Source organism: Lactuca virosa, chromosome 5 (assembly GCF_052849685.1).
Source record: "Lactuca virosa cultivar CGN04683 chromosome 5, Lactuca_virosa_CGN04683_v6, whole genome shotgun sequence".
Lineage (NCBI taxonomy): Eukaryota > Viridiplantae > Streptophyta > Magnoliopsida > Asterales > Asteraceae > Lactuca > Lactuca virosa.
In genome coordinates, this window is record NC_136430.1 from 340,568,196 (window position 1) to 340,640,284 (window position 72,089).

Sequence of the window (72,089 nt, forward strand, 5' to 3'; positions counted from 1 at the left end):
ATGTTGGACAAGGGGCTACAACACTCATGAGTGCTCATAAGTTATGAGTATTGGATTCAACCCGCGCTCATTGGAATCACTTCATGGATTTTATCACGAGTGATCATGAGACGATAATATCTTATATTCTTCAAACCTAGAGATATGAGTTGTTACTATGAGTTGGTTGTACATTGATTGCACGAAAACGCATTCGGTAACTCGGTGTTATAAAACGTGTCTTTGTGTATGATTCAACAAGTAGTAGAACAAGCCATATGAGTCGAAGTTTATTCATTCCTTTTACCTTCGGGATAAAAGCGATATCTATGGGCCCCTCGATGATTTGATGATGACAAATGGAAGTGCTCGGCCGAGCCAGGACTGATTTGATTTGTTCAATTAGTCAGTCGTCATAAATCGGAAATCGGGAAACAACAAATGGACAGAGAGAATGATTATAATCCATGTCTCAGTCCATATGATATCTAGATTTGAGGAATATATGATCCCTTATCTAATGGACAAGTCATTGACAAAGGTCAGAGTTCATCTACAAGGTCAGAGTTCGACAGCGGCTTTTGAGAGCTACGATTGCCAGTTGGTTCCTGAAGTCATACGCAATAATAGTTTTAGACTTATCCAAGTGGGAGACTGTTGGATTAGTGTCTAAGTCCATAACTATAATTGGTATGTACTTGACCCGACTCGGCATGGTCCATTTGGGTTGCATGGCATCGGAACATTTGGATAGACCGCTTATGAGGAAAAGACATTTTGTGACATATTAATATATTATAAGTTCTAATATATTAATATGAAATCATGTTATTTAATTAGTATTGATCAAGAATTAATTTGGACTTAATTTAGTGATCAAAAGGAGACTAATTAAATATATGGGGATTGATTGTGTAACTCATTCATACTTATATATGTGGGCTTATGATCCAAGATTCCTTTATGTTGGGTTTAACCCATGTGGTGATCCATGGATACTCCATGGAGGTTAAAACCCATGGAGCATAAGGAATGGGTAAAGTCATGAGTTACATGGTGTAACCCTAATAGCCACACTATATAAGAACCCCTTTAGTTCAAGAAATTGGCACTAGTGATACATATTTTGAGGGCTAGCCAATTTGAACATGTATGTCTTCTTCTCATGGTTATTCCAAGAGTTCATGATGTTGTGTGAACCATTTGAGGTGTCACACTTGGGGCACTAGGCTCTCAAGCTTCATGGAGTCAAGCAACAACAACAAGGTATGTATTCTATCTATTTTATTATCCTAGTATCAATGTTTTGGTATGCTAGTTAGGATAATACCTTGGATAATCATATTTGCATGTATAATAGAGAAAACATAGATCCAAGGTATTTAGGGTTGCATGTACACTTAGGAGTGTTAGAATGCTCAAAACCCAACATATCGATCTATACACAAACTCTCGCTCTCCTTCCAGGAGACTTTGATTATAACTACAGACTACGAACGACCCTTAGAGGTGTCGCCCGTTATTACTCACTTAATCCAAACAAAATTGATTACTATTGATTAACGACCTGAATTTGTTTACTTGATTACACATAAGCCTAACAAACGAGGAGAAGAGGAATACAAAGTCCTGCTACTTTCGTGAGTTATTTTAGGCTGTTGGGTATACGAAGGACACGTTGGCCCATTTCACATTTGATTACTTGGACCTTACTAGAAATGCTAATGGGCCACTAAGGCCCAATAGCACTTAAAGCCATTGAGGGTCCCTTAAATATGAAATTGGGTCATAGAAGGCCCAATAACATTTATTATTATTATCCCTTGGGCCCAAAAATCATGTTAATGGATCACAAAGGCCCAACAAGCATGATTGTAACTTTCAAGCCCAAAGTTTCGAATGTTTACTTGTTTTAGGTATTGTATAATTGATGGAAGGTTTGATTGGACGATTGATATTTTTGTATCGACACGAGACCGATCGATTTGTTTATAACGATTTTTGGATTTATACGTATATTCATCTTTCTATTTTCATGAGTTGTAGTTTTTGGTATTTTTGATTCAATTATCTTAACAATAAAATAATTGGTTCAAAATGTTGGTTTTGACCTTTTCAGCCCTTCTTTAATAAAAATAACAATTTTAGTCCTTTATACAAACAAAAGACATTTTAAGCCCTTAAACTATTTTCTTGACACTTTTGACCCATAGACTTGTTCAAGTGATATTTTTAGCTCAAAGCTTATTCTTTGGCAGTTTCAGCCCTTCCAGAAAAGTGTTTTTCGGTTAAAGTCCAAACTTTTTGCAACTTTTACAATTTTGGCCCAAATTCCAAAAACTTTACATTTTTGATCCTTTTTGGAAAAGAAAAGCATTTTAACCCTTGAAATAGTTTTGTTTACACTTTTTACCTCCTGTTTTGTGAAATTTATCATTCAGCTCCTTGAAAATTTGTTTTTTTTCGCAATTTTGGGCTTAACGGGCCGAAAAGCCCAAAATTTGGCCCATTAAGCTACAATTTACATTTCAAGTCCTTTGAAGAGCATAATATTCATAAAAACATTTATTTTAACTGTTTTGACTCCTTTGACCCTTAAGAAAAACCGTGAATGGCAATTTTAACCCAACTTTTGTTTATTTGACAACTTAAGCCCAAAAATTGGTTTTATGTTGCTATATGTTGATTTTAATCTTAGAGGGTACTTTTCTTGACTTATTTAGTGTAGTATACCTTAGATCATGTTTGTTTTCCTTCTTATGCCATAGATCTCGAGATTTCTTTCCTTTTTGTTTACATATTCAACACATAAGCACATAAAATCACACATACATACATGAAATCATACATAGCATACACATAGACATAGATCTACACATTTTACTTGTATTCTCCCCCATAAAACTTGTGAAAACCGAAAAGAGAGGGGTATGAACTCACCTTGAGTTTGTGGGTTCGGTTTTGAAGAAGAATGGAAGAAGTTTGATGCTATTCTCGGCCTAGCAAGCTTCTTGGAGGATCTATGGCTTAGATGTGTTCTAAGAGGTAAGATCACGAGTTTGAATAGATTAAGAGAAGATTTTTGATGAAATGAAGTAGTTAGATCATGGATTTAAGCATCAACTTACCTTAGATGATGACTCTTAGGGAAAATCCTACTTGAAAGCTCCTAATCTCGAAATTTTTGAAGGAGAAGTGAAGGAGTTGTAGTGTGTTCTTGAGAGTGTTTAAGTGAAATAATTATGTGTGTGTGTGTGATACTCTCGGCCGAGAGTAGTAGAAGAAAAGAGAGAGAGGGATGAAAGGATGTACATGGAAACATGTGAAGTTGCTTGGATATCCCATAGGTATTAAGGAGGTGGCTAATCCTCCTTAATCCTCTAATTCTTTTTTTTTTAAACTTGGGCCGAGAGATAGAGAAGAGAGGAGAAAGTTTGGGCCTTGAGTGCTTAAGTCCAAGATATGGGCCCAATTTACATCAAAGTATGAGTCTGAAGGCCTTTTCAAGTTCATTAGATTTGTTATGGCCCATTAGGGTATTTTATTTCATTCTAGGCCCATTATGGCCCAAATTGTTAAAATAAATGAAAGTGGGTCCAATTAGAGTCCATATAGGAGTTCTAAGCCCAAAATAGTCAAATTGGAAGCTTATTGGTCCATTAGGCCCAATAAGAAAATCCTCATCCAAAATGGACTTAAACCGGAATTTCTAGGGTTTCCAATTCTTTGTTGACTATTTGCAGTGCTTGTATAAAGTGTTTGATGGAAGTTTTGTTGTTATTGAATAAGCATCTTACATGCTTTCACATTTTTGGTTCACAATGTTATCATTGTTGTTGTTACAAAGCATAAAAATTCCTAGTTGTGACATTTTCTTCATCATCCATCTACTAAAATCACTCAAGGTGAGTTCATACCCCTACATTTTCATGTTTTCTTCAAGTTTTAGGGGGGGAATACAAGTTAAAACACCAAAAACTTAACTAAACTCAAACAACAGCTTTCATTAGAAAAGTTGAGTCTTATTCACAGACTGTTTTGACTATCTTAAACTTAATATCTTTCAAAACTGTTTAATATGCAAATAGTTCAGGTTCATACCTTTAAAATGACTACTTGCACATCTCCATACAATTTTTCTACGATTTATGGTGATTTTTACAAAACTGTCTATCATTTTAGAAACGAATTCAGACCATTATGTGAATATGAACATTTTGACACAAGTTAAAGACTTCTAAAAATCATAATAAAAATTATGAATAAACTAGACATATTTTACGAACTCTCAGAATTTACGGATTCAGTTTTCGACTTCGTATGATTTTTCTATGATTTTTCTAAAACAGTGTAGAAAGGTCAAAATCTAGATAACAGCTTATAACTTTCATCACACTTTGTAACTTGTTGAGCAAAGTGTTAATCTTTGAGGATTTCATATTTACATGTGTTTCTTGTTGTGGTATAATTATATAACAGAAAATACTCACTGAATTGTAAGAATCCTCCATCATTACCGTTAGTACAAAACAAGGCATGATAAACATAGTTATATTTTTGCTATACATTCGACTTACATAGAAAAGGGTCCTTGTACACCACAAACAAACATGCTAAACTATAATAGGTATAGTTAGGTTGCATATACATTACAAACATTTTGATAAACTATAATAGGTATAGTTTATGTTTCATTTACATTTCAAACTCATTACAAGGGATTTTCATTAATGGGGTACAAATACAAGGTACCGGGTTTACACAAAAAGGGGTACATTACAAAGTACCGGGTTTACACAAAAAGGGGTACATTACAAAGTACCGGGTTTACACAAAAAGGGGTACGTTACAAAGTGCCAAGTTTTCATATAAATGGGGTACGAATACAAAGTACCGGGTTTACACAAAAAGGGGTACATTACAAAGTACCGGGTTTTCATATAAATGGGGTACGAATACAAAGTACCGGGTTTACACAAAATGGTTTTATGGTATTAAAACTACATATCATTAGAATTGTTAGTTTTAAGCTATAATTGCTAAGTGTATATGTTAGAGTTATATAAAACTGAATTGAAATCGACTTAGAATTGGTGGGCCCGTCTTATCTCATGTTCCTTGTTTGGTTGTGGACCTAGGGCAGACCCATTATATTCAACGGTTTATTTAACTTAAATTTTATATAACTTATATACGCTGGGTGATTATAGAAGGAATCTATGGGTCTTTCTAGGTTACATTATCGCATATCATAGGAGCATTCATTTCACACTTAATAAAGAAAATATTGGATTTTCTGGAAACATACTTTGTCGCTTTTACAAGGAAAACGGTTTCTTCCTCAAACAAAACTCTTATGAACTCACCAACTTAATTGTTGACACTTTTTAAAACTACTTGTATTCTCAGGGAATCAGTGAAACAGGAAAACAACAGCCCTTTGAGGATGGGACGTTAATTCGTCAAACAGTTCATTTTGTCATCATAATGTAATTGATTTTGAAACATGTAAACATATACTATGGTGTAACCTTTTCAATTATATTTATGATGGTTGTATTTACTTTGAGCACTATTATACTCGTTGTTGTGATACTTTACATGAAGTCCTCCACCCCCGGACGTTTCCGCCATCCTTGGTTTGGGGGTGTGACAGATTGGTATCAGAGCATTGTTTAGAGTGAACTAAGTATATCGAACCACATAAGATATACAAACTATAAATGCATTGGGACTAAAGTCTCTGATTAAACGTTTTAGAAAGACTATACTTTTAGAAATAAATAGTTTCTTGTTAAAAGCATACATTCATGCATGCATACTAAGGTCAGCATCATACTAGAACAAAACAAAAGTAATGATTGTTGAATGACACAAGTAGGCTTGGGGATGTATAGTCAGGTCTGGGAATGACATAGCCTGATCAACTATGTCTAACCCAGAAGTGATTAGCATATGCCCGGGAATGGTTGTGGTGTTGCAACAAGTCTAAAAACTTACCAACTCTACCTACCAAGAAACATTAAAAACATAAGTCAAACATTTAAAATACTATAGGAGTATTTTGTGCTACTATAACCAACTTATGTGAAAACTAAAGACCCCTATTAGTAGGTCTATAAGGATTGAGTGTATACACTAAGGTTATACATAATTAAAAATATTATAGACTCAGAATCTATGACTATTGCTCTACTTCCTGTTCCTTGTTTGGTTGTGGACATAGAGTAGAGTCATTTATTCGAAGGTCTATTCTATCTCAGATTATGTATAACTGGTATGCACTATCTGATTATAGACATGACTAATAAGGATCACCCCTATAAGTAATTATAGGATTAGACGCCTATTAATTATCTCTTCTACCCCTATTCTCGCACAAGCAACATGGAAAAAGCTCAACTACCAGGAGACCCCTATTCTCCTACCCAGGAAGATGGTGGTTAGAACGAAGAAAGCCACAGAGAGGACCCTGAGGAAATAATAGAGTAAGACCCAAAGACAATTCAGATGAAGATCCGGAGGAAGTGAAACCAAAAAGAAGACAAAGACAAAGAAGAAATAGGAGAAGACTCTGACGAAGAGCCCGAGGTCTACAATACACCCTCCAGTCGCCACACCCCGACGAGGCTTCCATGGCCCGACACCTCGATAAGCCGTAGAACTACAAAGACGGAGTGAGGAACAAGGTTAACACCCTCCCTATGACATGGATGAGGCTTCTACAACCTCAATAGAGGAGGATTAGTATACAGGGCTCTCCTCGTCATAATACGCTGCATCATTCACTTAACCGTACAAACACGAGCATCGGTCAGTCAAAATCGTGGAGGTTGGCACTACCACCAAGATCACCGCAATTCGCCTTCGTCATCTGGATGGAGACCATGAACAGATCAGAAACCACATCAAAGCCTTCAGAGGGAAGTGACCGCAACCAGATCCGAGATTTGGAGTATCGGGAACTTCACATAGCGTTAGAGAAAACGCGTGGTAAAAGCAGAACATCAAATGGCAGAAGCCAGGGCAGAGGATAAGACAATGCAGACTTTCACGCCCCACGAAACATCACCCGCCACTAGTAGTGGGTACACTACTGACATATCATTACAGACTCAAACTCCTGGCGTGCGTTTGAAACACTGCCTCGTCCTATACATAAATTCGACCTTTCAAATGTAGAGACTACACTATTCAAGGGGCGGTGTCACCGTCAAAATTTTTCCTTACGTTAACAAAAACGTAGACCTATTATAAGGTCAAACTTTCCTGAACTCTATGAACTAGAGTATATCAAATAAAAATTGGCATGCATTTTATTTCATTGGGAGTTTACCACATCTTTCATAACATGGTATTACAAACGATTTGCTTATGATGACTCTAAAAGTACTTAATGTATACCTCAAGGTTATGTGTAATTAAGAGGAGATCCACTTAGAAATGGTGAGTCCGCCTTGGGTCCTGTTCCTTGTTTGGTTGTGGGTTTAGGGCAGACTCATTAAGTTCAACGGCCTATCAAACCTTAATTGCACACGACTGGTATATGTCGAGTGATCTTAGGAGTAGATCAGGCATGGAACAAATCACAAGATTTCATTCGAGTCACTACTACTAAATTCATTCATATGGATTTTCGTTATAAATTGCATGCAAGATACTTTTAAGTCGAACATAATACAGAAAAATCTAGTTCAATAACAACCGACTTGTCACTGCTATGGGGAACTTACCGTCTGTTCAACTTTACAAACTTATGATAGAATTATGCCACCGAAGAAAAATTCCAGGCCTTCAGGTAGAGCAGCAGCACCATCACCTCCGCCACCACCTCCACAGTTTGATTCCGCAATGTTCCAAGCTACAGTAACAGCAGCCGTGGCAGCCGAAATGTCACAAATTGGTACGAATGGTATCGGTGGTGCCGGATCTGGAGCCACAAACTCTAACCACGGGGACAGTACAGGACGTACGAGGGAATGTTCGTACAAGGACTTTACTAGTGCCAAACCCGATTCTTTCAATGGAAGTGAGGGCGTCATCACATTGATGCAATGGTTCGAAAAGACCGAAACGGTCTTCGAAATTTGTGCATGCCCCGAAGCAAGCAAGGTCAAATTTGCAGCTTACACTTTCTCTGGTCGGGCCCTCACTTGGTGGAAAGGCCACGTTAAGTCACTAACGCTTGCAGTGGCTAACTCGTTAAGCTGGGATGACTTAAAGACAATGATGCTGAAAGGATATTGCCCAAGGGGCGAAGTGCAAAAGCTAGAGTAAGAACTGTGGAATCTTAAGATGGTAGGCTCTGATCTTGCGACTTATACCGCCCAATTTTGTGATCTAGCACTCCTTTGTCCCGCTATGGTCACCCCGGAAGACAAAAAGCTGGAACGATATGTCTGGGGATTGTCTCCCCAAATTCAAGATAACGTGTTAGCCTCAAGACCAACTACCTTCGACAGCGCCAAGGAGTTGGCACAACAACTCATCGACCATCGTGCCAGCCATGACACTACGACAACCACCCCTAATCAAGCAAGAGGAGGGAACAACAAAAGAAAGTTCTGGGACAACAAGAAGGACCAACCAGCCCAAGACTTCACTAAGAAGCAACAGATCGTTGTTGTTCATGCTGCCACAACCCTCGCCACGCCAGCACCCATAAAACAATACGCTGGAACCCTTCCTAAATGCAACAAGTGTAACTTCCATCACATTGGGGCTTGCCGAAAGATGCATTGCAAAAATTACGACAGAGAGGGGCACACTGTCCGTTTCTGTAAGGCACCAACACAACCCATCAACCAGGTCCCTGGCACTGGAGTAAGCCCAACTTGTTACAAGTGCGGCAAAATGGGACACTTTAAAAGGGACTGCCCAAGAGCAAGAAATATCGGTGATGGTGGAAGGGTGCTTGCGATCACCGCAGGAGAGACCACCCCAGAACCGCCCGTAAATATCAGTACGTGTTTCTAACATCGACGTTTAAATTTTAAATTTCTTTTTATTACTAAAACTAGCATCGATTAAAGTATATCAACCATAAATCTCGAGAACACGGCAAAACCCGAATAAGTCTTATCATCTTTATAAAAACGCAGGGTTTTTACTAGTGAATCTATGATGTCTAGTGTAAACATTATGGTCATATATCATTAAGATTCTATGAACTTAGAATGTGTAATTCCGCCCTATTTCCTGTTCCTTGTTTGGTAGTGGGCTTAAGGCGGAGTCACTCATTCGACTGCCCTTGCAATCTTAATGATATACGTTTAGTTTACACCAAGCGATTATAAAAGATCTGGTAGGACTTATATGGCAAATTTCATCACAAATTGTTGAAGCATTCGTAAGACTATTACTCACAAATTACATTATAAAATATTCATAGTCCTAATACCAAGTATAAAGCGGAGAGCATAAAGGCACACGTAGAATACACTATCATTCCAAAACAATAACTCCTTTTAATCGACTCAGCTCAAGTTACAATAAGAAATTCCAAGGTCGTCATTTAACATCGGGCGGGTTGGTCCCCAACATAATCAATTTCTTGTACTACGAAAAGTTCCCCCATATTTCCTCCAAATTCTTGAAGTCCCAGTCGAAACACTTATTTCGGGACGAAATTCTTTCTAACGGGGGGATGATGTGACAACCGTCAATTTTTGGCCAAGTGAAAGTCAACTAAAGTTAACAAGTCAAACCGGTCAACTCATCTAACCTTAGAATATTAGGGCTTGCAATATGTTAGCTACTGTACAACTCGTTATTTCAATAAGAAGTTATCACTTGGAAAGTTCGTATGATTGAAATTCTTAAACCCTAAACGGGATAAGTGAGGTAGCAAAACGATAAAACACTATTGCATACCCTCTAAGGGGTGTGTAAGACCTCTAAACATGGCTTAACGAGGTTTACAAACCTTACGTTACAAAGCCAAACACTCAAAAAGGTCACAAAAGAAGTCTCTCCCAATCTCTTTCACTCTATCTCTCTCTACCTCAAATCTCTCCCAAATCTCTCCAAGTATATGAAATCTCTCCTAAATCTATCTCTGTATGAGAAATCTCTCCAAGTGTGTAAAATCTCTCCCAAATCTCTCTCTGTATGAGAAATCACTCAAAGTGTGTGAGATTTCTCCCAAATTTCTCTCTGAATGAGAAATCTCTCCAAGTGTGTGAAATCTCTCCCAAATCTCTCCAAGTATGTGAAATCTCTCCCAAATCTGTCTCTAAATGAGAAATCTCTCCAAGTATGTGAAATCTCTCCCAAATCTCTCCAAGTATATGAAATCTCTCCCAAATCTCTCTCTATATGAGAAATCTCTCCAAGTGTGTGAAATCTCTCCCAAATCTCTCTCTGAATGAGAAATCTCTCCAAGTGTGTGAAATCTCTCCCAAATCTCTCCAAGTATGTGAAATCTCTCCCAAATCTCTCCAAGTATGAGAAATCTCTCCAAGTGTGTGAAATCTCTCCCAAATCTCTCTCTGTATGAGAAATCTCTCAAAGTATGTGAAATCTCTCCCAAATCTCTCTCAACTTCTTATAATCACTCGGGGCATCCCGACCCTTAATTTAATCGAAAACAGCTCGAAAACGAAAGTCTACGCGAAAAACAGCCTTAAGGAGCCGAACCCTCTTAAGGAGCCGAAACCTCTTAAGGAGTCGAACCCTCTTAGGAACCGAACCTCCCTTAAGGAACTGAAACCTCCTGAGAACCGAAACCACCTCCTGAACCGAACCTGCTAAGGAACCGAACTTAACCTTCGGTCCGAGAGGCTACCTTCGGTCCGAGAAAACTACCTTCGGTCCGAGATGCGAAGCTGCTCAGCCGAACCCTACTCTCGGTTCTCATCCACTTTCGGTTCCCATGGCTAGGACCGAACCTCCGGCCCTGAATTTCGGATTTTAGATATTTCTACCCGGTTTTCAATATTTTTAGCGTTTTGAGTCCGTTTTTCGTGATTTTAACGCGGGATTTTCACCGAAACTCGTATTTTAACATAATAAACCCTAAATATTCATATTTTAATTATATTTTGGGGAAAATCATTGCCTAAGAATAAAATCTAGTAGGTAAGATTTATGGGTGGAGTGTTAACTTTATCTTTAGATTATGACACAAGCAATCCCACACACCCACTCCAGGGCCATACTCAGTCACTATTCCTCCATGCTTAGTCAATTAGTTGTCCTTTCACACTATTTCACCAGCCCATAATCAGATCAAAGGGCTGGAAATCTTCACTTTACTCCCCTCATTATTCACTCTTTCTCAAAGAAGAACAAACACACTTCTCTCACTTTCTCTCTCTCTCTCTCTCTCAAACCCGATATTCAAGGGCTGTTCTTGAGTTCTTCCTTCACTTTTGGTAAGTACCTTCATCCTACACTTTATTTCCTTACATTTCTTCACTCAAGTCATGAGTTCCTTACACACATATCGTCATATTTGTTGTTAGATCTTCGAATCTTCAAGCATCTTATAAAGTGTTCTTGAGTTGAACACTTCTTTTCTTCATCATCCATCTACTGAAATCACTCAAGGTGAGTTCATACCCCTACATTTTCTTGTTTTCTTCAAGTTTTAGGGGGGGGGGGGGGGAATACAAGTTAAAACACCAAAAACTTAACTAAACTCAAACAACAGCTTTCATCAGAAAAGTTGAGTCTTATTCACGGACTGTTTTGACTACCTTAAACATAATATCTTTCAAAACTGTTTAATATGCAAATAGCTCAGGTTCATACCTTTAAAATGACTACTTGCACATCTCCATACGATTTTTCTACGATTTATGGTGATTTTTACAAAACTGTCTATCATTTCAGAAACGAATTCGGACCAGTCTGTGAATATGAACATTTTGACACAAGTTAAAGACTTTTAAAAATCATAATAAAAATTATGAATAAACTAGACATATTTTACGAACTCTCAGAATTTACGGATTCAGTTTTCGACTTCGTATGATTTTTCTAAAACAGTGTAGAAAGGTCAAAATCTAGATAACAGCTTATAACTTTCATCACACTTTGTAACTTGTTGAGCAAAGTGTTAATCTTTGAGGATTTCATATTTACATGTGTTTCTTGTTGTGGTATAATTATATAACAGAAAATACTCACTGAATTGTAAGAATCCTCCATCATTACCATTAGTACAAAACAAGGCATGATAAACATAGTTATATTTTTGCTATACATTCGACTTACATAGAAAAGGGTCCTTATACACCACAAACAAACATGCTAAACTATAATAGGTATAGTTAGGTTGCATATACATTACAAACATTTTGATAAACTATAATAGGTATAGTTTATGTTTCATTTACATTTCAAACTCATTACAAGGGATTTTCATTAATGTGGTACAAATACAAGGTACCGGGTTTACACAAAAAAGGGTACATTACAAAGTACCGGGTTTACACAAAAAGGGGTACATTACAAAGTACCGGGTTTAAACAAAAAGGGGTACATTACAAAGTACCGGGTTTTCATATAAATGGGGTACGAATACAAAGTACCGGGTTTACACAAAAAGGGGTACATTACAAACTACCGGGTTTTCATATAAATGAGGTATGAATACAAAGTACCGGGTTTACACAAAATGGTTTTATGGTATTAAAACTACATATCATTAGAATTGTTAGTTTTCAGCTATAATTGCTAAGTGTACATGTTAGAGTTATATAAAACTGAATTGAAATCGACTTAGAATTGGTGGGCCCGCCTTATCTCCTGTTCCTTGTTTGGTTGTGGACCTAGGGCAGACCCATTATATTCAACGGTTTATTTAACTTAAATTTTATATAACTTATATACGCTGGGTGATTATAGAAGGAATCTATGGGTCTTTCTAGGTTACATTATCGCATATCATAGGAGCATTCATTTCACACTTAATAAACAAAATATTGGATTTTCTGGAAACATACTCTGTCGCTTTTACAAGGAAAACGGTTTCTTCCTCAAACAAAACTCTTATGAACTCACCAACTTAATTGTTGACACTTTTTAAAACTACTTGTATTCTCAGGGAATCAGTGAAACAGGAAAACAGCAGCCTTTTGAGGATGGGACGTTAATTCGTCAAACAGTTCATTTTGTCATCATAATGTAATTGATTTTGAAACATGTAAACATATACTATGGTGTAACCTTTTCAATTATATTTATGATGGTTGTATTTACTTTGAGCACTATTATACTCATTGTTGTGATACTTTACATGAAGTCCTCCACCCCTGGACGTTTCCCCCATCCTTGGTTTGGGGGTGTGACAATCCAATACTCAAATCTTATTTCAAGAGTACTCATGAATGTTGTAGCAAACCTTTGCAATGTCTAACTCCTTAGACAATCTTACAAAACTCTTTCATGATAGTTTACTTACATAACCTACTTCCAAAGTATGATCGAATGTGGATAGTTTGAATAATCTTATTCTTCTGGAAGTCAAAACATGCAAAATGAAACAATAGTAAATAACCGACATAAGATAGTAACTTTACTTATAAATAAAACTCTTTTTATTCAATCATCAAATGTCAATTACATTTTAGCTATTACAAGTTTCTAAATATCTATCTAATCATTAAAACTAATATCGTCCTTCAGCCCAATACTCCTTGCATGCAGCAAGTGCTTATCCCTACTGAGTCCCTTTGTAAGGGGATCTGTTGGGTTCTTCTCTAACGATATCCTCTTCACTATGAGTAGTCCTTCTTCTACTTGATGTCTTATAAAGTGATATTTTCTGTCGATGTGCCTAGATCTACCATGATCCCTTGGTTCCTTGGCTAAGGCAACTGTACTTTCATTGTCACAGAAAATATCCATAAACTCCTTTACAGCTGGTACAACTCCAAGGTCTCCAATGAAGTTCTTCAGCCATATTGCCTCCTTTGCTGCTTCGCTTGCTGCTATGTACTCTGATTCGCACGTTGAATCAGCCACAGTTTCCTGTTTGGAACTTTTCCATGTTACTGCTCCTCCATTAAGGATAAATACCCAGCCTGACTAAGAGCGGAAATTATCTCTGTCGGTCTGAAAATTGGCGTCACTATACCCTGTCACTCTCAAGTCATCACTCCCACCGAGAGTAAGGACCCAATCCTTAGTCCTCCGCAGGTACTTAAGAATGTTCTTTACCGCAGTCCAGTGAGTTTTACCATGGTTCCCTTGATATCTGCTGACCATGCTCAAAGCAAAGGCCACATTAGGGCGAGTACAAGTCATATCATACATGATCGAGCCAACTGCGGAAGCATATGGTACTCGACTCATCTCTGCTATCTCAGCCTCTGTACTCGGAGTTTGAGTCTTACTCACTTTGGTATTGCTCTGGATAGGTAAGTCTCCTCTCTTGGAATTTTCCATGCTGAAATGTTTCAATACCTTATCCAAGTAGGTGCTTTGACTAAGTCATATTAGTCTTTTACTCCTTTTTCTCAATATCCTTATCCCTAGAATGTAAGTAGGTTCTCCGAGGTCCTTCATAGCGAAACAATTCCCAAGCCAGGATTTAACTTCCTGCAAGGTTGGAATGTCGTTTCCTATGAGCAGTATGCCATCCACATACAACACAAGAAAGCTAACTATACTCCCACTAGCTTTGACATATACACAGGACTCATCCTCGTTTCTCGAAAATCCAAACTCTTTGACCTTCTCATCGAAACAAAGATTCCATCTGCAAGATGCTTGTTTCAATCCATAAATGGATTTCTCAAGCTTACACACTCTATTAGGGTACTTTGCATTGACAAACCCCTCTGGTTGATTCATGTAAACATCTTCAACCAACTTCCCATTAAGGAAAGCAGTTTTGACATCCATTTACCATATTTCATAATCATGAAATGCAGCTATGGCTAGCATAACCATTATAGATTTAATCTTAACCAATGGTGAGAAGGTATCATCATAGTCAACTCCAGGAGTTTGAGTAAAGCCCTTCGCAACCAATCGTGCCTTATATGTGTGTACTTTCCCATCCAAGTCGGTCTTCTTCTTGGAGATCCATTTGCACCTGACTGTCTTACGGCCTGGTATATTGTCAACCAAGTTCCAAACTTGATTGTAATACATGGACTGAATCTCGCTGTCCATAGCCTCCTTCCATTTTGCAGACTCGGGGCCTGCCATGGCTTCCTTGTAGTTGTTAGGTTCATCCAAGTTTACCAGTGTACTATCACTGATAAATGTGTCACCTTCAGAAGTAATATGGAAACCATAAAACTCAGGTGCCTGTCTAACTCTACTGGAACGCCTCAGAGGTAAGGACTCATCAATCGGCTCAATAGGATTTTCCTCCTCGGGTTGAGCTCTAGTTTTTGAGGTTCCTTCATCGCTTAACTCTTGAAGCTCTTCAAAGTCAACTTGCCTCCCAATGTCCTCTTGGCATATGAGTTCTCTCTCGTGAAAGACTCCTCTCCTCACAACGAAGACAACATCGTCACTTGGTCTATAGAAGAGATATCCAAAGGATTTCTGTGGATAACCGATGAAAATACAATGCTCACTTCGAGGTTCGAGCTTGTCGTGAGTTTCTTTTCTCACAAAAGCCTCGCAACCCTAAACCTTGATGTGTGCTAACGAGGGAACCTTCCCTGTCCACATCTCGTGAGGTGTTTTGGAAACCTTTTTAGTTGGGACTAGATTAAGGATATGGGCGGCAGTCTCTAAGGCATCCCCCCAGAATGAGATAGGTAACGAAGCTCGACTCATCATAGAACGAACCATGTCTAGCAAAAGTTCGATTGCACCTCTCAGCCACACCATTAAGCTGTGGTGTCCTAGGTGGCGTCAATTGTGAAACAATTCCACATTCCTTAAGATAGTCGTGGAACTTGATACTAAGATACTCTCCTCCTCGATCGGATCAGAGCATCTTTATCTTCCTGCCCAACTGATTCTCCACTTCTTTTTTAAACTCTTTGAACTTTTCAAAATTTTCTGACTTATGCTTGATTAAGTAAATATACCCATATCTACTATAATCATCAGTAAAAGTCACATAGAAGCGGTTAGCATCCCTTGTGGCGGTTCTGAAGGGTTCACACACATCGGTGTGTGTAACGCCCCGGGTTTTCTCGGTACGTTTGGTTATTTTAATTTAATTATCCTTGTAACCTTGGGTTAATTTATTTAACCAATGTCTAATTTCTTATGTTATTGGACTCTTTTGATCATCTTGTAAACTCCTTTTTGAAGTCCATGGACTATGGGCCTATTTGCAATGTCCATCTAGTTAATAGTACTTAATGTGTAAATTGAATCATTTGGTACACACACAAGGAAAACACTCTAAACCCTCCCTCTCTCTCAAAAATCGTCCCCCTCTCTCTCTTTGGGATCAAGAGCAGCCAAGGGGCTATTTGGAGCTTAATTCTTGTTCATTTCCAGCCTTGATTCGTATTGGTATGAACCTCCTTATCCTTTCTTACAACTTGATTCATAACCTTGTTCTAGTTTTATGATTTCATCTTCACCTCTTCTCCTTCTTATTTTATTTGTAATTGTATGTTATACATCATCTCAAGATCCTATCTTCACCCCATATATGGTGGATGATGGATCTAGGGGATTACATGTGGCAAAAGATCATGGAAACCCTAAAAGGGAGAATGATGATTTTATGTGCTTATGTTTATTTTCATGTTGATTATTATTACATCCTTGAGGCTAAATGAAATCCTAATGATCCCTAACCCTTTTTAGTACCACCATTATCATGGGGACTGAATTGGGATGATGAACACATCTTAAAATGTGTTTCAAAAGGAGAAGGATGGATAAGCCAAAAAGGAATCACGGGTGGCTACGATTCTGTTTTCCATCAGATCTGTAGTCATTTTGTAAAAATCATATCTGGAGCTCTAGAACTCAAACGGACCCCAAACCAGTTCCAAAAGTTCACACATTGAGTTGGCTAACTTTCTTAAGAAGGCCAACCTCACTGATAAGGGCTTTATCTATGTGAAAGAATGGCATCTTTGCTGTTAGGTCTGATCCGGGTCTGTTCTGATATGTCATTTTGTTTTCATCATTTCTAAGGCTTGGAAAAGGATCCAGAGTGATTCCAAGTTTCTATATGTTCCTTATATTATGAATTTAAGATCTGGAGAATATGGGGTGTTATTTCCAATTATAAATTGGTTAGAATTGATCCACACTCCAGGTCAGTGGGCAGTCACCAGCTTTTGCTAGTGCTGTGATTGTCCACAATGTGAATTTTATATCTGGAGTTTGAGAGATACTTTTCATTCAATTCCAACTCTGAGACTTTCACTTGTATGTCCTTTACTTCTCTTAATTTTATTTTGGACGAATTCTACTCACAAGTTGGGTAGAATTGGCCAACATCACTTGACTGTATTGTTGGAGACAGAAGTGATACACCATTTTGTAAAATTCATATTTAATTCATCTTTTGGAGTTAGAATGAGTTCTTTATAGTTATGGAATCCTGAGCAATCATAGTTTCCTATAAAATTTAGTTAAAGCTATGTTTCTATTTTAGATTTTGGAGTAAATCCGTTTTGAACAGCAGGTCTGTTTTAGAGACCTTGCTGTGATTACTCTTTTCTCAACTCATAGCTTCATTACTTCTCGTTTCTAACCTTTAGTCCTTCTTAGGCGAGGTTTTGAAGTTTGCTCAAGCTTGGTAGCATTATTTGATTGTTAGCCATCCTTAATACTCACTCAAGGTGAGTTCTCTCACACCGTTGTATTGATGATTGTGTTTGCTAGTTAGCTCGTGTGTGATTATTTGAATTTATTATAAAAGCATGCTATATAAGTATTGTTTTAATTCGTACATGTGCACTGTATGTAACTAATTATGGATATGGGGACACCACCAAAGGATACGGATTTACCGGTGCGGTGGGTAGGTAAGATCACCAACGTAATACTCTTCGTGAGGTGCGGTGATTAGGGCCAAATGATACGGGATCTTCCCGGTGCGGTTCAAACCTACAAGTCCTTCTCGTAATATAGACATTGATTCGTTCTTTGTCTTTATCGTTATAATTGGAAAATGGATTAGGGCTAGTAAATATGAATGTTGGTACAATGTCTGTGTTTGAATTCACTAAGCTTTGTGCTTACGTTTTTCCCTTATAACTTTTCAGGTGTTAAGATTAAAGAGGCTAAGGCTTGACATGGAGCATCGGGACATCGCTACTAGTTATTTTGTTGGGACCTTATTATTATTATTACTTCCGCACTTATTTTATATGGTTATTAAGCTGATGGATTATGTTATGACTATTTCAGTTGTTTTAATTTAATTTAAGATGGGTTTTAAAAGTTTAAAATTGTTGCAAAAAAAAAAAAAAAAAAAAAAAAAAAAAAAAAATTTGGGTGTCAGGCACTTATTTAATAAATGGTAATTAGAATTGTTTACATGATTGTATGTGGTAAATCAGGCACTTATTTGCTAGATTCCGAGCCTGCTGTTGTTATGTTTGATAGCGGTGCTACCCATTCTTTTGTATCTCGCACGTTTATTAATCGTCTGGGGTGTAGTATCGGAAAATTGGCTCGCCCAATGGTTGTCGAAGTTGCCGACAATCGCACTATTTATGTCACCGATGTCTATCGGGGTTGCACTCTCGAGTTTTCTGGAGTTGAATTCCCTATCGATCTTATCCCTATTGCGATGCGAGAGCTCTGCGTTATCGTAGGCATGGATTGGCTTGATGCGTTTGATGCGGAAATCCACTGTCGTAAGAAGCAAGTTCGTGTTCGAAACCCTAGAGGTGGAGAACTTATTATTCAGGGGGATATTCCCCGCCTGGCTATGGCTTCTTGCTCTTCTGCTATAGCACTAGACGACGTTCCTATCGTTTCCGACTTCAGCGATGTCTTTCCGGAGGAACTCCCTGGCTTGCCACCTGTTCGGCAAGTGGAGTTTCGCATTGATTTGGTGCCAGGTGCGACTCCGGTAGCGAAATCTCCTTACCGCTTGGCACCACCTGAAATGAAAGAGCTCCAAGATCAACTTCAAGATCTAAGTGATAAAGGGTTTATACGGCCAAGCTGCTCGCCTTGGGGTGCTCCTATTCTCTTTGTGAAGAAGAAAGATGGATCCCAGCGAATGTGTATTGATTATAGGGAGCTAAACAAGCGCACGATAAAGAATAGGTACCCTTTGCCACGTATTGACGATCTTTTCGATCAGCTTCAGGGAGCATCTTGGTTTTCCAAGATTGATTTACGTTCCGGTTACCATCAGATGCGTGTTCGTGAAGAAGACATTGAGAAAACAGCATTCCGTACTCGATATGGGCACTTTGAATTCGTGGTGATGCCTTTTGGGCTCACCAATGCACCCGCAGCGTTCATGGATCTCATGAACCGGGTGTGTAGCCTGATGCTTGACCGTTCGGTCATAGTGTTCATAGATGATATCTTAGTCTATTCTAAGAGCAAAGAGGAGCATCAGCAACACCTTCGGGAGATTCTGGAAACTCTGGCAAGAGAAAGGCTTTATGCTAAATTTTCAAAATGTGAATTTTGGTTGGAAGAAGTTCAGTTCTTGGGGCATGTGGTAAACAAACAAGGTATCAAGGTCGATCAAGCCAAGGTTGATGTGGTTAAACAATGGAAGATTCCGAAAACACCTTCTGAAATTCGCAGTTTCTTGGGTTTAGCCGGTTATTACCGGAGGTTCATTGAAAATTTCTCTAAAATCGCCTTACCACTCACCCGATTGACCAAGAAATCAATGAAATTCGTTTGGGGCCCGGAGCAGCAACTGGCGTTTGATGAGTTAAGGAAACGATTGTGTGAAGCTCCGATTTTGGCCTTACCTGATGGGGTTGAGGATATGGTGGTTTACTGTGATGCATCGCTTCAAGGTCTTGGTGCCGTGTTAATGCAACGAGATAGGGTGATAGCCTATGCCTCCCGACAGCTGAAACCCCACGAACGAAACTACCCCACTCATGATTTGGAGCTTGGGGCTGTTGTTTTCGCTCTTAAGATTTGGAGACACTATCTCTATGGAGTGAAGTTTATCATATACACTGACCATAAGAGTCTAAAATATTTGTTCGAGCAGCGGGATTTGAATATGAGGCAGATCCGATGGTTAGATGTGGTAAAAGATTATGATTGTGAAATTCACTACCACCCCGGTAAAGCTAATGTGGTAGCTGATGCTCTTAGTCGTAAACAATCTGCCGAACCAATTCGAGCTAAGTGTCTCCGGATCACGATGGTGTCGTCTTTGTTAGATCTAATCCGGGATGCCCAAAAGACGGCAATACTGGAGGAAAACATCAGGCGTGAGAAGATTGGGAAAGAGTTGCCTAAGATGGAACGAGACGGGCGTGGTTTGCTGACTCGCTACGGTAGGATTTGGGTTCCATATACCGGGGGAAATCGGAAAACCCTAATGGATGAGTCTCATAAGTCAAAATTTTCTATCCATCCTGGTGCTACTAAAATGTATCGGGACCTTCATGAGGCTTACTGGTGGCATGGAATGAAGAATGATGTGGCTCGATTTGTGGAAGAATGTATGACCTGTCGAAAGGTCAAGGCGGAACACCAGAAACCGCATGGGAAGTTGCAACCATTGGAGATTCCTGAATGGAAATGGGAGCATCTAACCATGGACTTCATTACAAAACTTCCTAGAACTGCCCGAGGATCAGATACAATATGGGTGATTGTTGATCGTTTGACTAAGAGTGCTCACTTTCTCGCTATAAAGGAGAGCTCATCGGCGGAGAAATTAGCCGAGATCTTTGTTCGGGAGATTGTCTCATTACATGGGGTGCCCGTTTCTATCATCTCCGATCGAGACACCCGATTTACCTCTCGGTTCTGGAGGAAGTTTCAAGAGGAATTGGGCACACGATTACATTTTAGTACCGCCTTCCATCCGCAGACAGACGGGCAGAGTGAGCGGACGATTCAGACCTTGGAGGACATGCTTAGGGCGTGTGCAATTGATTTTGGGGGTAGTTGGGATGACCATCTACATCTAGCTGAGTTTTCTTATAACAACAGCTATCACTCAAGCATTAAAATGCCTCCGTATGAAGCCTTGTACGGGAGGAAGTGCAGGACGCCCGTTTGTTGGGGCGAGGTTGGGCAGAGGGTACTTGGGAGTACTGATATCGTGCTACAGACTACGGAGAAAATCCAAGTGATTCGGGATCATTTGGTCACAGCGAGCAGTCGTCAGAAAAGTTATGCTGACAAAAGACGCTCCAATCTTGAGTTCCAGGTGGGAGATTATGTGTTGCTTAAAGTCTCCCCCTGGAAAGGTGTGATTCGATTTCGGAAGCGGGGAAAGCTCGGACCCCGATTCATTGGACCCTACAAGGTCATAGCTCGTGTGGGGAAGGTGGCTTACCGTTTAGAGCTTCCTGACGAGCTTAGTCTAATTCATAATACGTTCCATGTGTCTCAGTTACGAAAATGCGTTGTTGATGAGACCGCTGTGATACCACTGGAGGACATACAAATTGACGAGCGTCTCAATTATGTTGAGAAACCAATCGCTATTTTAGAACGAAAGACGAAAGCTCTCCGCAACAAGACCATAAACCTGGTTAAGGTGCAATGGCAACATAGGAAGGGTTCGGAATGGACTTGGGAACCGGAATGCGAGATGCGGACTCATTATCCGGATCTGTTTCTAGGTTTTGACTTCGAGGACGAAGTCCGTTCATAGTGGGGGAGAGTTGTAACGCCCCGGGTTTTCTCGGTACGTTTGGTTATTTTAATTTAATTATCCTTGTAACCTTGGGTTAATTTATTTAACCAATGTCTAATTTCTTATGTTATTGGACTCTTTTGATCATCTTGTAAACTCCTTTTTGAAGTCCATGGACTATGGGCCTATTTGCAATGTCCATCTAGTTAATAGTACTTAATGTGTAAATTGAATCATTTGGTACACACACAAGGAAAACACTCTAAACCCTCCCTCTCTCTCAAAAATCGTCCCCCTCTCTCTCTTTGGGATCAAGAGCAGCCAAGGGGCTATTTGGAGCTTAATTCTTGTTCATTTCCAGCCTTGATTCGTATTGGTATGAACCTCCTTATCCTTTCTTACAACTTGATTCATAACCTTGTTCTAGTTTTATGATTTCATCTTCACCTCTTCTCCTTCTTATTTTATTTGTAATTGTATGTTATACATCATCTCAAGATCCTATCTTCACCCCATATATGGTGGATGATGGATCTAGGGGATTACATGTGGCAAAAGATCATGGAAACCCTAAAAGGGAGAATGATGATTTTATGTGCTTATGTTTATTTTCATGTTGATTATTATTACATCCTTGAGGCTAAATGAAATCCTAATGATCCCTAACCCTTTTTAGTACCACCATTATCATGGGGACTGAATTGGGATGATGAACACATCTTAAAATGTGTTTCAAAAGGAGAAGGATGGATAAGCCAAAAAGGAATCACGGGTGGCTACGATTCTGTTTTCCATCAGATCTGTAGTCATTTTGTAAAAATCATATCTGGAGCTCTAGAACTCAAACGGACCCCAAACCAGTTCCAAAAGTTCACACATTGAGTTGGCTAACTTTCTTAAGAAGGCCAACCTCACTGATAAGGGCTTTATCTATGTGAAAGAATGGCATCTTTGCTGTTAGGTCTGATCCGGGTCTGTTCTGATATGTCATTTTGTTTTCATCATTTCTAAGGCTTGGAAAAGGATCCAGAGTGATTCCAAGTTTCTATATGTTCCTTATATTATGAATTTAAGATCTGGAGAATATGGGGTGTTATTTCCAATTATAAATTGGTTAGAATTGATCCACACTCCAGGTCAGTGGGCAGTCACCAGCTTTTGCTAGTGCTGTGATTGTCCACAATGTGAATTTTATATCTGGAGTTTGAGAGATACTTTTCATTCAATTCCAACTCTGAGACTTTCACTTGTATGTCCTTTACTTCTCTTAATTTTATTTTGGACGAATTCTACTCACAAGTTGGGTAGAATTGGCCAACATCACTTGACTGTATTGTTGGAGACAGAAGTGATACACCATTTTGTAAAATTCATATTTAATTCATCTTTTGGAGTTAGAATGAGTTCTTTATAGTTATGGAATCCTGAGCAATCATAGTTTCCTATAAAATTTAGTTAAAGCTATGTTTCTATTTTAGATTTTGGAGTAAATCCGTTTTGAACAGCAGGTCTGTTTTAGAGACCTTGCTGTGATTACTCTTTTCTCAACTCATAGCTTCATTACTTCTCGTTTCTAACCTTTAGTCCTTCTTAGGCGAGGTTTTGAAGTTTGCTCAAGCTTGGTAGCATTATTTGATTGTTAGCCATCCTTAATACTCACTCAAGGTGAGTTCTCTCACACCGTTGTATTGATGATTGTGTTTGCTAGTTAGCTCGTGTGTGATTATTTGAATTTATTATAAAAGCATGCTATATAAGTATTGTTTTAATTCGTACATGTGCACTGTATGTAACTAATTATGGATATGGGGACACCACCAAAGGATACGGATTTACCGGTGCGGTGGGTAGGTAAGATCACCAACGTAATACTCTTCGTGAGGTGCGGTGATTAGGGCCAAATGATACGGGATCTTCCCGGTGCGGTTCAAACCTACAAGTCCTTCTCGTAATATAGACATTGATTCGTTCTTTGTCTTTATCGTTATAATTGGAAAATGGATTAGGGCTAGTAAATATGAATGTTGGTACAATGTCTGTGTTTGAATTCACTAAGCTTTGTGCTTACGTTTTTCCCTTATAACTTTTCAGGTGTTAAGATTAAAGAGGCTAAGGCTTGACATGGAGCATCGGGACATCGCTACTAGTTATTTTGTTGGGACCTTATTATTATTATTACTTCCGCACTTATTTTATATGGTTATTAAGCTGATGGATTATGTTATGACTATTTCAGTTGTTTTAATTTAATTTAAGATGGGTTTTAAAAGTTTAAAATTGTTGCAAAAAAAAAAAAAAAAAAAAAAAAAAAAAAAAATTTTGGGTGTCACAGTGTGTATGATATCCAACAAACCTTTACCCTTTCACAAGTACCAGTGAAGGGTGACTTGGTTATCTTTCCAAGCAAACAAGGTTCACAAGTGTCATCCAATTTTAAGTCAAATGACTCTAATACTCCATCCTTTTGGAGTTGGGCTATGCGCTTCTTGTTAACATGTCCATGACGACAATGCCATAAGCATGCTTTATCCAAACCATTGGATGAATCGATATGCAATACATTATTTCCTAAGTTATCTACAACCATCACAGTTTCATATATACCATTACAAGGTAATGCTTCAAAATAAAATGTACCATTATAATAAGCATTAATACTACCAATTTCATTATTAAAAGAAAAGGTAAAACCTTGTTTATACAAACTATGAAAGGAAATAATATTTCTCGACATATCAGACGAGTAGCAACAATTATTCAGTTCTAAATTTAACCCACTACTAAGCAATAAAGTATAAACTCCAATATTGGTGACATGTGATTTTTTCCTATTCCCCATGATCAAGTTCATCTTCCCGTGCTCCACATCCCTACTTCTTTTTAGTCCCTGCAAATCAGAACAAATGTGAAAACCACATCTTGTATCCAGGACCCAAGAATTAGCATGTGATGCGTTATTAGATAGAATAGTATAATACCTACGAAGGAGGGTTTGATCTTCCCATCCTTTATGTCCTGCAAGTATTTGGGGCAACTTCGGTTCCAGTGCCCTTTTTCATGACAATGGAAACACTCTGCTTCCTTTGGATTTGAGGAGGGTGTAGCAGGACCACCTTTGGACCCACTAGAAGAGGAACCAACATGGGACTTTCCCTTGTGGCTCTTTGAGGAAGCTTTCCTCTTCTTTCCCTTCCCATGTCCAATTACCAAGACAGGGGCAACAGCAGTGGGAGTAGAAACAACGAATTTTCCTTTAAGACTACTTTCAACAGTCCTTAAAAGACCCTGAAGCTTGCTTAGAGTCACCTCCTCCTTGTTCATATGATAAGTAATATGAAACTGGTCATAACAAGGAGGTAAAGAGTGTAGGATGATGTCAATTGACAATTCTACATCAAAATTGACATTCAACTTTAGCAAGCGGTCCACAAACCTTTGCATCTTTTGCAAGTGGGCCGTGATAGACTCCCCATCCTTCATTTTGGTAGTAATCATGGAGGCTATGATTTCATACCTTTCCTGCCTAGCACTTTGATGGTACCTTTCCATCAAATCCTGGTGCATTTCATAATGCCAAAAGTCCTCATAGGACTTCGGAAGCTCAGCAGTCATGGTAGCAATCATAATATACGACACCTTTTTTGCGTCCCTCTCATGGGTCTTGAACTCAGCAATCTGTTCGGGAGTAGCGGTAGATTCATCAATCTCCTTAAGCTCTTTATCTTGGACATATTCTTTGTCTTCATAGCAAATGTCCATTCAGATGTTTCGAATCCAATCATTGATGTTCGATCCATCAATTATGACCCTCCCACATAAGTTCATGAGGGAGAAAGCGCCAGAAGCAGTTGAGTTTGAAGCAGTGTTGGAAGACATCTGAAAAGAAAGAAAAAGTTTGGATTAGATAAGGATCTTTAATATAACACCCAAAATGAGATATTAAGGCTAGGACCCAACACAATATTTTACAATTAGGAAGAGGGATGCCGTAATCCAATTACAAAATATTTGAAGGTAGGTAAATGACGATTTACCAATTTCCACCATGAAAAACGAAATTGATTATTAAGTTTTAAATGAACTGAAATTCCTAGATTTTTTTTGAGATTCATTCAACTTTTCAATGGCATGTTTAAATCTTGATTATGCCCTTGAAGTTTGTGACTGGGATGTCGAGGATCACAAACAAGGTGTGAATAACCATGCAAATTAGCTTGGTACACTTAATGTTACAAATCACCCAATCAATGTGCCGGTTAACCACACACGCTCCATTGATCCATGATTAACATCAAGCTACCCTTTGCCACACATTGTTAGTCCCAAATTAGTGTGCCGATTAACCACACACGCTCCACTAACGACTTAACAAGGCGCAAAATACAACTTCATGGAATAGCACTATTTTCACATTTTTCCTAAAGTAACTAAGATTGGGAATTTATAAAAGTTTAGTTACTTTAATAATTATCATTATACTTATTAAAGAGAATTAATGTCCTATCCTACCCGTTCGGCTAACGACTCTCCACCAGTCAAGGAAGCGGTGGTGAGAATGGACACCCATTAAACCACCATTTTATAGGCAGTAACCTTATACCCCCCTTATAGACCGGCTTCGTGAATGAGACCTACTAACAGTAAGACTGACTTGTCTTATACATATATATTTAAGTATTAAAATTTAATATTATAATAGTATAAGGGTTGAATTTTAAACTTTTAAAATTCTAGGGTTTGGAATTAAAGTTTCATAAATGAGACTCTTCAAGTTCCAAAAATTGAGGGCAAGTTTTGTAACTTGTCAAAACTTTTGATTTCCACAACTTATGGATTTTAAAGTTCCATGAATGAGACCTTTCAAATTCCAAACTTGAGGACAAGTTATGAAACCTTTCACGATCTCTTGAATTCTATAACTTACAATAGTTAATGGTTTCATAAATAAATACTTTTCATATTCCATAACTTGAGGACAAGTTATGAAACTTTTCAAGAAACACATAGATCAAATTAAACTAATCCAATTATCATTTAATTCATCATTTACCAATTTGACCTAGTTCATATTCAAGATTGTTTCAAATTTTACAAATAATTAGTTTTTCACAAAATCAAGTAATTATCTTAAAATTTGACAAACTTCATGTTTTTGGATGGGGATAAACATTACCACATTAGTAAAGTCAAATTTTATTAACCAAAACAGTTTGTGGTAATGATCCTAATCCAAAACAGGCCAAAAACTCGAAAATTCTGCCATCTGATGAACCAGCTCGTCGAGCCAGGCTTTGGACTCGTCGAGTTCAAGGAAAAACTCATCCAACTCGTCGATTCCATATATGGACTCGTTGAGTTCATCAGACAGTGGCCAGAAAGGTCATTTTTCCAACTTTGAAAATCACACATTTGCATCAATATAATAGAAAACACCCTATGCTCTGATACCACTGATGGGTTTTATGTACTCTAACATTCCTATGGTGCACATACAACCCTAATTCTTTGGATCTAAGTTTTCTCTAATTATACATGCAACATTGTTTTCTAAAGCATAAAGTCTAAACTAGCATGAAGGCAACATTTAAATCATAAAAACAGTTAGAAGATCACCTTGTGTAGTAGCTTGTTTGTCTTTGACCTTTAGGAGCCTAGCACCTCAAGTGTGATGCCTAAAATATCTTATAACAAACCAAGAACAAGAGAATGGACTTGAGAGAGAGGCTTGGGAGCTCAAAATCGGCTAGCTACAACTAGTGTGCATGAGTGAGACAATTTTAGGTGTTAGGGACTTCTTTTATAGCTTAGGATTACAACCATGCAAACCCTAATGACTCTTCAGATTTATTAGTCTTTTGGGCTAAACCTTTCATGGACTTTCATGTAATTTTAGTCCAACCCTAGTCAACATGAGTCATGAGTCCAACTAGAAGTATTATTGATTTACTTAATCAGTCCCTCTAACTTTAATTAGTTTCTTTTGATCACTAAATTAATACCAAATTAATTCTTGATCAATACTAATTAATTAATGTGATTTATCAATTAATATATTATACTTATAATATATTAATAAACCACAATAACCTTTACCTCAAGTATCCATCCTATCAAATTGTTCAAGAGTGTTACAACCCAAATAGACCATGCTATGATCGGGTCAAGTACATACCAATTATAGTTATGGGCTTAGACACCTAATCCAACAGTATGGGGTTTCGGAATTTCAGCAGCGGGATGTTGGTTCGAAATTAAAGAAAGCAGTGTCTTGTTCAGCACTAGAAAGTTCATCTCCCAGTTTGTCTCCCGTTGTTCATCATATTCCGGGGAAATTGTTGTTATCAGGATGAGCTTTCCTCGAAGGAATATTTGTCCCTTTGGTCAATTGAAAGGTTGCCGGCAACAACATATGGTCTGTGAATCTGTTTTCTAGTGGGAACTTCTGTTTATCAGAAGTTGATTAGTCGGTTGGGGGATAAGTAGAATGGAATTAGCAATGTTATAATATGGGCATATTTATTTTGCATGGGATTGTTTGAGGCTGAGAAGGATTCGTCCATCTTCGAGTTAGAGAGCTCTTCTAGGGTTGGTTTCGGTTGCATTGGGAAGACTGTGGTATGCTCAGGCTTGTAGCCGTGTTGCACAGGTTGTCTGGCGTGCCGAGGATGGCAAGGGATGATTTTGAGGACGAAGTCTAATTTAAGTAGGGGAAAGTTGTAACACCCTGTTCCGAATCATTTCCTAATGCGGGGTGGTGAACCGAAAACCGAGTATCATCAGGCTTAGGTCCTTTGAGGAAAAGAGATTTAGACCCATTTGGGTGTGGGTAAGGTAATTTGGATGATCCGGGAAGTTTGGTTTGTGTTTTGGAGCCAATGCGTATTTCGGTAAAGTGTCAGTTAGGGCCTTTATGAAATATGGATTTTTGTTTGAGAAGTTTTTAGCCCAAGATAGTTAGATGATATTGTAGATCTCTTCAATACATATCTGTGGATATAAAGATCGCCAAAAACAGAGTTGAAACGAAGAAGTTATGATTGTTCGAAATTGGCAAGGATTTGGGGGAGATCTGAGCTCACGACGTGAGCAATTGGAGCTTACGATGTGAGGATCGATTAAAGAGAAATGTTGATTTTAACTGTGCTCATGACGTGAGCATTATGGGCTCACGACATGAGAACTGTGCAGCCTAAGCCCACGAAGTTTTATGGTTTTCAACATATATAAAGGTTGGTTCAGTATTTTAGGGAACTTTATGAGCATCCATCATGTCTAGATCATCTTGAGAGAAACCTTAGCCTCCCTTTCACCATTTTGAGCCTCCCCTCTCCTCTTCCACTCATTTATGAATATTTTGGTGCATTTCTATCTTGAAGAAGAAGAAAGAATTACTCTAGTGGTGGATCGGGCAAAGTATCATCATCATCACCATCCTTTCCTGCTTTTGGACCTTTGTAAGTATCCAAGGCTCCAACTTTATTGATTATTATGAATAAATCTAGAGTTTTGTCCATCATATTCATGTTAATTCATGCTTGAGTGAAGTAAATCCTTAAAGTTAACAACTTTATGGATTCTAAAAGTCCCTAGATCATAATATTGTTTAGACCTGAAAGATGGTATGGATTTGAGGCATGCATGAAAGATTGAAGCTCATAGTGCGGTTTGGGTTGAACTCTTATATGTGTAAGCTAACAGGCTGGGGCACCATTCCGATGACTGACTGGAGTGAGGCAATCCAGTCCGATAACTGTGGGTTGGGGGTAATCCAACTCGATGGTTGTGGACCCGAGGGTAATCCAGTCTGATGACTATGTACCCATCATGCATGTTTGTATATGATCTGGTACGTGGGGTATTTTGGGGAGACTCACTAAGTTTTGACTTACAGTTTATGTGGTATGTTTCAGGTACTTTAGAGGATCGGGGAAAAGCAAAGGCGTGATCGTGCACATCCTCCATTTTTTATGAGATTTGATTTTGGGGATACTACGATTTGTGATTTTGACTTTTGGAAATGAAGTTTTATAAACATTTATGGTTTGTGGGTTGATTTTGAAAAATGAAAATTTTACCTTGATTTTTGGGATGTTACAAGTTGGTATTCGAGCCCTAGTTGGAGCTAATTGGATAAGCACTCGTGTGAATCCAGACTCAAACTTAGGATTTGTAAGGTTTTCAAAAAATTAATTTCCAAATTATTTTTGAAATATAACTAGAGAAGTATGAGATGTGATCATCCGGAGCAAGAAAGTGCACCCCAAGATACCCACAATTTTATTGTTATGATGTTTGTGATAGAACTGCATGCTAGTGGTAGGCTAGGGATATTCAGGAATTGCATGGTAGAGTTGCCTGATGTATGATGCCTAATAGCCTAGGAGAACTTGTATGTTAGATGAAATTGACATCATTACTGTAGTTTCTTAGCGTGTGCATCATAGTTGTACATGACTAAGATTCTATAGCCTGAGAATGTTTGGTTTAGCCTTATTTCCTATTCCTTGTTTGGTTGTGGGCTTAGGGTAGAATCAATTATTTCTTATTCCTTGTTTGGTGTTCTTAAAGGAAGGAGAATGAAAGGAAAGCATCTTGGAAGATTAAGTCAGTTTGGATCCAGAAGTATTTCACCCTCAAGCGTCCTTTGGAGGTATAAAGTCTGAAACTTGATAAGTATTTGATTAGATCTTGTTAGCTTTGAGTTTGTTTCCATTTTGGTTCCATAAGCTTGGTGTTCATGAGTATGGGTTACTCTAACCAGAAGAGGTGTCCTTTCAAACATTTTTAGGTGTTAGGAATCATAAAAATGTGATCTTGTTCTTTTTATCCCTTCCATGCAAGAGCTATGATGTCTTAATGGATTAATAAGTTAGGGTTTTAGATTTTGGACATTTTCTAGCCATGGAAAGTCATAAAGGTGGAAACTTTATGACTTATGATGATGTTTTGAGTCTAGATCTGAGTTTGGATGGAAAACCATTAAGGATTAAGAACTTAATGAGAATGAATGGATTCAGATGACGAACGTTGGACGTACCAAGTGGTACACTGCCCTTACGGGGTTAGTGTCCCGTATTTTGGCTGAAGTCTCGACTACGCTCGGTGTAATGGCTGAGTACGCTGGGCGTACTCAGTCAAATTTGACTTTCCTTGACTCGTTGACTTTCTGACTTTGACCTTTGACCTAGGGTTTGACCAACTTTAATATTAAGGGTATTTTGGGTATTTTGAACTATAGTTTGAGATATGGTCACTGTTGGATGGATAGGTGACCTGTAGAGTTCGTATTCAGAGTAGGGTCCTATTTAGCTATCTTTCCGACTGTACAGTGGATTCCTCAATGTACTGGTGGGTCGAAGGCACCAATGTCGGTCTAGTGGATTGTTATTCTGGTTTAGAATGTTGCTATGCTATAGTGATCTATTAAGATCTGCATGATTTTTTGTTTAATGTTATATGTTTTATCTGTTGCATATGTCTACATAGTGCGGTTTGGGTTGGGATCCATTGTAATGTGTGTAAGGCAACAGACCGGGGCATTCCAGTCTGATGAATGATTAGGCCAAGGCAATCCAGTCCGATGACTATGGGCTGGGGGTAATCCAGCCCGATGAATGTGGACTCGAGGGTAATCCAATCTGATGACTGTGGACCCAATATGTATGTTTGTATATGATCTATTACGTGGGGTATTTTGGGGAGACTCACTAAGCTTTGGGTTACAATTTATGGGTTATGTTTTAGGTACTTCGGAGGATGGGGCCAAAGCAAAGTCTTGATCGTGCACATCCTCCAGTTTTTATGAGATTTGATTTTGAGGATACTTTAATTTGTCATTTTGACTTTTGGAAACTAAGTTTTGTAAACATTTATGGTTTGTAGATTGATTTTGAAAAATAAAAATTTTACCTTGATTTTTGGGATGTTACATTCAAGCCCATAATAATTTAATGATAATAAATCGTAGTTTTATTCTTGTAAAACAATCATTGACAGATTATATAGGTATATAAAATCTGACATAAATATCCTTAAGGCATTCTATCCAGCCCAACTAATTCCGCACGAATCCTAAGTCAATGTTTATTTGGAGGAATCACCCTACCTGATAAACCATTTGAATATCTAGTTGAATACACAGCTAGGGGAGTCTATGGCAAGTGTATGTAATATAAAGGCAAATAATGTTCAGAGTTATTGATAAATATTTTATCTACGTATGTGGGTTATAAATCCACACTAGCAACGTAATTCACTTGACTGCCTAGAATAGTCAAGTGTTGTCATCTTCTCTGGTCGATGACCCAAACATACTTTCTAGTTGTCTGATCTGGACCCACCATTTCTGATTATCCAATAAAGAGGAGGACTACTACATTCCGCTATGATCTTACACTTTATCCCAGAATGCGACCTAAATAATGTCCAACTTAATGGTAACTAAACACCTTATGCAAGTCTTATTATAACTAATCCATACTTATACTAAATGCAAACTATATCCACTACAGTTCCTAGTACGCAGTACTACTATAGGTATAAAAGTAGCACAAAGTATAAATAAAACATATAGAATTTAATAGATACTTTTACTAAATTTTGTTCTTGAAAGTGACTATGCACTCACTTGACAAAAGTAGGTGACTCGGGGTTAGGGTAGCGCTTCGCCTTAACACTTCTCAAAGACCTAAACGTATAAAGAACTAAGTCTTAGTCTAGTTTCATAATCCTAGGGACTATTTATTATAGCCTAGATCCCTCAACAATCCCAATGTCTACATCAAGATCTATCAAGTAAGGAATAACCAGGTAGGATCATATCGTAGGTAGGGTCCATTTGGTACAGAGTAAACTGTTTGGAAATCTCACTTTAAACACCTCACTAAATCCAGCCTAGACATCATTCCTGTAAGTAGATCAATCAGTATAATGACTTGGAATCAGTGATAAATCTTAATTATAGGTTCAAAGTAACGAATATGACTATAATTAAAAGTTACACTTAATACAAATAAGCATAGCTTGACTTACAGAGTAATCTAAAGAAAACCGGGAAATATGCGGGCAAAAACTCTGTCCCGGGAGCTTCTACTAGATAGCTACTACTAGTCGGGGTTCTTCAGGGGGTCGCAGGGCTTCGCTGACTACCAAAAAAACTAAGGAAAATTGGACTACAGGTAGGATAACTCAGGGAGAGGCGTTGTAGGGGCAGGATCTGAGCATAATATATGAAATGGAGCTATTTATAGGACTTTTTCAAATGTGCGTCGTGAAAAGATAAGGTGCACGCCGCACATATGGCCGAATGGGGTGACGTGTCGATTTGTTATGCTGCCACATGTCGTGATTTGGGTGGTGTGTCAGTGTGCGCGACTGCACTCGAACTTTTCTGATTTTTTTAAAAATCAATAACTTGCTCATATGAGCTCCATTTTCGACAGGTTTTATATCCACTCGTAACTATCTGTGAAATCTACAACTTTCATTTAGACACCATCGGCTAATTTTGACTTTCTTTTTAAAGTTATATTTGTAACATCCCAATTTCAGGTATTTTTATTATTGCTTTTATCTTTATCAAAAGTTACACAATTGGCCCCTTGATGAAAAAGGCTTGCATTTTGGTCGTATGCAGGGCGTACTTGAGGGTACGCGTAACGTACTCGTGCAACATGGAATCACGGATGATCCGCTAGTACTCTGGGCGTACGTGTGGTACGTCGGGCATACCAGCCCAGACTCCAAACTCTAATTTTAAGGGTTGATCCTTATTTAAACAATTTTATAGCCCCTTTGGATCATCCTTATCAGTCACCATTCCCTCCTCAAACCCTAATTTCGAATCTAAGTTATTTGTGTGAGCTTTGGGAGCTTATTTGAGTGTTTGGGGTGCATTTTGTTGAAGAAGGAGTCTAGAGAAGAAGAAGTGGTTAATTGAAACCTTGTAGATCCAGAAACCTTTCCTCTTGGAGCATCTTTTTCCGGTATAAAGTTTATACCTTGATGAGTTTTCTTTTTGATCTACATGGTTGAAGTTTTATGAGTTCTTATCCCTAAGATTGGGCCTTTATGAGTTTGGAGCACTCCATGGAACTTTAGATATCCTTTCATGCATTTTAGGACTTTTAGATTCATAAAAATGATTGGTTGATCATTTCCTATGGCCCCATGCATGATGGGCGTACTCCTGGCTACGCCCTGCGTAACCGGTTCCACCCCTGATAGGCCACTGATCGCGTTGTAAGCCCCGCGTAAGGAAGTGTACGCCCAGCATACGCGCTGTGCATTTGACTTTCATTCACTTTTGACTTTTGGTTAAGATTTAGGGTTAGGACCGTGAGAAGGGAAAAATGATATTTTTCCCCTTAGAGGACTTAGTTGTGGGATTTGGACTCGAGAGTTGAGTTTTAGACCTTAATTATTAATTAGGTTTAATTATTTTGTTGATTAGGCGGAGTCTAGTTCCGACAGTTCGGGTGTGAGATATTCTTGTCGTCGGTATCAGGTGAGTCTCTTCACTTATTCTTACCTATATGGTAGAATAGCTATATTTACAATGACCGGCTGGGTCTAACTATTAATTGTATTATGTTGCTTATGTGTGACTGAAACTGCGGATAGTCTCCAGGGATGCTGATAACCCATAGGGCGTGATGTTGCCCACTGGGACTGCTGATAGTCCCCAAGGTTGTTGATAACCCATAACTGCTTATTTATGCTTTGATGTATGTGGTATCTTGGGGAACTCACTACGCTTCGTGCTTACAGTTGTTGATTTATATGTTTCAGGTACTTTTGAGGACCGCGGGAAGGCGAAGGTGTGATTGTACACACTCTTTAGGAGATTTGTTACTGGGACAGTTTGAGAACTCTGATATTTTGTGATAATGGTTGTTTTGGATAATTATGTATTTGAATTGGTTTGTGAAACCTTAATTTTGGTAAACTAAAAATGAAAAATTTGGCCTAAAATTTGAGGTGTTACAATATTTGGTAAGTATCAGAGCCCTGGTTTGAGGGATTTCGATAAACCTCAAGGTGATTCCAAACTCAAACTAAGAATCTGAATTTTTTTAAGAACTTAACAGAGAAATGAAGATTTTTATAGGAGAAAAACCCAGTGAAGCAGTGTATACAATCAACCAACGCTCGAGCGGTAGTTTCCCAAAATAACTTAATGTAGAAAATGAGTAGTGCGGAGCTGATATTTTATGAGCTGATAGAATTGCATGCTAGTTAGTGGTAGGCTAAGGAATCTTGTAGGAATGGTGTGATAATGTTGCCTGATTGTGATGCCTTAGCCTAGGAGTTCATTCTTATGAGATTGAATCTGTCATTACTATTTGCTTAGTGCATGCTATATAATTGTACGGTTAGGATTTTATAGCCTTAGAATTCCTAACTTAGCCTTTCTTTCTGTTACTTGTTTGGTTGTGGATTTAAGGTAGGTTCATTTATTCGAATGTCTATTGAGTCTCGTATTATGTAAAATTGGCATGCGCGAAGCAAATGGCGAAGTCAACTGAGGTCTTGTGAGGCAGAGCAGTGCTGGGGAGTAGTCTAAAGTTAGTGTCTAGATGCTTAGTCGTGGTTCTAAGGAACCAGCAGGCCGAGTTTATAGTTGATTTGAGGAAGTAGAGTCCTTGTGACTTAGGGTCTTGAGAGGACGGCTTGAGATAAATACGGGTTGGTGTGGAAGGTAGTATTCGGCCCGTACTACTAGAAGCATTGGATCCGTACATGGCTCGAGGAGGAACCTTAAGGAATTAGTGAGCTTATAGGAGTGTGTGTTTGTCGGTATATGCGTTTTAGCTTGATTCTGATGATTTTATTGTGTGTTTTAGTATGGTGGTTACCCGAGGTTCAGGCTCCAGCGACCCCGAGAGGTCAAGTGCCTGCTGTAACAACCCATTATTTCACGTCAAAAATAAAATGTTAAATAAACCCAATATCAAGGAATAAAGTGACAGTAATCATGTCAAGGATTCCGAAGATATAAAGAATACCGAAATCTGAGTTATAACGAAGAAGTTATGACCTATCGAAGTTTCGCAACAGAACCGGCACAACGCTGTGCGACGTAAAATTACAATCTAATTCTTTTTAACCTTAGCAACCTAAACAAAATTTGTAAAGTACGTTAAGCTGAGAGAGTGCATAAAAAGAACGTTCAAATCTGACTTCGTATGAGGAAGTTTTAATTTTTCTAAGATTCGGCACAATAGTGTACAGCCCGAAATTCGAAAAATAGATCGAGCGATTTTTAGCCGACATAACCTAAACGAGAATCAAAGATCTCGTCAATAGTAGTTTAATAGTAAAAAGACAGACGAAAACGGGTGTCGGATAAGGAAGTAATGAATTTTTAACGGACTTTTCCTGTCCCAGCCTGTTAAAAATATAACATTAAATATAAATTAAAAATTAGCCGACGAAATCTAAATGAAAGTTGTAGAGCATGGTCTCACCTACGCGTGGATATAAAGAACGTCAAAAACGGAGCTCCTATGCCAATGTTACGAATTTTTGAAGTTTGAAAAATAGGAGTACGCCCCGCGTACAAGACTACGCCCAATGTACTCGGAAGCTAGGTCCGAAGTCAGCCACTTCGCCCCTTCCCTCGCATGCAACACGTATCATGCACCCTTGACACGTCCAAAGCCACGTATCACGGTACGCCCAACGTACGAGAGTACGCCCGACGTACTTGAGCATACCACGATACGCTAAGCGTACCAGTAATTACGCCCAGCGTAAATCAAGATTCCAGCCACTATAAATAGGATGCGAGGCCTCCGGGTTTTGGTTATAATTTCACACACCCTTTTCACTCCTAACCCCCCCCCCCCCCGGAAGTTTAGGGAACACCTCTAACACCCGAAGAATGCCCGGAGCAATCGAAGTCCTCGAGAAAATAATCTTTTCAGTTGAAACTCTGCCCGCGTAAAGCCCGGTTTTCATCAAAAACTCACGGTTTCATCAAGGAAATATATTTCTAGAAACGAAGTGTTGCCCAAATCACCACTTATCAAGTGAGTTCATACCCCCATATTTTTTTTTAGCTTTTTCAATGTTTTTAGAGGGGGGGGGGGAATATAAGTAAAACACAAGAAATTGTGTATTTTAAAATATAATTTACTTATTATGTTTTTCTTATCATCAATCTGTATTTAAAACGTGAAACTTGTTAAAACATGAAAATAAACTTATAAACTATAATAGGTATAGTTTATGGATCATATGAACTATTTTACAAAGTCCAGGTTAAAACATGTAAATAAACTTATAAATTATAATAAGTATAGTTTATGGAACAAATGGATCTTTTTACAAATTACTTGTTATTTATAAAAAGGTCATCACATTATTACTTGTAAATTCGTTGAAGCTATTTGTGAGACACGTCTTCGTGTACTTACCTAAGTACCAAAGGAAGTCTAGCCTTATTAACCAGAGTTTACTGTAGGGAGAGCGTGAGTTTGTGTATAGATCTATACAGGATTGACAATCCCGCACCCTGACTGTTAGCTACAGTTTGACTGGCAGGTTTGCGGGTGACAAACGTCATTTTTGGATATTGACAAACGATTCATGTCATATCAGGTTATCCATCATATTAGTATGGTTATAAGAACTCACAAGGAGAAAACAACGATATATATTTACGTAGTAATATACTTTTTCTTAAACAATCTCAATGGATATTAACTATGTGATTACTCAGTATATACAATAGGATTAGATAAAATTGAAGTCCGGTAGACAGTGGAATGTGTGATTACCGCCTTACTTCCTGTTCCTTGTTTGGTTGTGGGCTTAAGGCAGATTCACCCATTCAACTATCCGTTCGATCTCTGTTATATACAACTCGTATGTATTAAGTGATCATATGAGGGTAGTATCGTCGCATCAAGTTTTTATGGCAAACAAATCTTTAACTAGTTACCTTATAAACAAAACTAGATATCATTAAAGTAAGTATAGTAATTATAATTATGCTTTTCGGTCTTAGAACAATTAAGACTACAAAACGGTTTTATAGAAAATATAATATTTTCTATGATAAATATCATTCTTTTGAAGGTATACAGTTTCGATTTAACTTTCTGAAAACAATAACAATTATTACTGAAAACAATGTTTTACAATAGAGTAAGTGGAACTAGGAACATATGTACAAAAGGTTCAACACTTATTTATAAACTAGTATAACATAAAGGACCTTAAATGGTTACTTCTATAATTCCTCAGTTTATACATCAGAGTTATATATAAATAATATCCGATAGGCAGTGGAATGTGTGACTTCCACCTCATTTCATGTTCCTTGTTTGGTTGTGGGCTTAGGGCAGATTCACACATTCAACTTTCCGTTCGATATTAGGTTATATATAGTTAGTATAAGCTAAGTGATTATAGAAGGAACTATTGTGGTTACCATTCTACTAGAGAATCACTAATGTTAATTCTATGATTACTTGGTGAATACATTAGGATTATATATAATAAAGATCCGGTAGACAGTGGAATGTGTGACTTCCACCTCATTTTCTGTTCCTTGTTTGGTTGTGGGCTTAGGGCAGATTCACCCATTCAACTGTCTAATCGATCTGTATTATATATAATTTGTATTCACTAGATGATCACCGAAGGAATAACTACAATCATATTACTTATTAAGAAAATATAGGATTTTCTGGAGGAACAGGCGAACATTTCCAAAGAACAAAGAGTATATTTTTTATAACAAAAATACTTATGAACTCACCAACTTTAATGTTGACATTTTTTTTAAACCACTTGTATTCTCAGGATCGATAGTAGACATGTACTCTCTCAGGCGTTGTGAAGAAGGAGTTTTACGTCTTATCTTTTGCTATACTTTTAATGTAAATCATGAAATATTTTGAACACAATGTAAACTTTATATTATTAATACGATGGTTGTTGTTACTTATATTACTATGATGCATGTGTTGTGATACTTAAACATGACGTCCTCCGCCCCGAACGTTTCCGCCGTTCCGGTTTGGGGGTATGACACCTGCGATGATGAGATCTGCACGATTTTTGCCGCTGAGGTGGCCGTAGCAATTAGTGGGGCCATTCCAGATATGTTTGGGTCTATCAAGACCACGCTGATTGAGACTTTTGATGAGCGCTATGTTGTTGTCACTAAGGTTGCTGCTGTCGCAACCACTACAGTTGTTGCTGCTACGAGACCGCATGAGGGTGATTCGTTGTGGTACCGAGAGTTTAGCAACATGAAGCCACCCAAGTTTGATGGGACCCAGGATCCGATTGTTGCTATGAAATGGATCTATGATGTTGAGGGATGTTTTTATACTTGCTCTTGTATGGAGAATTTGAGGGGTCATTTCGTGTTGAACCTATTTCGCTTGAGAGCGAAGGACTGGTGGAAGTTTGTGACAGTTGATTATACTATTGCAGAGCATACTGTGGTGATTTGGGAGAGTTTTACTGAGATGTTTAGGGATGAGTTTGTACCCGTGGTTGAGCAGGAAAGATTAGCCCAGGAGTTCCTGTCTCTCAAGCAGAAGACACAGACGGTGACTGAGATCACAAGGATGTTTCATGAGAGGGCCTTGTTTAGCCCTGAGCAGGTGTCCATGGAGAAGACATATGTGAGTCAGTATTTAAGCATTCTGAGGAGAGATATTTGTGAGTTTGTGGCGAACACCACATATCGGACATTGGCTGAGCTTCAAACCAATTCCATGAGGAGAAATATTGAGCTGGAGACTCAGGGTAGGGAGGAGAGGGAGACCCAGGTGAGAGATAGGAGGCTAGTACAGTCACAACTGGTGACTAAGCGACCCAAGCCTGCTAATCAGAGAGCTGGAGGCCAGATGGGCCACACTTGTGGAAAGTGCGACAAGGGCCATGAGGGACCATGTCGGTCAGGATCAGCTTGCTACCTATGTGGCAAGGAGGGGCATTTATCTAGGGATTTTCCTAAGGGATTTCGAGTTTGCTTTAATTACAACCAGATGGGTCACATGAGGGCGGAGTGTCCTCAGCTTGCATCTAGGGCGGTTCAGACTCTGGCCCCCGCGACCCTGCGTATCACCGATGACCGATAAGGGAAGGTCGAGGCACCGAGGGCTCGAGGGAGAGCATTTTAGTTGACAGCAGAGGAGGCCCGTGCAACTCCAGACGTCGTGTCTGGTATGTGTTATTTATATTTGTGTTGATTTACTTATGTTTCTTATATTATCGATTGTGTAGCTACTCTTCTTGTGAATTATATGCCTACGCTTGTGCTGTTTGACTCAGGTGCGAGTTGATCTTTTGTGTCGTCATCTTTTTGTCGGGGTTTTAATATTACGCGAGAGGCTCTGAGCAGGACCTTGAGAGTCTCTATACTTGATGAGCGCCCGGTTTCTACTACTGATATCTATCGGGGTTATGTGTTGGAGATCTTCGGTGTTGGTTATCCAATAGATCTTATCCCTATTGCGATCGGAGATGTCTGTGTGATTGTGGGTATGGATTGGTTGAGCCGGTTTGGGGCTCTGATTGAATGTGAGCATCAGATGGTGACCGTTCGAGACCCTAGTGGGGGATTGCTGACTATCTACAGTGAGGGTACTAGGTCGGGGTTAGCCTTTTGTTCTGCTGCTAGGGCAAGATAGAGTCTGCAGCATGGTTGTATAGGTTATATGGCATATGTAGTGGATACACGGGTTGAGGAGAAGGGATAGACTTCCATTTCTAATGTTCCAGTGGTATGTGAATTTCCCGATGTTTTTCCCGAGGAGTTATCGGGTGTACCTCTACGATGCAAGTGAAGTTTCAGATTGATTTGATTTCGGGTGCGGCGCCGATCGCTAAGGCACCGTACTTTCTTGCACCTCCTGAGATGCAGGAGTTATCCTCTCGGCTGCAAGAGCTATTGCGAAAAGGGTTTATTCGACCGAGCAGTTCTCCTTGGGGAGCACTGATCCTTTTTTCAGAAAGAAGGATGGTTCACATCGGATGTGCATCGATTACCGGGAGTTGAACAAGCTGATGGTGAAAAACCGTTACCCATTGCCAAGGATTGATGTTCTTTTCGACCAGCTTTAGGGGGCATCTTGGTTTTCCAAGATCAATTTGAGGTCCGGATATCATCATATGAGGGTGCGAGAGGAGGATATTCATAAGACGGCCTTTCAGAGTCGCTATGTGTTGGATTAGTGTCTAAGCCCATAACTATTTTGGTATGTACTTGACCCGATTGCGAGCATGGTCCTTTTGGGTTGCCTTCACCAAAGCAACTTGATAGGATGATTTATGGAGAAAGAGATTAATTATGATTTATTAATATATTATATGAATAATATATTAAGAGGGAAATCATATTATTTAATTAATAATAGTCAAGAATTAATCAGAATTAATTTTGTGGCTAAAAGACATTAATTAAATAAAGGGGACTAGAACTGTCAATTGTGTGATAGTTGGATATTGGGCTAATGGACTCCATAGAGTATGGAGTGGACGAAATCTATGGGGAAACCCATTAGAATTCGTCCAAGGCCTCTAAAGGAGGAGTCCATGGGTTGCTTAGGGCCTAAGCAGTCAGATTAGGGTTTACTAGTTCAAAACCCTAATAGCCTCACATATTTAAGGACCCCTAGAGCACCAAAAACGTGGCCAACTGATTCCTTAGGGTTTCTAGACGCTTTTGGTGTCTTCTCTCTCCTCCTTCTTCATCCTTATTGCTTATGGTGTTTGTGACTCCATTAGAGGTGTGACACTTGTGACACTAAGCTTTTAGAAGCCAATTACAAGAAGGAATTGAGATTGTTATTGCTACATAACAATCAAGGTAAGATCTAAACCCTAATTCATATGTTATTTGATTATCACATGTTAGATCTAGGGTTTATGGATTTGGATGATTATTGCATGTTCATTAGACAAACTAGATCCAAAGCTTTAGGGTTTGCATGTACACCATAGGAATGTTGTAGTGCTTAAAACCCATCAGTGGTATCAGAGCCTAGGCTGTTTGTTTGATGTATTTGATGCTTAATTGTTCATTACTTGCTTGAAAATCGAATTTTTTGGGTTCTGACTGGCAGACTCGCCGAGTCCATGAATGGACTCGACGAGTAGGTCCTACTCGACGAGTTCCATTGTGGACTCGACGAGTCCAAGGGTCTGTTGCCGGATTTTTTGCTTTTCCTGCCAGATTTTGTTGAGGATAATTGCCAAAACTCGTTTTTCTTGCCAAAATCCGAATTTTTAAGTTTGGAATGGTTATCCTCATCAAAATTGATGGATTTGGTTAAATATGGATAATATAGTATTATTATTAGTCAAATATTTGAGCTAGTAAGTTTGAAAAGTTTCAATTTACACCCCTTAGGTTTTATAGTTTAAATTTGAACTTTAAAAGTTTTAGCTTTGAAGTTTAAATAGTTAAACCCTAATATTTTGAAAGGTTTCAAAATTTGTCCTCAAGTTTTGGAATTTAAATTTTTGATTAAAAGGTTAATTTTGAAATATTTAAACTCTAAACCCTAATATTTTTGAAATGTTTCAAAACTTGCCCTCAAGTTTTGGAATTTAGATTTTTGATTAAAAGTTTAATTTTTTGAAATTTTAAATTCTAAAACCCTAGTTTTGAAAAAGTTCAAATTACACCCTTATGGTTTTATTAAGTTAATTAAAGGTATAATTAAAAGAGAGTTAATAAATCCATAATGATATGGTTTATATTTAATTTAATTAAAAGTGTAATTTATAAAAAATTAAACCACCTAGTATTTTAAAAGTGTAATATACACCCTTATACTATATATAACATAAAAAGTCTAATATTATATATATATATATATATATATATATATATATATATATATGTATGTATAACTTAAACTGCTAGTCTTACCGTTAGTAGGCCTCATTCACGAAGCCGATCTATAAGGGGGGTATAAGGTTATGGCCTATAAAATGGTCGTTTTAATGGGTGTCCACTCTCACCCACCGCTTCCTTGATTGGTGGAGGGTCGTTAGCCGAACAGGTAGGATAGGGCAAACCCCCTCCTCATTAAAAGTATAATGAATAAAGTAACTAAATGTTTTTTACAAAATTCCCAATCTTAGTTACTTTAGGAAAAAGTGAAATCGATGCAATTCCATGGAATTACACTTTGTACCCTTGTCGAGACAATTAGTTGAGCGTGTGTGGTTAACCGGCACACTAAGTTGGGTTTGGCATTGGTAGCGAAGGATGACTCGATGTTTGTCATAGTTCGATGGAGCGTGTGTGGTTAACCGGCACGTCGATTAGGTGACTGTAACATTGAGGGCACCACGTAGATTCGCATGGTTATTCACACCTTATTTATGATCCTCGGCATCCCAGTCACAGATGAAGGGCATAATCGAGATTAAACATGACATTGAAAAGTTCAATTAATCTCAAAAGATCTAGGAGTTTCAATTCATTTAAAACTTAACCTTCTTTTCGTTTTTCATGGTGGAAATTGGTAAATCGTCATTTACCTACCTTCAAATGTTCTGCGAGTTGGATTACGGCATCCCTCTTCCAATTTGTAGGATATTGTGTTGGATCCTAGCCTTAATATCTCATTTGGGTGTTTTATTAAGGACTCAATCAACTAAACTTGAATTTTCTCCCATTTCATAGATGTCAAAGTCTGACGACTATGGTCTTCCTAAATCCATTGGAAAAAGTTTTCCACGTGAAGATGATGTTCCACGATTGTATTGTGGAAATGGAAATCATGCTTCATTTCCTCTACCTCCTCAAATAATTCTCCCTGACCCACGTGTTCGAAGACTTGAAAAGTTCAAGGTCACTCAAGCCCTATTGCCAAAAGACATGAAAATGGAAAGTCTATATGTGCTCATGTCTTGGATAAAAGGTTACATATTGATAGATTGGGATTGTTAGGTGTCGATGTTTAAAGGAAGTTGGCTGTTGACTTGGTTCTTCAATCACTTCCCGAATCATATGGTACGTTCATTAGAGAGTACTATATGATGGACCACGACATGACCCTTATTGATTTGACTTATTTGCTTATTGCTGCTGAATCAGAAATGATTTGGCGCACTGGTCAGAAAATTTGTCTGGTAAATCAATATCCCAACCCTCTATGGGCAATGGTAACATTGGAAGTCCAGAAAAGTTTTCTCTACGCAAGAGAAAGGCTGAGTCTGAGATAGTCCCGTGTACCATTCCATAAGAATCCATGTGTTTCTACTGCCAAAAGAAGGGGCATTGGTTACGAAGTTACCCTGACTACCTGAGAGATCTAAGAGATGGGAGAGTCAAGATGTATGACTCTGCTTCAGGAAATATCCACTATCTAATTCTATTAAGTTCCTATTTGGAGATTCTTAATACATGATGTGATAAGATTACATTTCTATGTTTTGAAGGATCAAAGAAAGGAAAGGAAGCTTAAAGGAAGGAGCAAGCTGAGTCTGATCGCGAAGAAATGGATTTTGATCGCATGATTCAAGGATCAGATATTTAAACTACTACTTTAGAGTTAGGATAAATTGCTAAGTAATATTTACATAGTTTTCATTTGTAATCGCATTGTAAGGACAATATTTTTCCGCAATAAAATAAATTTTGATTTATCTTTTTTATGTTTCCTTGCGATGGATTTTATGAAAATTGGTGTTTGAATGTTTCTATTATAAGCAATATTAAGTGGATGTGTTTCTTAGTTATGTTATTTATGGTAGTGTCGTGATTTTATAAGTAAGGAAAGATTCCCATCGCCCAAGTTTCAATTGGACAGAAGCTTGGAATCATATGATTTGAATCATGTGATGTATGGAAATTTTGGTACTTAGAAATTTTAAGGCCAATTCCTTGACAAAGAATCAAGTGAAGGACTAGGAGATCGAGTTCACAATGTTGTGCACTGGTCAAGTCCACCATAAATAACAATAAGATTGTTCGTCATAATTACTAAAAGTCTAGTAAATGTGGTTATGCTTACAAGATTAAGTGTAATTCTGAATCATTGCAAAGTTTCATGAATGGCAGAACGAATAAGAAGAATCAATTAGGCAGAAAGATAAAAGTTTCTCCAATCTAAGAAGAAGGGAGAGTACTTTTGTATCGTGTTTTATGATCGTCTTAAGAACCATATTACAATTCATCATCTAAGGACATCTTAGTACACTAGTTTGGCTAAGAAGAGGAATCAGGAATTGTTGTAGTGGTTAAGTCAATAAGATGAATCGTACTTCGTTCCAAAATCAAGTTTTAGAGTCGTACTCCAAAATTGTGATTTGAGTGACATCATCTTAAGAAATTGAACACACTCATCAAATGTGAAGTAGGAAAATGTTTTCTTGCTCTTGCACGTTTGAAATTGGTAAGTTGTGATGTCTTGGATAAGACAAAGACCAACTAGTACCAAATTGTGTGTAGGTTTGTCTGGATAAAGACACACACTGACTCTTGAATATTTGTTTTGTCAAGAAATGTTTCTTGATAAGAGAATCTTATATGTCAAGAGGTCAGTGGGAGTCTAAAGATCTTGAAAAGTTACAAGAACAAATCAAGAAGTAAACTTATTAAACACTAGCACACGACTTGAGGATTGTAACCTATCGTGTTGACAAAATTTTATTTCTGTGCCAATCCAGTTGAGTGATTATGCATATGAGTTCTATGAGTTCTCAACTGAATGCATAAGGGCAAACACCTTGATCAATGAAAGTACATTGACTGGCATAGGTGAGCTGCTAAATAACTTGGAAGCAATGGTGGGACCCTTGATGGCAAGAAATTAAGAATGAACAAGTTCTATCCATAAGAGGTTGAATTTGTCACAAACATTATCTTACGATTATGCTTATAACAAATTTGGATGGATAGGAACACATGCACCATAAAATCTAAGTGTCATAAGGTTTCTCTCCTTCATGAAAATGATTGTGAGGAAACGCTTTCACTAAGAGAGATTTTAAGGAGATAGCGATTATGTAAATTGCATTCTCAAATTCGATTATGATTACGACATCCCTCTTCATAGTTCGAATTGTGAGATTTGGCAGTTAGTCTGAACATTTAGGACTTAGTAATATAAGTTCTGAATTAGTTTAGACACGCATGTGAGCTATCTAAAGAAAGGTGTGTGAATTTAAGAAACTTAGATAAAGGCTTATCAAAGCACATCGTATTGGAAATATGAACTTTGGAAAGTCAATAAGCGTTGTTTTCTAGAAGTTCAGCTGATTTCTGAATACATGTCAAAGCTAGTGGGAGCATAAGTGTTATGCTAGTAAGGAGATAATCATCATGTTAGTGGGAGCATGATTATTATTGCAAGTTAGCAATGTTAATTATAGAAAACAAAAGTTTCACTTTGCAAAGTTGCATAGGTTGAAAAGTTGTTTTGCTATAATTAAGGGAGAGAATATTATACTTCGTTTCAAATCTAAAGGTTTAGATCGATAAATTTTGATCAAATTTAGTCAAAAAGATATATGAATGTTATGTTGAAAGGATTCAACGTAAGAGAATACTATATATGGAAATAATTGTTGCATTCTCACACTCGATTATGATTACGGCATCCCTCTTCATAGTTCGAATCGTGAGAACATGGCAAATAGAAATAGAAATATTATAGCAAAAGACTGGTAAGTATCATGTCGTTGTAATATTCGACCGTTCTAAAATTTTCCAAATGCCTAGGGCATTAAGAGGGAAAGAGGACTAGAATCGGATTTGACTGAATTAGTTAAACAACTGTCAAGGATAATCTAAGGTTCGCCAAGGATTAGTCACTTGTGGACAGTTAGAAGTATAGTCATGGATGGACCATATTGACATTATTATGAATAGATAAGATTCTATTTAAAATGAGTTGTCATATAGAAAATATGGAAATGTTTCCATATTAGGAGTTGGACGTTAAGAATTTATGTCTAGATTAGAAACTTTTATGCAAGAAGGATGTTCAAAGGAATGTACTTTGAATGTGAGACTTCACATCTATGGAATTGTCTTGTAACAATCTCCAATAGATCATTTTGTAGTTTCATTGGCCGAGTCTTGGTGACTTTTGTGCCGTGATATTACGAAAGAACCATTGCATAAAATGTTAGAATCTAACATATTCTATAAGTGGCAAGAATTTGGTATTCTCACACTTGTGGTAAGGATTGGGAATTATGAAATGAGTGTGATTGAAAATGTTATTCAATTATACTATTTCACAAAGTAAGGACCATAAGTAAATATAGTGTGCATGCTAAGAGCATGGGACAATTGTCGTTATAATTCAAGTAAGAAGTTGATTACCCGAAACAACAAATAATGAGTAATCAATATGGTGATTAAATAAAAGTGTTTTATTTATACTCAAAAGTTTGGGGCCATATAAGATTAGTATTATTCTTGTGTTTCAATTTGCATGTTTTGACTTCCTGAATAATAAGATTATTCGAACGTTCCACAGTCGCTCATACTTTGGAAGTAGGTATGAAAGAAGATTGGCATGAATCGGTTGTAGATTGTCTAAAGTGTATTAGACATAGCAAAGGTTTGTCGCAACGTTCATGAGTGCTTATGAATATGATTTAAGTATTGGATTAAACCCACGCTCACTTGGATCGCTTCATGGATTTTATCACGAGTGATTGGTGAGACGATAATATCTTATATTCTTGAAACCGAGATGTGTGCGTTGTATCTTGCGAGTCGGTTACACATTGATAAGATGTAAACGCACTAGTAACTTGGTGTTATAAAACATATTGTTGTGTGTGATTCGGTGAGTGAGTACAAGCGAGCATTGAGTCGAAGTTTATCTGTTCCTTTTACCTCATGTGGGATAAAAGCGATATTTGTGGGCCCCTCGATGATTTAGTGATGACAAAGGAAAGTACTCGGCCGGGCCAGGACTGATTTGATTTGTTCAATTGGTCAGTCGTTATAAGTCGGAAATCGGGAAACAACACATAGACTAAGAGAATGATTTCAATCCATGTCTCATGTCTATACGATATCTAGAATGGAGGAATATATGATCCCTTATCTAAAGGACGCGTATCTGATAAGATCAGAGTTGACAGCGGCTTTTGACAGCTACGATTGCTGATCAGGATCTGAAGTCATACGTAAAATAGCTATTAGACTTATCCAAGTGGGAGACTGTTGGATTAGTGTCTAAGCCAATAACTATTTTGGTATGTACTTGACCCGATTGCGAGCATGGTCCTTTTGGGTTGCCTTCACCAAAGCAACTTGATAGGATGATTTATGGAGAAAGAGATTAGTTATGATTTATTAATATATTATATGAATAATATATTAAGAGAGAAATCATATTATTTAATTAATAATAGTCAATAATTAATCAGAATTAATTTTGTGGCTAAAAGACATTAATTAAATAAAGGGGACTAGAACTGTCAATTGTGTGATTGTTGAATATTGGGCTAATGGACTCCATAGAGGATGGAGCGGACGAAATCTATGGGGAAACCCATTAGAATTCGTCCAAGGCCTCTAAAGGAGGAGTCCATGGGTTGCTTAGGGCCTAAGCAGTCAGATTAGGGTTTACTAGTTCAAAACCCTAATAGCCTCACATATTTAAGGACCCCTAGGGCACCAAAAATGTGGCCAACTGATTCCTTAGGGTTTCTAGACGTTTTTGGTGTCTTCTCTCTCCTCCTTCTTCATCCTTATTGCTTACGGTGTTTATGACTCCATTAGAGGTGTGACACTTGTGACACTAAGCTTTTAGAAGCCAATTACAAGAAGGAATTGAGATTGTTATTGCTACATAACAATCAAGGTAAGATCTAAACCCTAATTCATATGTTATTTGATTATCACATGCTAGATCTAGGGTTTATGGCTTTGGATGATTATTGCATGTTCATTAGACAAACTAGATCCAAAGCTTTAGGGTTTGCATGTACACCATAGGAATGTTGTAGTGCTTAAAACCCATCAGTGTCTGATGGGTTTGAGCCATAAGAACTTTCCTATGTGCACATGTAAACCCTAATGCTTGGATCTATGTTTCTCTATTGAACATGCAATTTATCCAAGTCTTGCAAACCCTAGATATATTGAGTATAATTCGAAATTAATGTGACAAATTAGATCTAGATGATTACCTCTTGTTGCTTGCTTGAATCTTCTTGTTCTTGGAGCTTAGAGTCACAATTGTCACTCCTCTAATGGCTTACAAACACCAACTAGCAAGAGGATGATTTGGAGAGAGAAGAGAGGTATAGAAATCGGCCATAGGGTTCCAAGGAATTAAGTGTAGTCGATTTCCACAACCCAAGGGATCTGTTTATATTATGAGCTTCTAGGGTTTCAGCCAAAACCCTAATGGACAACTTAATCACCAAGCAGCCCATGGAACCTTCTGGAGAAAGGCCTTGGACGAAATCTTGATGGGATCCTTCCCACAATTTCGTTCACCCTTATCCATGAGGGTTTCCTAGCCCAAAATACAACTATCACACATTTGACAGTTTAAGCCCCTTTATTCAATTAATATCTTTTCGTCACCAAATTAATTCCTAATTAATCTATGACTAATATTAATTAAATAATATAATTATTCCTTTAATATCTTATTCACATAATATATTAATATAATAATATCTTCTCTCTTTTCATAAATCACCCTGTCAAGTTGCTATGGTGAAGGCAACCCAAAAGGACCATGCACAACCGGGTCAAGTACTTACCAAATATAGTTACGGGCTTAGACACTAATCCAACAGTCTCCCACTTGGATAAGTCTAGTAACTACAAATGCAAGCCTAATCCGATTAGCAATCGTAGCTCTCAAAGTCGCTGTCAAACTCTGATCTTATCAGTAACCTGTCCTTTAGATAAGGGATCGTATGATGCTCTGTTCTAGATATCATGTGGACAATCACATGGAACATAGTCATACTTATTGTCCATCAGTTAGTTTCTCGATCTCAGATTCATTTGACATAGAACTTAATTGAACACATCAATTCAGTCCTGACCGGGCCCGGCACATAAGTCAAATCAAATCATCGTGGGGCCCTGATATCGCTTTTACCCTCTTAGGATAAAAGGAACAGATAAACTTCGACTTATATGCATTTATTATCCACTAATCTAATCATACACAACAATGCGTTTTATAACATCAAGTTACTGATGCGTTTACGCATTATCAATGCACAACCAACTAGCAAACAATAAACCATATATCTAGGTTTTAAGACCATATGATATTACCGTCTTGCGATCGCTTGTGATGAATTCCATGAAGCGATTCCAGCAAGCGTGGGTTTATTCCAATGCTCAAATCAAGTTCATAAGCACTCATGAACATTGTAGCAAACTTTTTCTATGTCTAATATCCTTCAGATAATCTACACACCAATTCATGACAGTATTCACTCATATCTACTTCCAACATATGAACGACTGTGGACCGTTCGAATAATTCGATTATTATCAAATAATTCAATTATTCAGGAAGTCAAAACATGCAAAATGAAACAATAGGTAAACTATTAACATAAGACACTAACATTACTAATAAATAATACTCTTTTATTTAATCATCGAATGTTAATTACAATTTATCTATTACACGTTTCTAAACTATCTAATCTAAACTAATATCGTCCTTCAGCCCGATGCTCCTAGCGTGCAGCAAGTGCTTAACCCTGCTCAGTCCCTTCGTAAGCGGATCTGCTGGGTTATCCTCTGACGATACCCTCTTTACTACGAGGAGTCCTTCTTCCACCCGATGTCGAATAAAGTGATATTTTCTATCGATATGTCGAGATCTGCCATGATCTCTCGGTTCCTTCGTCAAGGCAACCGCTCCTTCATTATCACAGAAAATTTCCATGGGCTCCTTTATGGGTGGCACAACTCCAAGGTCTCCAATGAAGTTCTTCAACCATATTGCCTCCTTTGACGCTTCGCTCGCTGCAATGTACTCTGATTCGCACGTTGAATCAACTACGGTTTCTTGTTTGGAACTTTTCCAAGTCACTGCTCCTCCATTAAGGGTAAAGATCCAGCCCGACTGCGAACGGTAGTTGTCCCTGTCGGTCTGAAAACTGGCGTCACTGTACCCTCACACCTTTAAGTCATCACTCCCACCGAAGACTAGAAACCATTCCTTGGTCCTCCGAAGGTACTTAAGAATATTCTTGACTGCGATCCAATGTGCTTTGTCGGGGTTCCCTTGATATCTGCTGACCATGCTCAAAGCGAAGGCCACATCAGGGTGAGTACAAGTCATAACATACATGATCGAGCCAACTGCGGAAGCGTAAGGTACTCGACTCATCTCTGCTATCTCGACTTCAGTACTCGGACTTTGAGTCTTACTCAACTTAGCATTACTTTGGATTGGTAACTCCCCTTTCTTTGAATTCTCCATACTAAAACGTTTTAGTACCTTTTCCAAGTAAGTATTCTGACTAAGTCCTATTAGTCTCTTACTTCTGTTTCTCACTATCCTTATTCCCAAAATATAGGAAGCCTCTCTAAGGTCCTTCATAGCGAAGCACTTCCCGAGCCAGGACTTAACCTCCTGCAGTGTCGGGATGTCGTTTCCTATGAGTAGTATGTCGTCGACATATAAAACGAGGAAGCTTATGTGACAACCCGAAACTTTTATTCTGTACGCTTGGTCAACTTTATCAACATTGAACTTGATTCTGTTACCTTTTAACGCCGTTTAAGAGTTAGTTTAAGTGTTTTAAGCTTGAGTACAGCCAGGAATGAGATTTGAGATGAGTCAACAAGTTGTATAGAGACAAAATCGGGCCATACACCTTCTTAAGAGGTGTGTACAGCCGCACACATGGGTGTGCGGCCGCACACCCATCTTCCAGCCGCACACTCATCCCTATATATATAGGGTGACCCCCTTCACTCATTCCTTTCTTTTGGTTGCACTCTACTTTCTCTCTCTAGAAACTTCATCCAAGAACACTCTAAGGGCCTCAAAAACATGAAGTACTCCATCTTTCAGCTTGTTATTCTGGTAAGACACCTTGATCTAAGCCTAAAACTCTTCATGTTCTTGGTGGTCTTCATCACATGAAGGTGTACGGCCGCACACCTTCATAAGCTGGCCGTACACACCTTAAAGGCTCTCCAAAGTGAGAGTTTGGCCTCCATTTGCTAGTTGGACTTGGTATTGGCTTTGAAACACCTAGAAATCGACATTTTGGGCATGAACGCAGAGTGTACGGCCGCACACACACTCTGTACGGCCGCACACTCCCATGTACGACCGCACACACATCCTGGCCGTGCACCCTGGCCGCACACACACACTTTTGGTCGTACACCTCCCTCATTTGATCATATAGGGTCCCGACAAGCATTTCCAAGTCTTTAGGGTGATTTCCCGTCATGTTTAGTCATGAAACACCCTAATTCTAACACACATATGTGTTACCATATGTTAATAGGATCCACTTGCGTACGAAACACCTATTGACACTCAGCATCCACACCGATCATACGCTCGAATCCTACGTCAAACAGTGAGTTCATACCCCTACGCTTTTCCGAGTTTTCATGTTTTCAGGGGGAGAATACAAGCAAAAGTACAAGGAAACTTATGCTCAAGTTATCTTATTTTGCATAAAATAATTACATGTTCAGCATGCTTTTAACACAGAAAACCGTTTTACCAAATGATTAAGAAATCAACTCGTAGAAACAGTTTTCAAAACTAAAGCAAGGAACTTGTAAATCTTGTCATAAAATGTGATATTTTATAAAGGATTTATACAGAACATAAACAGGATTTTCGGTATTATTACTTGTAAATTTGTTATTTTTAGTTGGAGACACGTCCTTGGTAACACTCCACCGGATTCGAGAGTGTAGGACTAACCCTTGTAACCAGAATCTCTTGGAGGGAGAGCGTGACTATTATGTATAGATCTATACGGGACTGACTATCCCGCACCTCGCTGCTAGCTACAGTTGGACCGTCAGGTCTACGGGTGACAAAGTCATAAAAGATACTGGCCCCCGTTACGTGCCATATCAAGTTTAATGTATGGTTATAAAACTCGCAACCTAGATAACAGAGATTTACTTTTGTAATAATGAAACAAGTGAACTAACCTCAAAGTAATAACCGATTTGATTACTAGCGGGCATTAGTAATACCCTTAGGATCTAGTTCACTACTTATTTATTAGTTTTATTTATGTAATAAGGCTAATACATCTCACAGAGAGCAAACAGGGTTTTTCAAGGAAACTGCATCTAACGATACAAGTATGGTAGATACTTGTACACCTCATACGAGAACAGATAACCAACTATCAACTTTTAAGGAAAATATAGGATTTTCCTGGGATAACTCAACCTTACATAAACAGGCTATTAAACAAATAACAAATGGATAATCAAACATCTTTTATAAGAAAATATAGGATTTTCTTGGGAAACACTTTTCAAAGGATCAAGGAAACATTTCTTTCACCAGAACCAAACGCTTATGAACTCACCATCTTTATGCTGATATTTTAAAACTGCTTGTATTCTCAGGGCAACAATAGACAGGTACTCTTGCCAACTTTTGGAGAAGACAGAGCATTTTGGAGTCACATCTTTTACTTTTTGTTATATACTGTTATGTACAAACCGTGTTTTCAAACAATGTAAATATTCTTATTATAATGTAATGGTTGTGTTTACTTCGCTTACTATGATACAACTGTTGTGATACTACGCATGACGTCGCCCCGCTCCCGGACGTTTCCGCCGTCCGTTCTGACGGTTTGGGGCTGTGACAGATTGGTATCAGAGCTATTGTTTATAGTGAACTAAGTATACCGAACCTTACATGGTATACAACTATAAATACAAAGGGGCTGAAGTGCTCTGAACTAAAAGTATACTTTTAAAAATATAAGTATTTTTACAAAAAGTATACAAGTATACCTACATACCAGAAACAATATCATGAGTAGAACAAAACAAAAGTATTTTGGATGTTGAACACTGCGGTTAAACCTGGGCAGTTATGGAATCATGTCTAGGGTCAATATAGCCTGATCAACTATATTTATTCGAGACATGACCAACATGTGTTTGGGAGTGACTTTGGTGTTGCAACAGGCCTAAAACTTACCCAGTATCCATACAAAAAAACGTCGATAGAACAAAACATACAACTTAAAATACTGTAGGAGTATTTTAACCAGAGCCGAATACATTATAGAAATTCACTCCAAGTATTGCTACCAATTCGTTTCTTAGCGATAACTTACTTGCATTAGTAACCTTTCTTTACTTATCGCTTGGTAGAACACCTTATTATCAGGATGGGATATATTTTGTTTCATATATCTTGAGGACTTACCATCATCTTCTTCCTGATTATTTTTAGAATAAGATGCCTCCCCGAAGAAGACCTATCAGAAGAAATGATAACACTCCACCACCACCACCCCCTCAGTTCGATCCTGTTATGTTCCAGGCAGCTGTTACTGCTGCTGTGGCTACCGCGATGTCACAGATTAATCCTGGCGGATCTGGCGGGCAGGGAGGTGGTACTCATCCCCAAAATCATGAAGGTAGTCAGGGACACCAGAAGGAGTGTTCCTACAAGGACTTCATGAACGCGAAACCCACATCTTTCGACGACAAAGGAGGGGTTATTGCCCTGACCCAATGGTTCGAGAAGATCGAGTCCATTTTTGAAATCTATTCCTGTTCTGAAGCCAACAAAGTAAAATTTGCCGCTTACACTTTCGCCAACAGAGCACTGACCTGGTGGAATGGTCGAGTCAAATCCCTAACCCTGCCAGTGGCGAATGCTATGGGTTGGGAAAGTTTAAAGGAACTCATGCTAGCTGAGTACTGCCCACGGGGCGAGATGTAGAAACTAGAGCACGAACTCTGGAACCTTAAGATGAAGGAATCCGACATTGCCGCCTACACTTCTAGGTTTGAAGACCTAGCGCTTCTTTGCCCGGGAATGGTCACCCCGGAAAGCAAGAAGATAGAGAGATACATTTAGGGACTGACACAACCCACCAAAGGAAATGTCTTGGCTGCTAGGCCAAACACCTTTGACAGCGCTAAGTGTCTGGCGCAGACTCTCATAGATCACGGAGTTGATCTTGATAAAGTGGCAACCGCTCCTGTGCCAGCAAAAGGGAGTGGTGAGAAAAGAAAGTTTTGGAAGGAGCGGAAGGGCCAGTCTTCATAGGAGCCCTCAAAGAAACAACAAACGGTGGCAATCCACGCTGCTACTACTCCTGCCGCTGCTCCTACCATTCAAGCACCTACCAGTAAATATGCTGTTACCCTTCCTTGGTGCGACAAGTGCAATTACCATCATAATCCCGGTCCATGTCGTGAAATGTCATGCACTAACTGTGGCAAAAAGGGGCACACAGTTCGATTTTGCAAGACACCAGTCCAACCAGCCAATCAGGCATCTGGAGCAGGCGTCGGTCAAGCCTGTTATGGTTGTGGAGAGGTCGGGCACTACAAGAGAAACTGCCCCAAGGCAACAACAACAGGTAGCACAGGGAGAGTACTAACGATGGGCCAAGAAGAGGCAGTTGTATATCCCACCGTTGTTTCGGGTACGTTCCTCCTCGGCAACTCTTATGCATGCTTTCTTTTCGATTCTGGTGCGGAGAGAAGTTTTGTTAGTCATGCATTCAAACATATTCTCAAACATAAACCTCAACCACTAACTGAAACATTTACCGTCGAGATGGCTAACGGTGAGAAAGAGAGCACTAATGATATATACGTAGGCTGTATCCTTACCTTGAACGATCATTCTTTTCCTATCGACCTTATGCCAGTTTCCAAAAAAAGCTTCGATGTCATCATCGGCATGGATTAGTTGAGCCCCAATCATGCTGATATCATTTGTTACGAAAAAGCTATCTGTCTCAATCTTTCCTCTGATGAAACCCTCATGATTTATGGCGATAAACTTAGCACAAACCTCTGTATCGTTTTGTGCATCAAGGCCCATAAACTTCTGCGAAAGGAGTGTCATGCATTCCTAGCCCACGTCATTAATGAGAAGCAGGAAGTTAAAGACCTCGAGAGCATCCCCGAAGTCTGCAACTTTCCCGATGTTTTTCCCGAAGATCTCCCGGGAATCCCTCCCGAACGCCAAGTCGAGTTTCGCATCGACTTAGTCCCCGGAGCTACCCCCGTAGCTAAATCCCCATACCGATTAGCGCCAGCAGAAATGCAGGAGTTATCCAGTCAGCTCAATGATCTGCTCAGCAAAGGATTCATCAGACCGAGTTCCTCACCCTGGGGAGCCCCGATCTTATTTGTGAAAAAGAAGGATGGATCCTTTCGGATGTGCATTGACTACCGCGAACTGAACAAGCTCACAGTCAAAAACCGTTACCCTCTTCCTCGAATCGACGACCTTTTCGATCGACTTCAAGGAGCCAGTTACTTCTCCAAAATAGACCTAAGATTAGGGTACCATCAGATGCGAGTCCATGAGAGTGATATTCCTAAGACAGCATTTCAGACTCGATATGGTCACTACAAATTTGTAGTAATGCCCTTCGGTCTAACCAATGCACCGGCGATATTCATGGACCTGATGAATCGGGTGTGCCGTTATTTCCTGGACAAGTTTGTAATCGTGTTCATCGACGATATACTTGTCTATTCCAGAAGTAAGGAAGATCATCGACAACACTTGAGATCGGTGTTGGAAACCCTAAGGACGGAGAAGCTGTACGCGAAATTCTCCAAGTGCGAATTCTGGATTCGAAAAGTAACCTTCCTAGGTCACGTGGTAAGCGAGGAAGGCATACACGTGGACCCCTCCAAAATCAAAGCGATAGAGAACTGGTCAGCACCGAAGACGCCCACAGAAATCCGTCAATTCTTGGGTCTCGCTGGCTATTATCGCAGATTTATCCAGAATTTTTCCAGAATTGCCAAACCCTTAACCACTCTGACTCAGAAAAGCGTACCCTTTTGTTGGAGTGAAAAGCAAGACATTGCGTTCCAAACGTTGAAGCAGGCCCTGTGCAGCGCACCTATCTTGTCCCTACCCGAAGGGACGGACGACTTCGTTGTCTACTGTGATGCATCCAATCAGGGCCTAGGCTGTGTGCTCATGCAACGGGGAAAAGTCATTGCTTATGCCTCAAGACAGTTGAAAGCACACGAAGTCAACTACACAACGCACGACCTGGAATTGGGAGCAGTGGTCTTCGCATTGAAGATATGGAGACATTATGTCTACGGAACCAAGTGCACTATCTTCACTGACCATAAAAGCCTGCAGCATATTTTCGACCAGAAGGAGTTGAACATGAGACAACGGCGATGGGTTGAGCTACTCACCGATTACGAGTGTGAAATCCGCTACCATCCCGGCAAGGCCAATGTGGTGGCAGATGCCCTCAGCTGGAAGGAGTACTCAGGTCGTAGAGTGAAGGCACTGACCATGACTATCCATTCCCATTTATCCGTGCAAATCAAGGAGGCTCAGTTGGAAGCCTTAAAACCAGAGAACATGTCGGGTGAAGCCTTTAGAGGAATGGAAAAGAACCTAGAGATCAAGGGAGACGGAGTCTATTATTTCATGGACCGGATCTGGACCCCAAAGTTCGGTGGTTACAGAGAGGTTGTAATGAACGAAGCTCACAAGACCAGATACTCCATTCATCCAGGTTCGGATAAGATGTACCTCGATCTCAAGAAACTGTATTGGTGGCCGAACATGAAAGCAGAGATCGCTACCTTCGTGGGCAAGTGCCTGACTTGCGCCAAGGTGAAGGTCGAATATAAGAAGCCCTAAGGTCTACTCCACCAGCCGGAGATACCTGAGTGGAAGTGGGAGAGAATTACTATGGATTTTATCACCAAATTACCCAAGTCTCCGAGTGGGCACGACGCCATCTGGGTAATTGTCGACCGACTGACTAAATCCGCCCACTTCCTGCCGATCAAGGAAAACTTCAAAATGGAGAGACTCATGCGAATATACATCCGAGAGATAGTTCGACTGCATGGTGTGCCTGTGTCCATTATCTCCGATCGAGATAGCAGGTTCACTTCGAGGTTCTAGCAGTCACTGCAGAAAACTCTTAAAACTAAGCTGGATATGAGCACAACTTACCATCCTCAGGCAGACGGGCAGAGTGAGAGAACCATCCAAACTTTGGAGGACATGTTGAGAGCATGTGTCATTGACTTCGGTGAGTCGTGGGACACCCATTTGCCCTTGGTCGAGTTTTCCTATAACAACAGTTACCACACCAGCATCAAGGCTGCGCCTTTCGAAGCCCTCTATGGTCGCAAGTGCGGATCCCCTCTATGCTGGGCTGAGGTGGGCGACACGCAGCTAGCCAAGGGGCAAGTCCATGACAGCACTCTCACTGGCCCAGAAATCATCCGCGAAACCACCGAAAAGATCGTACAAATCCGGGAACGACTTAAGGCCTCACGAGATAGACAAAAGAGCTACGCCGATAAATGATGAAAACCTTTAGAATTCCAGGTTGGAGACCGTGTTCTGTTGAAGGTCTCACCCTGGAAAGACATGATATGCTTCGGAAAGCATGGAAAGCTAAATCCAAGATACATAGGACCCTTCGAGATCCTCGCCAGGATCAGTCCCGTAGCCTACAAACTTCGTTTACCGCAAGAACTTAGCAACGTTCATCCCGTCTTTCACGTTTCGAATCTTAAGAAATGCGTACCTGATGAAATCCTTACGATTCCTCTCGATGAGATTGAGATCAACAAGAACCTGAACTTTGTGGAAGAACCAGTCGAAATCATGGATAGAGAGGTCAAACGAACAAAGCAAAGTCGCATCCCGATAGTGAAGGTTCGCTGGAATGCCAAGCGGGGACCTGAATTCACTTGGGAGCGCGAAGATCAGATAAAACAGAAATATCCGCATCTCTTCTCTAATTCATGATTTGTATTTTTATGTTTGAATTTCGAGACGAAATTCCCTCTAACGGGGGGATGATGTGACAACCCGAAACTTTTATTCTGTACGCTTGGTCAACTTTATCAACATTGAACTTGATTCTGTTACCTTTTAACGCCGTTTAAGAGTTAGTTTAAGTGTTCTAAGCTTGAGTACAGCCAGGAATGCGATTTGAGATGAGTCAACAAGTTGTATAGAGACAAAACCGGGCCATACACCCTCTTGAGAGGTGTATATGGCCGTACACATGGGTGTGCGGCCGCACACCCATCTTCCAGCCGCACACTCATCCCTATATATATAGGGTGACCCCCTTCACTCATTCCTTTCATTTGGCTGCAATCTACTTTCTCTCTCTAGAAACTTCATCCAAGAACACTCTAAGGGCCTCAAAAACATGAAGTACTCCATCTTTCAGCTTGTTATTCTGGTAAGACACCTTGATCTAAGCCTAAAACTCTTCATGTTCTTCGTGGTCTTCATCACATGAAGGTGTACGGCCGCACACCTTCTTAAGGTGGCCGTACACACCTTAAAGGCTCTCCAAAGTGAGAGTTTGGCCTCCATTTGCTAGTTGGACTTGGTATTGGCTTTGAAACACCTAGAAATCGACATTTTGGGCATGAATGAAGAGTGTACGGCCACACACCCCTGTGTACGGCCGCACACACACTCTGTACGACCGCACACTCCCATGTACGACCGCACACACATCGTGGCTGTACACCCTGGCCGCACACACACACTTTTGGTCGTACACCTCCCTCATTTGATCATATAGGGTCCCGACAAGCATTTCCAAGTCTTTAGGGTGATTTCCCGTCATGTTTAGTCATGAAACACCCTAATTCTAACACACATATGTGTTACCATATGTTAATAGGATCCACTTGCGTACGAAACACCTGTTGACACTCAGCATCCACACCGATCATACGCTCGAATCCTACGTCAAACAGTGAGTTCATACCCCTACGCTTTTACGAGTTTTCATGTTTTCAGGGGGAGAATACAAGCAAAAGTACAAGGAAACTTGTGCTCAAGTTATCTTATGTTGCATAAAATAATTATATGTTCAGCATGCTTTTAACACAGAAAACCGTTTTACCAAACGATTAAGAAATCAACTCGTAGAAACAGTTTTCAAAACTAAAGCAAGGAACTTGTAAATCTTGTCATAAAACGTGATATTTTATAAAGGATTTATACAAAACATACATAGGATTTTCGGTATTATTACTTGTAAATTTGTTATTTTAAGTTGGAGACACGTCCTTGGTAACACTCCACCGGATTCGAGAGTGTAGGACTAACCCTTGTAACCAGAATCTCTTGGAGGGAGAGCGTGACTATTGTGTATAGATCTATACGGGACTGACTATCCCGCACCTCGCTGCTAGCTACAGTTGGACCGTCAGGTCTACGGGTGACAAAGTCATAAAAGATACTGGCCTCCGTTACGTGCCATATCAAGTTTAATGTATGGTTATAAAACTCGCAACCTAGATAACAGAGATTTACTTTTGTAATAATGAAGCAAGTGAACTAACCTCAAAGTAATAACCGATTTGATTACTAGAGGGCATTAGTAATACCCTTAGGATCTAGTTCACTACTTATTTATTAGTTTTATTTATGTAATAAGGGTAATACATCTCACAGAGAGCAAACATGGTTTTTTAAGGAAACTGCATCTAACGATACAAGTATGGTAGATACTTGTACACCTCATACGAGAACAGATAACCAACTATCAACTTTTAAGGAAAATATAGGATTTTCCTGGGATAACTCAACCTTACATAAACAGGCTATTAAACAAATAACAAATGGATAATCAAACATCTTTTATAAGAAAATATAGGATTTTCTTGGGAAACACTTTTCAAAGGATCAAGGAAACATTTCTTTCACCAGAACCAAACGCTTATGAACTCACCAACTTTACGCTGAGATTTTAAAACTGCTTATATTCTCAGGGCAACAATAGACAGATATTTTTGCCAACTTTTGGAGAAGATGGAGCATTTTGGAGTCACGTCTTTTACTTTTTGTTATATACTGTTATGTACAAACCATGTTTTCAAACAATGTAAATATTCTTATTATAATGTAATGGTTGTGTTTACTTCGCTTACTATGATACAACTATTGTGATGCTACGCATGACGTCGCCTCGCCCCCGGACGTTTCCGCCGTCCATTCTCACGGTTCGGGGGTGTGACAGCTTACTACACTCCCACTGGCTTTGACATATACGCATGATTCATCTTCGCTTCGCAGAAAACCAAAATCTTTGACCTTCTCGTCAAAACAAAGATTCCATCTACGAGACGCTTGCTTAAGTCCATAAATGGACTTCTCAAGCTTACACACTCTATTGGGATGCTTCGTATTGACAAAACCCTCTGGCTGAGCCATGTAAACATCCTCAGCCAACTTCCCATTAAGGAAAGCAGTTTTGACATCCATTTGCTATATTTCATAGTCATGAAATGCAGCAATGGCCAGCATTACCCTGATAGACTTTATCTTCGCAAATGGTGAAAAAGCTTCGTCGTAGTCAACTCCAGGAGTTTGAGTGAAACCCTTCGCAACCAATCGCGCCTTATAAGTGTGCACATTCCCATCCACGTCATTCTTCTTCTTGAAGATCCACTTGCACCCGACCGTCTTACGACCTGGTACATTGTCAACCAAATTCCAAACTTGGTTGTCATACATGGACTGAATCTCGCTGTCCATAGCCTCTTTCCATTTTGCAGACTCCGGGCCTGCCATGGCTTCCTTATAGTTGTTAGGTTCGTCCAGATTCACTAGTGTACTATCACTAATGAACGTATCCTTTTCGGTGGTAATATGAAAGCCATAAAACTGGGGTGGAACACTAACCCTTTCGGAACGTCTAAGAGGTAAGGACTCGTCAATCGGTTCAACCGGAGTTTCCTCCTCGGGTTGAGCGCCAGTGTTAGAGGTTCCTTCATCGCTCGACTCTTGAAGCTCTTCAAGATCTATTTGCCTCCCACTGTCTCCTTGGCCTATGAGTTCTCGCTCTCAGAAAACCCCTCTCCTCGCAACGAAGACAACATTGTCACTCGGTCTGTAGAAGATATATCCAAAGGATTTCTGCGGGTAGCCGATGAAAATACATCGCTCACTACGAGGCTCGAGCTTGTCGTGAGTCTCTCGTCTTAAGAAAACCTCGCAACCCCAAACCTTGATATGTGCCAACAAGGGAGCCTTCCCTGTCCACATTTCGTGAGGTGTTTTGGCAACCTTTTTTGTTGGGACTAAGTTAAGGATATGGGTGGCAGTCTCTAACGCATACCCCCAGAATGAGATAGGTAGTGAAGCACGACTCATCATGGAACGAACCATGTCTAGCAAGGTTCGATTACAACTCTCAGCCACACCATTCAACTGTGGTGTCCTAGGTGGCGTCAATTGCGAAACTATTCCGCATTCCTTGAGGTAGTCGTGGAATTTAAGACTTAGGTACTCTCCACCTCGATCAGATCGAAGCATCTTGATTTTCCTGCCCAACTAATTCTCCACTTCTTGCTTGAACTCTTTGAACTTTTCAAAGGTTTCTGACTTGTGCTTGATTAAGTAGATATACCCATATCTGCTATAATCGTTTGTGAAAGTCACATAGAAGCGGTTCGCATCCCTTGTGGTGGATCTAAAGGGTCCACATACATCTGTATGTATGAGATCCAATAAACCCTTACCCCTCGCACAAGTGCCAGTGAAAGGTGACTTGGTTATCTTTCCAAATAAACAAGACTCGCACACGTCATCGTCCCTAAGGTCGAATGATTCCAACACTCCATCCTTTTGGAGTTGGGCTATGCGTTTCTTGTTGACATGTCCAAGACGACAATGCCACAAGCATGCTTTCTCCATATTATTGGAAGAATCCACACACAACACATCATTTCCTAAGTTATCTACAACCATCACAGTTTCATATATTCCATTACAAGGCAATGCTTCAAAATATAAAATATTATTAAGATAAGCACAAATAGAACCCTTTTCATTATCAAAAGAATATCTAAACCTTGTCTATATGTGCCATATCTGGCGAATAGTAACAATTGTTTAAATCCAAATCTAATCCATTACTAAGCACTAAGGAATATACTCCAATCTTGGTGACAGGCGACGTTCTTTTGTTTCCCATGATCAGATTCATCCTTCCATGCTCCACATCCCTATTTCTTCTTAGTCCCTGCAAATCAGAACATATGTGAAAACCACATCCTGTATCAAGAACCCAAGAAGTAGCATGTGATAAACCATTAGACTTAATTGTGTAAATACCTGCAAAAGATGGCTTGATCTTCCCATCCTTGATGGCCTGCAGATATTCTGGGCAACTTCTCTTCCGATGCCCTATCTTGTGGCAGTAGTGGCACTCTGCCTCCTTTGGTTTGAGTTGGGTTTAGTAGAACCAACTTTGGTTCCACTAGAAGAGGTGCCATCTTGGGACTTTCCCTTGTGGTGGCTCCTTGAGGGAGCCTTCCTCTTCTTACCCTTCCCTTTCCCTATTGCCAAGACAGGGGCAGCAGCAGGAGTTGGAGTTGATGCAACAAATTTATCCTTGAGGTTGCTCTCAGCAGTCCTCAACAAGCCCTGAAGCTTGCTCAAGGATACCTCTTCCTTATTCATGTGGTAGGTCATGCGGAACTGGATATAGCAGGAAGGCAATGAGTGAAGGATGATGTCAATTGCCAGCTCTTCATCAAAGTTCACGTACAACTTCAGCAGGCGATCGACATATCTCTGCATCTTTTGCAGATGGGCGGTAAGGGACTCTCCATTACCCATTTTGGTAGTGATCATCGAAGTGATGATCTCGTACCTTTCTTGCATGGCGCTCTGGTGGTAGCGTTCCAGCAGATCCTGATGCATCTCATAGGGGTACTTGTCCTCATAGGACTTCTGGAGCTCTGCAGTCATAGTCGCTAGCATGATGCAATGGACTTTCGTGGCATTACGCTCGTGGGCCTCATAGGCCGCGATCTCTTCAGCGGTAGCAATGTCGATGCCAATCTCCTTTAGCTTCTCATCGATGACATATTCTTTGTCCTCGTAGCGAGTGACCATGCGAATGTTGCGGATCCAATTACTGAAATTGGTCCCATCAAAGATCACTTTCCCACACAATTAGTGAAATTTGCGTTCGACATCTGAAAAGGAAAAAGAACAAAGTTGATTAGAAACAAATTTCCCCAATTAATCACCCAAATGAGAAATTAGGGCTAGGAACCAACAACATTATTCACAAATTAGAAAAGGGATGCCGTAATCTAACAAGTAAATAATTTGAAGGCAAGTGAATGTCGATTCACTAATTCTCCACCATGAAAAACGAAAAAGAGATTAGGTTTTAAATGTATTGAAAAACTCCTAGATACTTTGAGATTCATTGAACTTTTCAATGGCATGTTTAAATCTCGATATGCCCCTCTAGTTTGTGATTGGGATGCCGAGGATCACAAAGCGGGTGTGAATAACCATGCAAATGTACATGGTGCCCTCATTGTTACAGTCACCTATTCGATGTGCCGGTTAACCACACACGCTCCATCGAATTATGACAAACAATGAGTCACCCTTTGCCACCTCTACTTAGAACCCAATTAATGTGCTGGTTAACCACACACGCTCCATTAACGTCTTAGCAAGGGTACAAAGTGTAATTTCATGGAATTGCATCAAATTCACTTTTGCCTAAAGTAACTAAGATTGGGAATTTTTGTAAAAACAATTAGTTACTTTATATAGATTCATTATACTTTTAATTGAGGAAAGTTTGCCCTATCCTACCTGTTCGGCTAACGACCCTCCACCAATCAAGGAAGCGGTGGGTGAGAATGGACACCCATTAAACGGCCATTTTATAGGCCATAACCTTATACCCCCCTTATAGATCGGCTTTGTGAATGAGGCCTACTAACGGTAAGACTAGCATTTAAGTTATATATATATATATATATATATATATATATATATATATATATATATATATATATATATTAATCTTATAATATTATAAGTATAAGGTTGGATTTTAAAACTTGTAAAATTCTAAGGTTTGAAATTTAAATAGTTCAAATTAAGACTTTTAATCATAAAACTTAAATTTCAAAACTTGAGGACGAGTTTTGAACTTTTAAAAACATAAAGGATCAAATAGCAAATAATATAAATTAACCAATTAATTTAATGATCATCTAAATTTGACCTAGTCAATATTACTTGCAAGACAATTCAACAATTAATTCAAATAATCAATTATTATCAATTAAGGAAATTATTATTTAAACAATTGGTAATATTTTTTGTTTTGTTAAGGATATTGTCAAACATGTGATAAAATTCGGATTTTAATAAACCAAAACGATTTAGGTAAGAATCCTTAAGCAAAACAGCAAGAAATCCCGAAAATTACTCGGACAGACGTTCCGACTCGCCGAGTCCCTTTATGGACTCGTCAAGGTCATCCTACTCGTCGAGTCCACAATGGGACTCGACGAGTCTGTCAGTCAGGGGACAGAAAAAACGATTTTTCAAAGCTTGAACAAATAAACAATGCATCAATTCAATAGAAACCAATCAAGGCTCTGATACCACTGATGGGTTTGAGCCATAAGAACTTTCCTATGTGCACATGCAAACCCTAATGCTTGGATCTAGGTTTCTCTATTGAACATGCAATTTATCCAAGTCTTGCAAACCCTAAATCTATTGAGTATAATTCGAAATTAATGTAACAAATCAGATCTAGATGATTAGCTCTTGTTGCTTGCTTGAATCTTCTTGTTCTTGGAGCTTAGAGTCACAATTGTCACTCCTCTAATGGCTTACAAACACCAACTAGCAAGAGGATGATTTGGAGAGAGAAGAGAGGTATAGAAATCGGCCCTAGTTTTCCAAGGAATTAAGTGTAGTCGATTTCCACAACCCAAGGGATCTAATTATACTATGAGCTTCTAGGGTTTCAGCCAAAACCCTAATGGACAACTTAATCACCAAGCAACCCATGGAACCTTCTAGAGTAAGGCCTTGGATGAAATCTTGATGGGATCCTTCCCACAATTTCGTCCACCCCTTATCCATGAGGGTTTCCTAGCCCAAAATACAACTATCACACATTTGACAGTTTAAGCCCCTTTATTCAATTAATCTCTTTTAGTCACCAAATTAATTCCTAATTAATCTATGACTAATATTAATTAAATAATATAATTATTCCTTTAATATATTATTCTCATAATATATTAATATAATAATATCTTCTCTCTTTTCATAAATCACCCTGTTAGACTTATCCAAGTGGGAGACTGTTGGATTAGTGTCTAAGCCCATAACTATTTTGGTATGTACTTGGCCCGATTGCGAGCGTGGTCCTTTTGGGTTGCCTTCACCAAAGCAACTTGATAGGATGATTTATGGAGAAAGAGATTAATTATGATTTATTAATATATTATATGAATAATATATTAAGAGAGAAATCATATTATTTAATTAATAATAGTCAAGAATTAATCAGAATTAATTTTGTGGCTACAAGACATTAATTAAATAAAGGGGACTAGAACTGTCAATTGTGTGATAGTTGGATATTGGGCTAATGGACTCCATAGAGGATGGAGTGGACGAAATCTATGGGGAAACCCATTAGAATTCGTCCAAGGCCTCTAAAGGAGGAGTCCATGGGTTGCTTAGGGCCTAAGCAGTCAGATTAGGGTTTACTAGTTCAAAACCCTAATAGCCTCACATATTTAAGGACCCCTAGGGCACCAAAAACGTGGCCAACTGATTCCTTAGGGTTTCTAGATGTTTTTGGTGTCTTCTCTCTCCTCATTCTTCATCCTTATTGCTTATGGTGTTTGTGACTCCATTAGAGGTGTGACACTTGTGACACTAAGCTTTTAGAAGCCAATTACAAGAAGGAATTGAGATTGTTATTGCTACATAACAATCAAGGTAAGATCTAAACCCTAATTCATATGTTATTTGATTATCACATGCTAGATCTAGGGTTTATGGCTTTGGATGATTATTGCATGTTCATTAGACAAACTATATCCAAAGCTTTAGGGTTTGCATGTATACCATAGGAAAAAGGCTTGTCCCTTGAGGAAAAAGGCTTGCATTTTTGTCGTATGCATGGCGTACTTGAGGGTACGAGCAGTGTACTCGTGCAACATGGAATCGCAGATGATCCGCTTGTACCCTTGGCGTACGTGTAGTACGCCAGACATCCTTATCAGCCACCATTCCTTCCTCAAACCCTAATTTCGAATCTAAGTTATTTGTGTGAGCTTTGGGAGCTTATTGACTGTTTGTGGTGCATTTTGTTGAAGAATGAGTCTAGTGAAGAAGAAGTGGTTACTTGTAAGCTTGTAAATCCAGAAACCTTCCCTCTTGGAGCATCTTTTTCAGGTATAAAGTTTATACCTTTATGAGTTTTCTATTTGATCTATATGGTTGAATTTTTAAGAGTTTATGGATCTAAGATTGAGACTTTATGAGTTTGGAGCACTCCAGGGAACTTTAACTGTCCTTTCATGCATTTTAGGACTTATAGATTCATAAAAATAATTGTTTGATCATTTCCTATGGCTCATGCATGAGCAAAGTAGCTTAGAGTGGGTTGGAAGTCAAAGTTTGTTGCATTGAGACCTTCCTAGCCATGCAAAGTCTTAAGTCGACGACTTTCTGGATTAGGACATCTTAGAATGGTCAGATCTGAGGTTGGGTTAGTTGTCTTAAAGGATTAAGACATAAAGTTGGTGAAAATGGAAGCAAACAGAGTATGTCGGGCGTACTCCTGGCTACACCCCCGATGGGTCACTGATCGCGTTGTACGAAGTGTACACCCAGCGTATGCGTTGGGCAGTTGACTTTCATTGACGTTTGACTTTTGGTCAATATTTAGGGTTTGGACCATGAGAAGGGCAAAATGGTCTTTTTGCCCTTAGAGGACTTAGTTGCGGGATTTGGACTCACGAGTTGAGTTTTAGACCTTAATTATTAATTAGGGTTAATTATTTCGTTGATTAGGCCGAGTCTAGTTCCGACAGTTCGGGTGTGAGATTTTCTTGTCGTCCGAATCAGGTGAGTCTCCTCACTTATTCTTACCTGTGTGGTAGAATAGTTGTATTTATGATGAACAGTTGGGTCTAACTATTAATTGTATTATGCTGTTTATGTGTGACCGAGATTGCGTATAGTCTCCAGGGTTGCTAATAACTCATAGGGAGTACCGGTTTAATCGTGAAACTCCGATGAACCATAACTTTTTCATACGCAGTCGTATTTGAACGCTCCTTATATCTCCAGAATCCTTGTTACGTATACTAAAAGTAGGTAAATATTATTTGTCCTAAATAACCTTTTATTTTCGACGTATATTTTAATCTTATTTATTTCATTATTAAATACGTATAAAATATCGTATAACACATAAAGACATAAATATATGAATAATTATTTCTTATTCATTCATATAAAGATTACAATCGTTGATCAAAGTGATTACATACTATGACTAATTTAGTAGGAAAATTGACGTTACAATTTATAACTATATGTTTGGCACGGCACAACTACTTTGTAAGCTAGTTATTTTTCGTGCTTTCAATAAGCTTATGATTTTTTTTCCGTTAAATTTCAATTATACCTTTTGTTATTATTCAAGTTAGTATTATAATAAAAGGTAGTATTAATCTTGTGAGCCGTATTAATACATAATGTTTTATGTCATAATGATATTTTATTATTTTTTAAAATCATATAATAATTTTTAATTTTCTAAATTTATTAATTTTTAAGTCAAATACGTTAAACATATCTAAAATATTGATGTACAAAATTTCATACTATGATGTCAAATACGTTAAACATTTTTTAAACTTCAATGCAACTAAAGTATAGATTAAATAAAATTTTAATGATATAACTATGAAAACCATCATGTTATATTCGCACTTAGTTGAATTAAGAAAAAAAAAAAAAAACTATATCAATATAATATATATATTTTGAATGTTAAAACAACATAAAATAGTTTTTAAAATTTTTTATTTTTATAAATAATTCAACGTTGGTCGCAAGAAACATCTCCATCCAATATATTTGTTTTTCTTTTAAAGTTTGTATTGTAATGAACTAAACGATATCATAATTGTTTCTTTTTTTTTAATTTAAACATAAATATTTGGAGAATCATTTTTATACATGTTATTTTATATTTTTATACAATGTTATTTTATATTTTTCAGCTAACATTTTTTTCAACAAACTTTTTAACGGCTGTCAATTTTTTTTTAATGATTAGGTGACTTTCAATTAGCTATTAGTTTTTCCACTAATTGCTAACCAAAAATAAAAGGGTCATTTTTTCATATTTGAATATTCAAATACTTTATTCATTTAAACTAAAAGAATTTTAGATTAATGACAGCAGTGGCGGATCTAAGGGGATACCCCTCAATTTTTTTTTTTTCGGTAGTGTAATTTTTGTTTACGCGTCCCTCATTTTTTTTCGGTATAGTGTATATATATATATACATCCCTTCACTTATAAACACAAACAAACAATTGGTTTGCTGGTTAAGACGCTGACTTATTGAAACAAAGGTCTGAGGATTGATTCCCGCTTCTTACATATCCTTTGTTTACTTTTGTTTTATTTTCCCAGCTATTCTATCTCACACCGCCAAACACATATAAACTCAACCATTTTTGTCTATTATATAAACCTGTTATGCTCATGCTTTATTTGATATCTACTTTGAGTCTCACATCGATTCAAGTATTAAAATATGCTTCAACTTCATGTTTATATAACAAGACTTGGGGTTACCTAAAGATTAGATTAAGGTTTGGGTTTAAAATCGAAACCGGACTAGGGAAACTCAAGTACCTTGAAAAAAAAATTTGGGTTACCCAAAAAAAATTTGGGATACCCCTTCACTTTGATCCTAGCTCCGCCACTGAATGACGAATAGGTACCTCTCAACTAAAGGTTAAATGTTCAAGTCTCGCTTTAAATGTAAAATATAAAATCAAAATAATTGAGTGGAGCGTGTGTATAGCCATTCTAAAAAAGAATTATTTATTTAAAACACAGCATTTATGTACACTAATAGGCACATTATCCATTTATCTATTTTGTAGCCTATTTATATTTTAAAATGCCAAAATAATAGCTTAATTTATTTTGGTCAAAGTGTAGGGGCCAATCGTTCATTTTGTGTCCTGATGTCAAGTTTATCTTTGATGATAATGTGATGATAATACTATATCCACGTAACGTCTATGTTGACTGTTTTATATAATTTTATTTACTAGAAAATTAACTTTTCATGCTTATTTAATGTTCTTAAATTTGTTTACGGAGAAGTTTTCAAACAAAAGGTTTCAAAATGAAATGCTACTCATTTTCAGGTATACGTTACTCGCTATCATCTATTTTTGTCAAACAAGTCATTGGATTTATTCCACCACTAGTTATTTAGATTGGACGGTAAATAAAAATGGTAACCAAACTTATATCATTTGGTAAGGTAGTCGGTCAACAAAATCCGATAAAAGAACAATTCATCACTAAACAATAAAGCATGGTTGTCTACCTAAATCCAACAATAAAAAAAGAAAAAACCCGTAACAAAATTTGATGAAAAATTGCCACGCATGGCTATGTTTTGAAAACTGGACTGGACTAATCATTTCAACCGACTTAACTGGGAACTAGTCTTGGATTCGGTTCTTAGAGGCCAAAAAATAGTTCGTGTTGTAAACCGGTAAAACCCGGTCCGGTTGAACCGGTAAAACCAGAAATTTATAATTTCTTTTTGTATTTTTATATAATTAAAACTAATAATAATGTTATTGTAACGTACTATTTTCAAAAAAAAATCATTTTTAAATAAGGTTAAATCATTGTTTTCCTAAAAACCAAATCAAAGAAAATAAGTATTAAAATACAATCATCCCAAAAATATCAGAGTATAAAACATGCGAGATCACATAAGCTGTAAGTGGATGTGTACAATCAAACATTCGTCTTCCCGCGATCATCTGAAGTACCTGAAACACAGTAAATCAACATCTTTAAGCACGGAGCTTAGTAAGTTTGTTGAATCTATAAGCCAAAAAATCATTATTGAGTGATATTGCTAATAATATTTATCCTATAGGGTCATCCATTTATCAAGTTGACACATTTTTTATATTTATTATTAATATGATTATTAATAAATAATTGTTGTATTTAATTAGGGAACAATTATTTTTTTTGTGAAAATAATAGTTATAAGAGAGTATAACTAGTTATTATTTCGTATGATATGAATTAATAATTTATGCACAACATTTTGAACTAGTTGGATACTTTTATGTTTTACTTGAAGACAAACTTTATATTTTATAAACTTTGAGTTTATAAAAATTAAAGAATCCTTCTTTTAAAGGTCATGGCCGAAGTTGTATAGGACATGAGAGGTTGCTTGCCAACCTCCCTCCGTTGTCCCCCAAGCCTCTAAAGTAAGGCCATTAGTTTTGATTATAATATGAGGTTGCTTTTGCTTTATATACGAGAGTGTTTTGCATGAGCTTTTGACTAGTTTTTTCACTAGTGTTCTTCTCTTCTACCTCATGGTCGAAACCTCTCCTCTCTCCCTCTTATTTTTGTCTTTTAAAGATTATTACAAGATTAGAAGCCCTCTTGAGTTGTCTCATTTAATGCTTATTTAAGTTAAGTGCTTAAAAGCTTAAGACACTCAACAATACAAGAAGAAACTAACATTCCAAGTGTCTTACTCTTGATGATGGATACAAATAGAGAAATTCTACTCTTGAATTTTTGCTATCTTCATCAACATCCCAAAACCAAGTAGGTTCAAAGGCTTCAAAGGTTGTCATTCTAAAACTCTCTTTGGTTGTTTTATTTCATTCTAACCTCTATAAATAGATCATTGACGGTTTGGTTTTGTTATAAACTAAAATTAAAATTGTTACTTGTATTTTTATAAGACTTCCGTTGCGGTTTTTATGAAAAACACACTTATGTTTTGTATCAAAACCCATAAGTGGTATCAGAGCCATCTTTTATATGTTAGCATGTTTTTTTTTTGTTTTTTTTGTTTTTTTTATAAATGTTTAATAATCTTTGGTTTTTAGAAAACAAGCATGATTTTCTTTTGGTTAAGAAAAATCCATATTTGTCTTCTTTGGAAACTTCTTGGTTAAAATTGTTTATTTTTATATATAACCATATTTCATGCATTTGGGTTATATAAAAGTTGTTTTAGAAAAACAAAGAGTTGTTTATTATAATATTTGATATGTTGTTGGTTGATATTTATTTACTCATAAGATGTAATAAATAATAATATGTATTTTTTTCATTTGTTGATTTGTTATGATAAATTAGT